Consider the following 72,089-nt stretch of genomic DNA (forward strand, 5'->3'; position numbering starts at 1 on the left):
AACAACAGCAAGTGCGAGATGATGAGGATTCAGAAACAACTGAACAGCATGATCCGCTAGGGGAAGCGGGCACACGAGGAAAAGCTGGAGGGAGCTTTCACATCAGCCAACCCAAAACTAGCCTGGCAAACTATGAAAAACATGGCCGGCATGGCAGCACCCCGAAAAACCCCTTCACGCGGAGAACGAACTCATCTTTGCAAATGAGCTTAACACCTTCTATAAGAGATTTGACACAGACATTCATTCACACGACTGCACATCAGTGCTAAAGACCATACCAATCTCAGATGCTGACAATATCACCATCACACCTGAGCAGGTGACTAAGGTGTTCAAACGCCTAATCCCATGGAAGGCCAGTGGGCCTGAAAATATTAGCCTCTACCTCTTAAAAGCCTTTGCAGAGGAGCTTGGCCCGGCCTGGCAGCCCATTTTCCAGTTATCACTGGACTCCCATTTAGTACCAGCAGCATGGAAAACCTCTCATGTAATACCCATCCCAAAAAAATCCTGCCCCAAAAAAAGCACAATGACTACCGGCCTGTGGCTCTAACATCTGTGCTGATGAAGTCAATGGAAAGAGTGGTGATCCAACACCTTCTGCCCCCTGTGGAGAGAAAGCTGGACCCATACCAGTTCGCCTACAGGAATGGGCGGAGCACAGAGGATGCCGTAGCAACACTCTCTCACCTCATCCTCAAACACCTGGACCAACCAAAGACCTTCGCCAGAGCCCTCTTCACTGACTTCTCCTCAGCCTTCAACACTATTAAACCATATATACTACTGGACAAAATGCAACAGCTGGACATAAATCCACACATCACCCACTGGTACCACTCATTCCTGACTGACAGAACTCAGCTGGTGAAGGTCAACAATACCCTCTCTGCCCCTGTAACCACCAACATAGGAGCACCTCAGGGCTGTGTGAGTTCTTCAACGACTACACCACCACAACAAAAAAAACATCACATCATAAAATTCTCTGATGACACTGTTCTGCTTGCACTGATGACTGGCAACAACGACACCCCATCATACCTGGACAATCTGGTGCAGTGGTGCAACAGGAACTCACTGGCCCTGAATGTGTCAAAGACAGAGGAGGTGATTTTCGACCCCAGATCCATTGCAGACCACACCCCAGTAACTATCCACAACAACCCCATCCAGCAGGTGGGGTCATACAAATACCTGGGGGTACAGGTGGACCACACCCTGAGCTGGTCTGTCCATGTGGACTTTGTATGCTCAAAGGTACAACAGTGCATGTATTTCCTGCGCAGACTAAGGTCATTCGGGGCTTGCCGGGAAATACTGTACCTGTTTTACTGCTCCACCATCCACAGCGTCATACAGTATTGCAGCACGGTGTGGTACAACAGTGCACAGTGCAGGCGAAAGCCAGGTTAACAAGCCTGCTGAGGCTGGCCACCAAGGTCATCGGAAAACCCGTCACCCAGGGTTTCCTTGAGAGCCAGACCTCAGCCACTCTGCGCCTAGCAGGGAAAATTACCACAGACCCCTCCCACATCCTTCACCCGGAGTACGAGTTGCTCCCATCGGGAAGGCGGTTCAGACTTCCACGTTACAAATTAAACAGGATGAAAAACTAATTTGTGCCACACTCCACCAGCCTTCTAAACAGTCATTGGGGACGATAAATGGACTTTGTGGCTGGGGGGGGGGGGGACTGTCAGGGGCTGTGGGGTTGGAGGGGGGATGATCAACTCTGAGATCATCCCCAGTAAATATGCTGCGCTCTTGTGCATAACTGTCTTTTATGTATTTTAACCCTGTATGTTAAGTGTATATTGTATGTCCAAGCACTTTATGTATGCCCGAGCACTTTATGTACGCAAAGACAAATATCTGTGCAAACAGACAATAAAGCTATCTAATCTAATCTAATCTATACTGTATGCTGCTGTCATTTCGTTCCTCCTCCACCCATCACCACCAGTGTCCCGGCTCCAGAGGAACTCCCCAGGGGGACGTCCTAATTCCTACGTCCGTCCCGGATGTACTCCTAACTTCACTAATGGGAGGAGTTCCTCCATGGAGCTTACGCCAAAGTTTCCATCATGTTTCATGTCATGAATAAAGTTCTTCATTTGAGCATTCATCCTAGTCTCTCCTGATTGAACTCCTTGATGAACACTGTAATGGGGTTCATCAGTTTAGCTACAACAGTCAGATACTATCCGTAGTATCTCTATAGTATCTCACCTAACTCAAAGTCTAAAGCCGCTATATAAGAGTTACAATAAAAATTACATTTAAACAAAGAATACTAAATTGGACATATGATTACAGGACACTTGCATTAGTTTTTACAAAAATAAAAGACGATATAGAAGAATATATTAGACCTTGACATCTCCCTTGGAGTTTGTTAATTCATCACTGAATGTGTTTGGATTCTCAACTAGAGCAAGGTATTCTCATTAAAAATAGCTACGCTCTCAGCACACCTCTCATCGCTATTCCTTCCAACTGTCTGGTTTGTGTGTGTGTGTATGTGTGTGTGTGCATTTGTGTCCAGACTGCGCAGCACCGCTGCTGTTCTGTCATAATCTGTGTGTGTATGTGTGTGTGCGTTGTGGAGCGTGCCACCGCATCTGGTTGTAATTTTTTTTTACTGGCAAGGGCTTGTTTACAGTCTCCTTGCAGTAATACTGAATAGGAGAGAGGAAGGGAGGAACGAGAACATGGGGGAGTTGATGGGGGAGAGTGTGTGTGTGTGTGTGTGTGTGTGTGTGTGTGTGATAACTAACAAACTTCACTACTTCTTCCTCTACTCACACCAGGCCTTGCTCTTGTCTTGCCAATAAAAAGTTTGGTGTTTATTTCTGTACCTAGCACATCATTATGGTTTTGCTACTTTCCTTGTTGAAGATATTCATTTCCCAGGGACACAGGAATATTTTTACATATTCTACTGTCTTGTTGCTGTTTTATCCCTTGTACTTGTAACGTCAGCGCTGATGAATAAATTGCAGTGAATTTAAGCTTTAAGCTGGATAAAAGTGTCTGCCTGAAACGTTAAATGTAAATATTGAGGCAAAGATGAGGCAATGAAAGAGCAGGGGGAACGACAAAGGGAGAGGAGAATTAAAATTTAGGGGAACAGTGGAGAAGGCGGTCATGAATGAAAGAAGGAGTGGAAAAAGGCAGGGGAGGAGAGCTAAAGTAGAAAAGGATAAAAGGAGAGCTTTGAATGGGGTGGAGAGTTGAGGGTCGGTTACTGGCAATGACAAAGAACAAAGCTGCTTGCTGTTTAAATTTTTAAAAACTTACAGGAATTCCTTGTGTCTGCTGATCTGAGCTGGGAAGTGGAAAACACATGGCCGCTGAGTGTGTTTTGCTGTTTGTCAGCACTCTGGCATGTGTGTGTGTTTGTGAGGTTTGTGAAGTGCAAATGGCAAAAACCTACACACACACACACACACACACACATTGCTGTGTGTGCTGTGTTGAGCTTTGTTTTGCAGTACATGCTGTGTGCATCAACTTCCTGAATGTACAGTAAGACTTTCATATGTGCCTGCTTACTGACTGATTTTGAGTGTGTGTGTGTGTGTGTGTGTGTGTGTGTGTGTGTGTGTGTGTGTGTGTGTGTGTGTGTGTGTGTGTGTGTGTGTAAGTTACTGTGCCCGCTTGCTGTCCACCTAGTATGAGTGTAATGTGTGATCATCCATTGCAGGCTGATGCTGAGAGCTGTCAGCTTAATTTAGCCCCTAACTGTTTGTGCTTATTAGCCAGCTACACAACACTGACTGCATAACAGAGTGTGGCGGATACAGTGGAGTGGGAAGTGAGCGATTTGTTCAAATTTAAAAAGGAACTCCCCAGAGGCTGACTTTTTAGTTAGGAAACAATTGTTTTGGTTTGGATTTCATGAGTTTTAGTGTTTTTAATCAAGTTATATGAATACAAATATCCATATTTTAGTTGTTAGTTCCAATATATAAAGTGGTGACTTTTTAACATACCTGAATATATTTTATATATATATTTTTTTATCTTTATAAGACCTTAATTTGAATGTTTTTAGGGTTAGGGTTAATTAGGGGTTGGGTTTGTAAATCCTGAGGACTCTCCCCGCAGCGTCCGTCGACTCAGCAGTTAGAGAGCCAAAGGCCAGGAACAGACCAACAACTGTCACTCAAAGGTGAGGGTTAGGGTTCCATCAATGTTGGATCAGGTTAGAGTTAGGTTGGATCATGGTTAAAGTGTTAGGAAAAGAATGTTATTTGAATGTTGAAGCATAGCAACACAAGAGTGTGTGTGGATGCAGGATGGGTGTGTTCTGCATGCGTTTAGTCTGGTTCAGCATGTGATCGCTGTGTTTCCAGGCTTCCCGGGAGCTGCGGTGAGTCAGTCTGAAGCACTGACATCAGATATTCTTCAGAAGGTCTGACTGCTCATTTCCTTCCCTTCCTCGATCACTAATGCACCGGCTCTGATCGATTCCCTCCGTAGAGCTCTTCACACCACACATGATTTGCCTGCGGTTATCCCTGGGTTAAGATTCCCCCTGCAGTTGGATCATTCCCAACTTTAGCTCAAGGCTCCAGAGTAAACTTGCCTCTCAGTTTTCAGGGTTATTCAATGAAAGGCGAGTGAGTCAAGGCTGCTGCCAGGGTGAAACAGTCACATTTATAGTTTACTCCTGTACATGGTCTTGGGATGAGTGTGGGAGCAAGAGGGGAAGAGACAGCAAATATGAAAGAAAATCTCTTTATTTACAATTCATCATACAAAACACTGCTTTTTGTGTTAAGAAACATGCGTGATACAAAAATCCCTTTTTCAGAGTACTGTTGGCCTATTCATCTTTGACATATGCATTTAATATTACAACCTTAAGAAATTTCCCCATGCAATTAATTATACTAATTATACAGAAATACACACTCCTGAATTAGTCATTAACCAACTTCTTTCACCCTGTTATGCAAGCATTTATAAATAACATCCTATGAGTAAGTCATTTCTACAATCAAAGCATGACAAGGCCTGGAAATAAGCCCTGGTAATTGGTCTCATATGCCGCTTAAGGTGACAATGCACATAGAGACTGTAAAATATTATGACACACACACACACACACACACACCCCTTATCACTTAGCACGTTCCACACTACCACAGAATTCCTCAGCTTACAGGAAGAGCTTGCTCATGAGGGCATGTGAGCATGTTATTTAAACCAGGCGCGAGTCTGTGTGCAGACAGACTGAGCAATGTGAGAGTAGTCAAGTGGATTCACCTCATCAGTGTACTTAAGTTTACCCAAAATTTGTACAGTCAGTGTACAACATCTCAAGATTTGGTTCTTGAGACCCGTTATGGTTTCAAACTAGCATCCTGATGCATCACATGTGGCAGTTTATCTCACTCTCACTTGCCCACTTACAGATAAACACTTACAGTAGATTTCACACACATAAACACACTGTTCTCCTCCCTACACTCTGCAGAAATATAGAGGAGCTCGAGAAGTGCCCTAACCTGTTAGTTGCTGCTAACCAGTGGTGTTTTGAGAAGACATTTGGAAAAGTGTGTAATGATGCGTGTCTGTTGGAATATCAAGGATTATGCATAAGAAGCAAGCAGTCAGAATTGTCTTCAGTCTTCCTTTTCTTCATTCTTCTTTATTTGTATAGGCTATAATGCAGTCAGTAATTTTCATAATAGCTCATATAATATGTTGCAGTCAGAATGCTGTTGTGCTGCATCACCAGAAGCACAGGAGGAGAAACAAGTGTGTTGATTTATAGATACTGTTTGCTCTATTTTAAATCTGCGTTCATAATTTATAGGCGGTCAACAAATGGAGAGAAACTGGCACGCGTAACGTCTGGGCACCAGGGAGAGAGCTGCTGCTGCTGCAGAGCTCCAGTCCATATTACAGAGCTGCCTACAGTAGATCTTCAATAAAAACTTAGAAGAATGCTTCCTTAAAGGAATAGTTTACCCAAAAATGAAAATTCAGTCATTACCTACTCACCCCCATGCCAGTAGAAAATCAGGTAAAGTTTGTTAGTCCATACCAATTTAATTAGTAATACCAATTACTTTGTATTTAATGGTCAAATTCAATAAGTGAGCACCCATATTAATGGTAATGTTGATGTCATAATAATAATGAAAAAAGCCATAATATGTGCCATTTTAACTATAAAAGCTGCATGTATTACACTGTGCAGAATACATACAGAACGGAGACTAAAGTGGACATCAAACATTAATATGGGTGCTGACTTATTGAATTTGACCGTTAAGAACAGTATTTCTACATATTTAAAATCTTGTGCTTTTATTTTGAAGGCTAAACGGCCAAACCGGAAGTCTTGTTTCTGGTAATTGGAGCTAGTCTTACCTATCGAGGCCAGGTGCTCGCAAACGTGATGTATTTTGAAAAGAACAGCTAGAGTGGCGATTTCAGCTAAATAAAGGTGCAAATGTTTTCAAGTCACTTTGGGATCTGCTGGCTTCAAGAGACTTGGATCATGCTGGAAGAGCTGCATGGAGCCATTTTATGATTTTCAGTTACTTTTTGAAGACTGAAGACAGGTCTCCTGCAGCTTCAGTTGTTTTGGAGAAAGCTGCAATGTGCTTCTTCAGGACTGTTGCATGGACTAACAAACTTTACCCGATTTTCTACTGGCATGGGGGTGAGTAGGGAATGACTGAATTTTCATTTTTTGGGGTGAACTATTCCTTTAAGTTATAACACTAACTGGTGGGCATCAAAAAAGACCCATATTCCCTCTTGTGGTATAATTTCAGATGTTTAAATGTTATTTTATTGTCTTCAATGAGGTGCTGTCGTCGTTCTTGTGCAACACACATCAGTATTTACTGATTATTTACTCTCCTCCACCCTTACTCCATCCATCCATCCATCCCTAATTTATCCTCAAAGCCTTGCAGAGCGAGGGCTTGTTTACGAGTTCTCTCCCATTCATCTTTCCATTTCTCGCTCTACTCCTCCATCATCCATCCCTCCTTCCTTTACTTGTCCTCAAGGCCCAGTGAAATGACACAGTTCTCTCAAAGACATTTTCACCATCATCCATCTATTCATCCCTCTATCCCTCAATCCATCCACCCATCCACTGTTCCCTCCCCCCCCGTCCTTCATTTGTCCTGAAAGCCCAGCAGAATGAGTGTCTGCTGGAGAGCCGTCTCCTCCACAAACCTGGCGTCCATGTTCTCCTGCTCCTCGAAGGGGTTCAGAGCTGAAACACACACACACACACACACACACACACACGAGAGAGAAAGAGAGCTATACTGTGACAACATATACAAAAATAAAACACAAGACTCAGCTAGACACACACACACCCTGCCTTGCTCCTCCACATTGGAAAGTACAGTATCTTGACCCAAGATGAGTTGCACAAGCGCACACACACACGCACACACACACTTTCTGTCTTGATACTCCACTTTAAAGAGCTCTGTATCTTAACTAGGCAGGACACACACACACACACACACTCTACCTTGTTCCTCTACATCAGACAGTATTTTTGCCAGGTAGGTAAGAGGCAGAAACTCGGGTCTGAAGCCTGGCTTGTCTCTGCCTGTGAATGCAAATCCCTGGAGAAGAAGGAGACACAAAAAACACAACTGTTGACTGTGGAAGTTTGTGGAACATGACGTCAAGAGCCAAACCCTGCGTTCACACCGCAGAAAGTCTAGAAACTAGTCGCCTGAACTCGCCTGTTCGCCTCGTTTCCTCTTGTGTTGTTGGGATGAAGTTGACAGTTTGAGACAGTGACACAGTAGCACTGATATTATGAATATCCTTCCTGTCACCGCAGCACCATTGGTTCAGTCAACTGGCCAATCAGCCGGCTGGAACCGGCCATCGGACAACAGCACAACTTTAGCAGAATGAGCTGCAGTTGGTCTGTTTGGCAGGGATCATTGTTTCAACACTTATAATGGAGGCCACTGGAGAAACTTAGCCGAAAGCTGGATGTCTTTTTACTTTTGAGTAACACTCATCTTTTTATGTAAATCCACATTATGCTGGTGAGGAGTTAACAGCTACAAAGACTCACTGTCCTACCTTAGGCATTCGATTGTGTATTCAGAAGAATTTTAGGTGCATGTGTGTCTATTATTTCCCTGTGGATTTGGTGTTATACTGCTGCATTATTTGCTAGTGTGCAGTGCACTGTGTGTGAGAGAGAGAGAGTGTGTGTACATGTCTCTGTGTGTGTGTGAGTGCATGTTACCTTGTTTTTGTTGTGTTTCTCCAGCAGTCCGGACATAATCCCTGGAGATTGAAGCTGAACTGACTGGATGGTCAGCTGGTGGATCCTCTGCTCCATAGGCTATACACACACACACACATACACACACACACACACACACAGGCAAGAGAGACTACATTTTAGGCAATTAGCTGTTGCTCTTAAAGATCCTCCCTGGAGCATCTGAACATCTGTCGCTTTCTATTTTGCCAACTAGAATTCAGGACCATTATTGAGGACCTGACTGCTGAAGGGGGATTCCAGAGTAGCATCATTTTTCAGTGTTGACAAATGCACACCACGGTAATAAATAACACATAAGCAGATACACACACACACACACACACGTTACAGGTGTCAGTCACGCTGGCGAGGACACACAGCTTTTCCTCAAGGCTACTTTCTATCCAGCCTCAAACGCACTGCCAAGTGGATAGTGAGCTGCTGAATGTAGTCCAGGATAGTTTTCTGTCAGAGGGGTGAGTTGAATCCCCTTTCCATTAAACAGGAAGAAACAGGGTCAAACACACACAGACATACAAACATGGCCGGCCATTCAGTTCTCCAAGTCATTAATAACAGATTTTTACACACAACTTGGCATGCGCGATGACAGCTAAAATGATTTCCCCTGATTATTTGCTTAGATATTTTGATCACGATTGTTAGTCGTGATGACTGGGGGAACAAAACTGGCAGCCGTTCTAAATGAATGATGATTATTAACTGTGGGAACTACATTTTGCGATTTTACGCCAAGTAATTGTGCAGCCGTACACACAACTACACAAAATAGTGCGCTTGCCGAATAAACCGAGGTCCAGGCGTTCTGCTGACTCAGCGAGCTGAGGAGCATAGCATGTACTTACAACCTCACAGCTTCAAATCTCACTCGAAATCTCCATCACATGGCAAAGCCGCGCTCCCTCCCATCTTCCCTCTCTCTCTCCACTGTGTGCCTCATCCCTGTGTGTATCTGATAAAGCAGAAATGCCATGAAGGATAATCTGACAGGTAAACTAAGGTCGACTGGTTTGTGGCCTACAGAATAAAGACTCCTCAAGTTTCATGGATGTAAAAATAAAAAAATAAAAATCAGTGGGTTGATATGGGAAACGGGAATTACACAAAAGCCAACTATGGCTGACTGTGAGTTCAGTCCAGGTAAGAAAAGCCCATCTCAAAGTACAAAGCACATCTCCTGTTGTTTTCTAGCTCTACAGGAGTGTGTGTGTGTGTGTGTGTGTGTGTGTGTGAGTGCGAGAGAGAGAAAGAGATGTGTGAGAAAAAGAGACCATGTGTTTGAGTGTGTGTGTGCTGTACCTCTCCTGCCAGCCAAACTGACCCAACAAAGCCCTGACTGGCAGGAAACTGAACAGAGACACTAAACACTCAACATTCCTCTGATCACAATGCGGATGGAACACACACACACACACACACAGTTACAGAAGAACCATACTGTACCCACACGGGAACACGTGGCAGTTACACAAGAGTTAGGGACACACAAAAACACACACAGACTCGGTAGACAGTTACCTAGCCCCCCAACACACACACACACACACACACACACACACCAGCCAGTTACACAAGTGCTGTATGACTGGCTTCAGGGAGGCCTGAGGGAGATGGGACCTAAAATAACTTCTAACTCTTAATTGGACCAGAATGGAGTTTGGGGAGAGAACCATTGGAGAAGAGATCAAAACTTCCCTCACTAATAGATGGGATTATAATGCCTCACACTGTACATTGTTTTATTCTTCCCCAACCAGGCTGGGAGATTCACAGCAGCCAAACACTAGTGAGTTTCAGCTGTTTCCTCTACCAGCCTTCATTTGGACAGATTATTTTATTCTATAAAACTATCTGGGCAAATAGTGACAGTGGCTGGTGAACTGATGAGAATATTTAGGGAAAGAAAGTATATTTCCTGGAGTGATTTATTCATGCACACACACACACACACACACACACATCTCAGGGAGTCTCTTGAGAATGCTGAACTTCAGTTTCTCATTGGCGTCACTTTTGTCCAAATCTAAACAGACACAAAAACATAAAGAAAGAGAGGGGAGGCAGAGGAAGAGAGGGTGGTGAAAACTACTGTTATGGCAGAAAATAAATCACATGGAGGGAAAAATAATATCTGTATGGCAGATTCTCTTTGAACTAGTATACATAACCTAATTACTGAAAACACTTTGAAGGGAAACTCTGGATTTGAGCATTGTCAGTCCCACTTTGTGGAAACGCTGGGAAAATCTGGGTTGGCGAAGTGAGTGACAAGCGCTCTCCCTTCCCACAACAACTAGCAGTCTGTTAAACAGCAACAACATCACTGTGGCTGTGCTGTGCAGCTCCAGGTGTGAGTGAGAGAATATGAACAACCGTCCCTCCTGAAACTGCTCCTCCCAGATGTGGCTGTAATGAGAATACTGTCCTGATTCATTTCCGTGGTTAAAAAAGCATTAAAGTAAATATTTCACTTGGTAGAACGCAGACATTTTTCAGTGCGCAACCAAGCAAAGTGGACTCATAGTCAGCACCGCTTTCTTGCTTTTGCGTTGAAAAATTTAGTTGAAAATCATGTCACCTATGAACACCGTCATCTATTTCTCAAGAAGCCATTTTTCGTGTTGCAATTGCTGACAGTAAAATCCATCCAGCCTGGGATCCCCGAACTCCTCCACTTGGTGCAATTGCTCCTATCTCACCTGAATGGGACAGTGAGAGTCTGATAGTCGGACATTGAGAGCTGAGGAATAAATCCTGAATTGCAGTGGTAAAAAAAACCCCAGGGAAGCTAATACTGGAGAGCCTGACAGCTCCTGAACTTCTACGGAAGTGTGCATGTTGAAAAGTCAACTTGTTCCATCAAAATCACTTTCAGAACGGGGCAACACACATAAATGCTCTGGTGGGATCGAACAGTAGCCGACAGTAGAAGACTGTGGTTGGACTGGGAAACTTCTGGATGTGTATATGTGTATCTGTGTAACAAGGCGTTGCTGAAAAAGTGCATACATCCTCAGCCAAATACCCTGGGTAAAAAAAGAAAGATTAAGTGTTTAATTTTAGATAGGTAGATAAATACTTGATTAATCCCCGGGGAGAAGTGACGCATGAACCCTGTAACTTCAAAGTCTAAAACATCCGTCTCTCTCACTTTGAAGTTTGAAACCATTTGGACTCTGTTCTTAAATTCATCTTTTCATCTTCAAAGATCTCTGTTTATTTTGTCCGTGAGAAAGAACCATGTAAACTGTAAGGAGACCAAGTCTAAGGAGAAAGGCGAGATATTTCGGTTCTGTTGATCTCCGTGCCAAGTCAGAACGTTAGGCCTTTGAACAATCTATTTTGAGCGGTATGAAATCCACATCGATGTACACACAATCCACAATCCACCAGGAAACCATATAGAGTATCCAAACAGACAAAACGACATTAAGAGCGTGGAATGTGTTCGATGTGCACGCTTCTTTCTGATGCTCGACCCTCGCCTGCCACCTTTCCATCAGTTGCCTGCGATCCGGTGGGAAACACTGCATCCTTCGTGGAACAAGTATCACACACCAAAAAAACAGCAGCGGGACTTGTGTCGCGTCTCACAGCAGGTAAAACCTCCCAAAGTAACAAACACTATAGTCAGATGACTCCAACATCCTGAAACCAACCAGCATGGCCTGCTAGTGTGGCATAACCTGCTTTCTTTCTAGTTCAAAGGTCATGGGTTCATATCCACCCCCCCACACACACACCCCAGTGAGCAGTCTGGTTTTTGTTTCATGTCAGTTTGTCTTAAACAGTTGCAAAGATATCGGTGAATAGCGCTGCAAATTTAACCAAAAAGCATTGAAATTGAACCCAACCTTTTCATATAAATGTCTGTTTTGATGCTCTCTATTGCTGAGTGATACAATAGTGATTCAACCTCTAGCCAGTTCAGTTTTTACATTTGCGTTTCTTAACACCTATGAGGCGAAGTGATGCGTTTTACATGTACAGAAGCAACAACAGCGGTTTGTATGGAGTAAATACAAGAAGACAGAGTGAATATAAGAAGCCGCAGTCTCCACTGAGTGTCTTTATTATTACAGTTATGTTGGGCCGGTGCCGACATTGAGTGGAAAACACTCAAAGCAATGACTGCATATCACCAAAGGTGTCACCAAAATCAAGAATAACATGAATCTGACGGATTATCACTTTAATGATTGTAATTGTCAAACTTGCAAGAGCTTGCTTTTCTTTTCCCAGAGGAAGGTTTTTCACATAGCTTCCTAAACAAATGATCGTCTGTGCTGTGCAAAATCTCTGCCCTAAAATTGAAGTTGTATGTCTGGAAATCTGTCATCAACATTTCATAAACATAAACACTGAAGAAAGGAACAGATGAAGCTGTGCCTACATGTTGCTTAATTCATATCTCAATGTAGAGGAAAAAATGTATGCTTGATCATTTTTCTGATGATTTGCCCATTGAACACAAAACATGTCTGCATGTATGGGATGTGTCCATATACAGTGCTTAACCTGTTATAATCTGTTACTAATGAGCCAATCCTTCACTGCATCAAGCAGCTGACAGATCTCTCTCATCATGAATAACTTCCTGTGAGTTCTTGTCTGTTTCTGGGGTTTTTCGGAAAATGTTTCTGGTCAGATGGATCATCATGATAACCATATCTGTCTTCATGCTTTTGCAATCCACCAACTGGCTTACCGTGCTACTGGCTGTGCTGCTAGTTAGATGCTAACAAGATTATATTGCTATGACCTCATCTAAATATAGGAGTTTTTCCCCCCACTATGATTGGGTATCAGTGGAAATATTGATTCCAATACTGATCCATTACTGATCCATTATAGTGATCCTAATGCTTGACACAAACAAAACTAACTAAAACGACACTTTTTATATATCTTTCTTTGCTGATTGAAAGCACATTTAAATAATGCAGTCAATTTATACAGAAAATACATCGGACATGTCAACTGCACTTCTGAACAGAATCAGCTGATCTTCAGTTCATTTCTGTAATAGAAATACTCATAAACAAGGAAAAGAAGAAGTTCTCGATGATGATAAAGTCTTTCAATGCATTTTGACAGATACCAAGAATCAGTGTGGTACTTCTAGCTATTGCTTTTCAATATCCAGTACTACTCCCTATGTTACTACATCATTTCCAAGAAGAGTCACTATCTTTCCCTTGTGCCCATTAAAGCCTGAGATGTACATATTCTCTCTCGCATGTACTTTATTTGTAATTTGTAACAAGATACATTTTGATGTATTTTTGCCCATCTATATGGGACCATGTCAAGGGGAAGGTTTTGCAGATATCTGAAGGATCTCTCCCTCTCCTCTCTCTCTCTCTCTCTCTCTCTCTCTCTCTCTCTCTCTCATGACAGCTGACACGCCAAGCATCGACAGACATCAACCTGTCCGGGCGGAAACCTTGAGCTCAACACAACAGGAGACATTTCTACCCTTCAGTTCATCAGCAATTCCTCGGATTCATTTCAACTCATTGTCCTACTTCATCCTCCCTTCATCATGAACATCAACGACACCTCTGACCTCTTCATTAACTCCTCCATCACAGATGGAGACTTGGACACTTTTCCGGTCTCCCATCCCTCCGACTGGCCTCCCTGGCTAATCTTTGCCTGTTTGGTTGTCGGAGCTTGTTGCCTGCTGGGTATCCCCGCTAACATCGTTGTCATAGCAAGACTCAGCTGCCGTCTGCGACACTCCACCATGACGGAGCACCTCTTCTTCAACCTGGCTGTGTCGGACCTCCTCTCCCTGCTCTGCATTCCTGCTGTGGCAATACTCATCATCGCACCCTATCAATTCTACTTTTTCTTCTTATTCTTCTGCTTTTCTTCTGGCTTTTTCATTGTGGTGCTGATAAGTGTCCAAAGGTACTACCAGGTACGTGTCTAATAATCTATTTTATAATGGAAATGTGGGCTGGATGCGAAAGGGGCTGGTGGGCAGGTGAGAGTCCTTGTGGTTGTACAGCAGGTGCTTCCTTTCACAGATGTATTGCTGAATTAGGTCCATAACTCAGGAAGGGTCAAGAATAAATCCTGTCCTTAAAGGTGCTACATGTAGCATTTTAACATAAATAAATCATTACCACATTAACTTTTGAAGTAGTATCATCCTCTCTGCAACAGGAAGTTATGGGAAATGTAGTCTTAATTTTGAGAAACACATAATGCACCTTTAATATATTAACTCCTTAATAAGTGTTCTTAGTACTAATTGATGACAGTGTGCTGCGAGTCCTTCTCAATTTCTGATCCAAGCATTTTTTTCCCTCCACGATGCTTTCACCAAGAACATCCAGGCCAATAGAACCTCACAGTTAATAATGTAATAACCTGGACATGAAACTAAAAACATCCATCCATCCATTCAACAGGTTCTTCACCCTCAGAAGTGGGCCTGGCTGGGCCAGAGGGGGCAGTGGGTGTTACTGCTAGGAATGTGGGTGCTTGCTGCCCTGTTGTCTCTACCTGCACTGTTTTTACCAGAAGAGAGTGATGTCGGCATCAGTCCCCGCGGGCTGCACATATTATTGGTCCTCGGAGTGGTGTATATTTCATTACCAGTTTTTAGCTACCTGGTCATGATCACCTTCTACATACGGCTTGTCAGAGGGGTCAACCGGAGGAAGTTCTTCAACGACTCACACTCTCGAATGACCAAACTTATCATTCGAATCATCGCCTCCTCCCTGGCCTTTTCCATCCCTCCCTTGGCATATCGCATGCTGCAGTTGGCTGCAATTCTCACACACTCAGACACACTGCTTGAGTTAAGTGACAAGCTGTCGTTTGTGTCAAGTTTTTACTTTTTCAAAAGCTGTCTGAATCCATTCCTCTATTTCTTCGCCTCTCGGGATCGCAGTGGATGCGACACCGAGAGACCAATGGAAGAGTCTCCTCATGACGAGGACACCGTCTAATATGATCCCTGCATCCTGTGCTTTTCTATTTGAAACATCTTCTGTTTGACAAAGGCAAATCTCATACTGTTGTGGCTTGAAAATTCAAGGACAAATTAAACCCTTAAAATAGACATTAAGACAGAAACTTGTCCAACCGGATCCTGATGATGGTTTTGGATATATTGGATACTTCCATACCCATAGTATTATGCACTGTACAAATGGGACAAATGTCACGAAAACATCAAACTGCATGTGCTCATTTCACCCTCACACATTAGATCATTTGTTTGTACAAACTTTGAGGAAATTATTTGGGGGGTTTTTTGTGATTATTTTCCTGTTGTTTGTTGCCGTCTCCTCTACTGTCCTTTTATATCTATTATATTAAATCTATCCATCACTTTATCTTATATGTATTATGCATTCTAAATTGTATTTTATTGTAATGTATTTCCTCCATTTATGCATTGCAGTACTCTTCATTTCAAATTGACTGACCTATTTTACATCATACCACAGGCCACACCTGACAACAAAAACTTCTCGTCAGTATGGCCATCTCCTATATACACATGCTGAATAAACAAATACTACCACACACAATGGCATCAGGCTTTTTAACAATGACTAATTTAAATAATGTAAAATTTTAATTTAGACTTTTTTGACAATGTGTTTTTAGCGAGGTACATTCTGCATAATTCAATCCTTGTATTGTGATTTAGAATGGAAATACACAGACGAATGAAAGAAACATGTATAAATAGTGAGAGACCAAGTGAACTGCCTCCTCAATACACAAAATAATATCTACTCTAATAGAAAGTTATATTTATCTGTGTGCTCTATCCTTGTAAACGTAAATCTGAAGTAATGGAGAATCAGAATGCAATAAATGAACTTGGCTAAATAGAAATGTCCGATGTTGGAACAGTTATTAGATAAGTGAGGCAGTTAAAATAAAAAGGAACAGGTGTGTATGTAAGCGTGTCTGTCTGTGTGTGTGTGTGTGTGTGTATGTGTACCTGTCATGAGCCGAGACACAAAGGTTTCAGTGAGTTGCAGGAGGCCATGGTCTAGGTACTGCAGGAAGGTATGATGAGGGAGGCAACGCACACCAAGTACCGCTAACAGGGTGTGGTAGCCTGGAGAGAGAGAGAGAGAGGGAGAGAGAGGGAGAGAGAGGGAGAGAGGGAGGGAGGGAGGGAGGGAGGGAGAGAGAGAGAGAGAGAGAAAATATGTACATCTCAGGCTTTAATGGGCAAAAGAGAAAGATAGAGACTCTTCTTGCAAATGATGTAGTAACATAGGGAGTAGTGCTGGATATTGAAAAGCAATAGCTAGAAGTACCACACTGATTCTTGGTATCTGTCAAAATGCATTGAAAGACTTTATCATCATCATCGAGAACTTCTTCTTTTCCTTGTTTATGGGCATTTCTATTACAGAAATGAACTGAACATCAACTGATTCTGTTCAGAAGTGCAGTTGACATGTCCGATGTATTTTCTGTATAAATTGACTGCATGATTTAAATGTGCTTTCAATCAAGAAAGATAAAAAAAAGGGTTGTTTTAGCTGCGTTTCCTGTCAAGCATTAGGATCACTATAATGGATCAGTATTGGAATCAGTATTTCCATTGATACCCAATCATAGTGGGGGGAAAACCTCCTATATTTAGTTGAGCTCATAGCAATATAATATTGTTAGCATCTAACTACCAGCACAGCCAGTAGCACGGTAAGCCAGTTGGTGGATTGCAAAAGACAGATATGGTTATCATGATGATCCATCTGACCAGAAACATTTTCCCCAGAAACAGACAAGAACTCACAGGAAGTTACTCATGATGAGAGAGATCTGTCAGCTGCTTGATGCAGTGAAGGATTGGCTTATTAGTAACAGATTACAAGTTTGGTAGAGTTAAATACATTATTGACATAAAATCATCAAAAAAATGATTAAAGAAAACGTTTTCCTCTACATTGAGATATGAATTAAGCAACATGTAGGCACAGCTTCATCTGTTCCTTTCTTCAGTGTTTATGTTTATGAAATGTTGATGACAGATTTCTAGACATACAACTTAAATTTTAGGGCAGAGATTTTGCACAGCACAGACACTCATTTGTTTAGGAAGTTATGTGAAAAACCTTCCTCTGGGAAAAGAAAAGCAAGCTCTTGCAAGTTTGACAATTACAATCATTAAAGTGACAATCTGTGATTCATGTTATTCTTGATTTTGGTGACACCTTTGGTGATATGCAGTCATTGCTTTGAGTGTTTTCCACTCACTGTCGGCACAGCCCCAACATAACTGTAATAATCAACAATAGAGAGCATCAAAACAGAGTAGTAGAGAGCAGATGTCGAGACTTTGGCTTTTGATGTTCTTTAACAACAGGAGGGGGGGGGGGGGGGGGACATGAAAAAAGCAGGCAAAGAAAACCACCTACCGCTCACACACACAACCTCTGACAACCTCTTTATTTACCCATGGAAAACAGACTCGGCATGCACGCTGTTTTTCCAGAAACACGCAGCATCACAGTTACACACACATTCACACCTGGGAACACGCAGTCTGCAGCAGTTAGGTGTCTTGAGGGCGTTTCTCGTTCCTGTTCCCCCACCCAGCTTTACCCAGACTGCCCGGGATTCAAACCTCGGCCTCTCCAACCTCCAGCCAAGCACCATCAGTTCACACTAAACTGCTCAGGAACACAGTGGGACTGTTTAAGGGGGAAGTTTTGCCGCAAATATTCAAAGTGAATTCAAATGATTCAAAATGTATTCAAACTCCACTTTACCCATGTCTGCACTATGCTAATGTTTAACATATTTTTGGTTACATTAGTGCTGGAGAGAGTGGGTCTGTCGTCCCTCAACGCAAACACACATTGTTATTCTGGATGAGGTAGAGAGGAAGACTAGATTAAAACAACTCCAAGTGTGTGTGTGTGTGTGTGTGTGTGTGTGTCCTACCAGGTGGGAGGGGCAGACAGAGACCCCTCGTGGCTTCCAGGGTCCGAAACATGAAGTGAAACACGGCCCACTCTGCCGGACTGCCCTGCTGCGTGCTGGAACATCAACACACACACACACACACACAGAAAATTTCAAGGGGAATGTTACATAACGTGAGCGCACACGTGAAGAGGCTCGTCGCCATTTGTACATGTGAACAAGACGCAGCAGGGGGTGATGGGATTTTGAGCACACATGCGGAGAGACGAAACACACACACACACACATACTGTCAGCACTTATATTACATACATTAATGTAAAAATGCGGCTTAAACACACACACACACTGATATACGCACACACAATTCCCGTACACATTCACATTTTTTTTTATCTGCCGTTTTAAATTTTACACATTGATATGTTACAGAAGCTAAACCTGACTGAAACATGTTAAAGGATACAAAAACTATCGCCTCCGTCACACACACACACACACACACACATTGAGACGAGGGAGGGCTACTCACAAGCACAAAACACGAGGGCCCAGTTTGTACTTCAGCCAGACTGACTCCAACATGTGTCTGATGAGCTCCAGCTAAACACACACACACACACACACACACACACACACACACACAGGTTAGTGCTTAGGGAAGGAGATGCTGGGATTTGCTCTGTTAGACTCAAATGAAAGATTTTCTTCCACATGCAGCTTGACGGGGATTTTGCACGACACAAGCTTCCCTTGTTCAGGGAGCCGCCTGAAACACCTTCACCTCCGAGAAAAAATAACAGCTGCTTGCAATTTAGAAATCGCAGCAGTCAGTTTTGCTATTTCAATGTTTTTTTTTTTGTTTTGTTTTTTTCCATTTGAATGTGCGTCTCTACTCCAGAACTATGCTCAGTTTCACATTCTGTTCAGTTTCCCCATTTCCCTTTTTTCCCTACTTCCCACTTTCATTTCCACTGAACAAGAGTAATGCAGTTGATCTCACACACACACACACACACACGTCATTTGACCACACATCTCACCGCAATACAGCGTTCACATCATTTGACTACACTTGACTCATTTGAAACACTGTCCAATCTGCTGAACTGCCCTGCTGCGTGCTGGAACACACGTGCACACACACACACACACACACACACACTCACTCACACTCTCTGTCCACGCATGACTACTCTCTCATCTCTCCACTGTAGAATAACAGGAAGATCTGCCTCATTCCCTTCCTGCAGACCAGTGGGAAACCCTCGGACACGTCCGTCCTCCGCTGACCCCAGGGTGGGAATTTCAATTAGCTTCACTTATGTAACGGACCAGCCTCAAAATACAAAGGCGTCAAAGACAGATGGAATAATAAGTCCCTCTGGTTTTTTTTTAATCTCACCTGCGCCAATGTAGAAATCAGTTTTCTCTTCTTTCTTGTATGTTGTATCATTTTGCAAATAAAATAAAACTAAACTATACAGCTTTGTTTACTTTCTATGCCAAAAACAGCATATTTAAACAGATGAGCGAGGGAAATGTAGAGATTTATTCTGGCTATTCTGTAAACTTGGATGAACCAACTAACTGTCCAAATGTCAAACACTACACCACCAGATGATCCATCCACTGGTCTGTTGACAGAATAAACTAATCGTTGGATGCGTTTGAACAGTTGTGCTCCAAAATGAGATATTCATTGTTTGAAAAAAAAAATAAAAATGACACCTTCTTAGGCAAAATTAATTATTCAACGTTTGATTTATTCTTTTCTAATTAAAATTGTTCTTGTAGTCATTGCTGATGTAATACAGGCCCCTAGAGCTGAATAAAACTATAAAAAACATGTAGCCGAGATGTTTCTGGAGCAGAAAAAGCAAGGCAGTCAAGTGATTTAAAGTCACAGACTCATACACAGTAATCCTTGGGTGGTTTTCTATTAGAATAAAATCTGGAATCAGCGATTTGTCTTAATGAGCCTCGGCCCGACGGTGAGGCTGAATTTACTCGATGTGGGTCCCCTGCTGGAAAACTTTAATAACCTTGGGTATAGAAGAACTTTTCTGCTGCGTAATTAAAACATATTTCAGTCTCTTTCAATTCATCCCATTACTTTTGATATTTATTCAGACTTTTGTTATTCTCATTTGGCTGTTAACAGGTTGTTCTTCGCTGTGACATTGGCTGTGTTATGAAAGGCATGTATCTCGGTTGTCCGTAGCAACAGGGACAGGAAATAAATAACTATGACAATAATGTACTGCGGAGCTGTAATCTATCATAGCAGAAGTTCCCCGGCTCTTAAAAGCTGTAATCTATTTCACCCCCAACTTCTCCCCTGTGTCAACGCAGCCATTAGTCTCAATAAGCAGCGACACGAGGGGGAGATGTTCTTTCTCTGTGGAAAGGAAGCGAGGCCTCTTTGAAACAGTACCACCCCGGAGTTTTTGGGTTTTTTTTTAAAGCATGAGTCAGCTTGATGTGCATCACCCAGCCAGGGAGCGAGTCCGCTGTTGTTGAAATGAAACGATAAAACGAATCCACGAGGCTGTTTCTGGTGGGTCCTCGTACGAGTGTGTTTTAATGAGACAAAGTTTTCCACTTCGGTCCTGCGCTGAGCGAATTCAATAACCGCCGACCGTTGTAAGCCGATTTCAGACACGCCCATTTCCATTAAACCCTCCTTTCACTTGGCTTCCGAGTCCCAAAAGCGCAGGATGAAAACTCGCCGGTCGCACCGAGCCGAGCCGTCTACCAATCAAGCTGGGAGCGGGGCGGCTTTCTTTGGTCTCTTCGGTCTGTCATTTGCAATTCCAGAAAGTCCCAAAATGTGGCGCATCCTGCTTTCTATTCAATTCAGGCCTTACCCTTGGCCTGATTTTATACTGTTGTGTTGATATATGCTGTATGTCTGCTTTCACCCGCTCCTAGCTGTGAAGGGAATTACCTCCCAGGAATACTAAAGACTGACTGTACAGAAGCCCCTACCTCTATCTGCTACTGAAGGTGGAGCAGAAAGGAAGCGGCTTCTTATTTTACAGTTTAGTTTTGACTCGATTAGGCAGATCCCACCTGGTTTGAGGGTTCAAACAGTGACCTGATGGCTTCCAGTCAGCCTCTCTAAACTGAAGAACACATATCCATCCGTGATCTCTGCGCACCACTGAGCAAAAGTCGAAAACTCACTATAATCACTATAAGGCTTTTGACTCTGTGATCCCTGTTCTGAGCGTCAGTCTCCGGACCTCTCTTTCTCTCTCCCACACACACACACACACACACACACACACAGTGCACCAACCAGTTTGGCTTTCCCAGTCGAGGCAGATGTCTGTTCAGATGTTCTTGTAGCTTGTCAACCATCTACGGCACAAAACACACACATTCAATATTTTGTGTGTGTGTGTGAGGAGTGACTGAGGAGAGTAAGTGAGCCTTTAAGTGGAACTTTGTGTTTGTGTGTGTGTGTGTGTGTGTGTGTGTGTGTGTGTGTGTGTTTTAAGCATACTTTGGTGTGCACTCAGCAGGGTCAAATTGAGTTCACCTCGACTTTTCCCTCGACTACAGTGTCCCAAAATTGATTTAACTGTGCAATGGAGGAGAGGAGAGGAGAGGAGAAGAGGAGAGGAGAGAAGAGAAGAGAAGAGACCCAGAGGAAGAGAGAGGTGAAACAGTATAGAAGATGAATGAAGGAGTGAAAGGAGTACAAGGTTGACAAGAGTGACCTGGTATCCTGCTGGAAGGAGGAGAAGGGAGAGAAAGATGGAAGGAGAGAGAGAGAGAGGAGGAAGGAAGGAAGGAAGGAAGGGGTTGGGGGAGGGGGAGAGGAGTGGAAGGAAGGAGAGAGAGATGGAGGGAAGGAGGTAGGGGGGAAGGAAAAGAGTGAGGGAGGGATGGAAGAAAAGATGGAGGGAGGGACAAATAGAGAGAGGGAGGGAAGGAGAGAGAGAGAGGAGGACTGGGTTGTTCTAAGAATAGCAGACAGACTGCTAACATCTGACTGAACTCCATTAAACTGAAGCTATCCGCTCTTTACAAACTATGCTGAGCACAGAGAAAGCTGGAGGATATAAAATCGTCCATCAAACAGCACACAGTCAAAAGTGTCAGTGTCGGGACAGGGACCTTAAATTGGCCCCCTTTTTTTTTAAGCTGTCGACCAATCTGAAGCGTAACAGCGGTTTCACATCAAAAGACGACTATGAAGTAAAAGCTTTTGACTGCGGGTCTGTTGAACCAGAAAATCCATCCTCCGATACTCTTTCACTGTCAAATATCAATCTGGGACGTTCAGTGCATTCCAGGAGTTTTGCGATGAAGTGTTGTGATTTACTTTTTTTGGTGAACCCACTTTCCCTCAACCTGCCTCGTCTACTTCTACTTCAGTTAGTGAGAGCCGTGCCTGGTTGTTCAAATTGCTGCATTGCATTCTGGTCTATTGAGGCTGCTGCCAGTGGAGATACTGGTCTCTCTTCCGCTTCTATACGATGGATTTCTCCCTGTGTGATTGCTGACTCCGAGGGACTGACACCAAAACCTGACGTTTACCGTTGATGTTTCAGATGGTTGAAAAGTTTTTCTGCTATCAAAGTCTATTGTAGCTGCACTGGAAATATCTTGTGGTGACGTAACGTTGTTTACATTTGGCCCGTTATCCACAGGAATAAGAAAAACACACCATCAAACAACAAAATGGACCCATAAAATCCAAGGTATATTGCCAATGGCTGTTTGTGTTTTAGGGCGGATTTTGAACACAATAGAACCAGGAAAAAAGACATAAACACATTTGACTGGCATTCTCTCACCCTGCATCTGATGTGACTGATTTGTCTGGCAGTATTTTGTAAATGAGGTTTTTTCAAATCTTTTTCAAGTATGTGCAAGTTCAAACTAAAACCCCCTCTAAATGTACTGGCTATTAACCTTCCAAGACTGAATTCTATTTTTGAGTCCATTTTCACTTTAAAAATACACCCCGAAACTGTGTGTGTGTGTGTGTGTGTATGTTGCAGCCTCTCTGCCTCACCAGGCCTATGAGCGCCCTCTGTTGGTGGTCCTCCTCCTGGAAGAGCGGCACCAGCTTCTTATCTGGAAGTGAGCAGGCGTTACCGGGTAGAAACACATAAAAGAAACATTTGAAGAACCCTTTGATGGTGCGTCTACGCTAGATTGGACGCTACTGGTAGCCTCAGGTGTGTCAGCTCCGTAACATCATTAAACGGACCATCAATAGGAATGGGAGGAACCCAAACACAGACTTGTTTAGGGTGTTAAGGGGAAAAAAAAGAACATCAAAAAGGATGAGATTGCACTAATAAACTCTTTTTGGGTGGATTTTCGCTTTAAAAATACATCTAAAAGCATGGGATTATGAGGCTGCCATCCTGCTCTGTGTGTGTGTGTGTGTATGTTGCTGTTTTATGTCACTCATAAGACTGAGCCTTGCACCACTTCAGTTACTACAGCTGGATTACTACACACACACACACACCATCTTTTGATCACTTTCGTCACATTTACACACATGCAAGAAGCTGGCCTTTTGATTTTATTGTTTAATACGCTGCAGATATAAACAGCTCCTGCAGGATACAGCTGACTGACGGGCTTTGCTGCCTGTTTGTGGTTCAAAGTTATCAGTTGTTTTACATTTCCATATTTTCCACATCGAGCTGATGCTCTTATTCAGAGCCACTTGACAGTGAGCGCAGCAGGCAGGGCTTCAGTCTCTTGCTACAGGACACGTCGACAAGACACAAAGCTGTTGAGAGACACACTGGCTGCTTCCTTCCATCGACCCTGTGACCTTTCAGTTACGGGACGGTCTCACTAACCCTCCCTGCTCACTCTGAGCCATTTTACAGAATGCTGATGGCAGAGACAGACGAATGTGTTGAAGTCTGAGATTAGATAACCAACAATCTACATTCACATGGATGGAAACTACAAGGGAGTGTGTATCCTACCGGCATCTTTTTGCCACTTAGCTCCATTATATCTATTAGAGTTAGACTGATATATCTGGACAATACTGACCATCCAATTCAAATATGATGGAGGTTTCTGCCTGACAACAACTGTATTAAAACAGTCTAAAACCAATGCAATGAAATTCTTTGCACAGTTTATATTTTCATTGAATTGTTCAGTAATGTTATTTTCCAAGTTAAATGTATCCCAGAGTTCCTCCAATCATGGAACAGGTACGGCGGCTCTCCCTGCCTTAAAGAGCTGCTAACCATAGAAGAATTTCATTAGTCTGGGTCTTTGTCTTCTTCTTAGTCTTCAGTGGAGGGTTTTAGTGTCCCATGGTGGTCTGAATGCTGTTTCAGAGGCTTTTCCACCCTGACAAGAAGAAAATTACTGGGGGAAAAATGCCGAACATTTTTTTTTTTGGCACAAAATTATCACATTTAAAGATACTGAATATCGGCACAAAATATCTGCTATCGGCAGCTTCAACACAACGTCGGCATCAGCTTTTCCTCCCATTTTGATCAACAGGACTAGCATGTTAAACCACCTGACTCAGACATACAGTATATCCATTTTCCTCCTTCACACAGCTGCAAAAACCAACAACCTCCTCCATCTAATATTTTTACTACACATGTAACACAGGTACAGAACCAGCCAGCTTCTTACAGGAGTGTAAGCATCTGTGTGCGAGGGGGTCGTGGTTTTGGAGGAAAGTGATCAAAATGCGTGTGTGTGTGTGTGAGGTGTGTGTGTGTGTGTGTGTGTGTGTGTGTGTGTTGGTGTGTTATGAGTATGTCAGAGCGAATCGGAGGGTGTGTGTGTGGGTGTGTGTGAGATAATCCATGTGAGGTAACTGAGGTGAGGGAAGGTCCAGTCTTGTGGTTGATATGAAACAGCTGCACTGGAGAGAGAGAGGGAGAGAGAGAGAGAGAGGGGGGGGAGAGAGAGAGAGAGAGGGAGAGAGAGAGAGCGAGAAAGTACCTAACTCCCGCCGTTATATAACTGTGGCATTCCTCCCTCTTTTCTTATTTTCTGCGTATTTCTCTCCCTGTCTCTCTCTTTCTGTCTCTCTCTCTCCCCCCTCTTTTTTTTAGTCTCTCACTCCATGATAAATTAGTGTGGTGGTTCTGTTCTGCTGAATTCTCCAGTGGGCTTGAAGAATGTGACCCCAGAAGAACACACACACACACACTCGCGCACAAACACACTCACTCCAATACACTTGCACACACATACATGCTCACACACACAAGCAAGTTTCGAGTTCCATTATAGACCAAGGTTTTGTTATTTATTACATTCACATTCTTTTGTTTGTGTGTGTGTGTGTGTGTGTGTTTATCTGTGTATCTTTGAATCTGTGTGTGTGTGTGTGTGTGTGTGTGTGTGGCATCTTACCAAGACTCCAGGTGTCCACCATTGATAAAACTCTAAAAAAATAAGACAAAAAATAAAGGTTTGTGTGAAAAACAATCCTTCAAGGCAGCATTATGAGAGTCTTATGTTTCATTCTGCTGAAGTTGAGGCAGTATAATGCTACGCTGCTGCATTTGGGAGCAAAAAATATATTTAAAAACAGTTTTAAAGTTTGTAATCAGGCACAGCTGGCTGGTCTACAGGTAGGGAGGCTAATTATTAACTGAAAGGTTGTTGGTCTGATGCCCAGCACTGACTGGCCGGTCTTGTATTCCATCTGTGACAAGAGACTGAATCCTAAACTGTTGAGGGGCTGCAGTTAATGGTTTTTTTTTTTTTTTTACATATTTTAGCTGAAAATGACTGTGTTTACATGCAGTAACGTGGCTACTGGCTATACTCCAGTTAAGGTCTTACTCAGGTTGTTTATATGTGCTGATATCCTACGATTGATAAACCAGTTAACAGAATATTCCTGTCCATCTGTGATGTCCCATCCAGAGAGAGAGCAGTCCACCAGCAAAAAAATATGAAAAAGATACTGTTTGACTGAGCTGTAGGTTACTTCTGATATCGGGTAAAGAAATGATGATCTCAGCAGTAATATTTTTGTTGACATCAACATGGACCCATAACGCTGTTCTAGCCTGAGTTTGTGTTAATGCCGTAAACCAAAAGTGAAAGGAATAAGATGTTTCCATCCAAGGAATTTGGAGAGGTGTATTCCAGGGAGTTTGATCAAGTCTCCAGGAAAGTCAGGGAATATCAGGGAATTTTACAAATGGGTCATTTTACAGGAATATACCAGAATGCATTTTCCAATTAGTTTCACATGTTTATTTCATTAGATGGTGGTTTTCAGCTGTTTTTCTTCACAGAAAGCCCGACTGGAGTGGAAGCCAGACTGATTACCTCTTTAGAACTTCTCTGAGCTGAAAAACAACTTTTAACAAACCAGAGAGGAATTACATTTTTGGGGTCATGAAGCGCTCCAACTTAGTTATGGAAAGTCCTGGAACATCAGGGCCACGTGGGAAACCTGTTCCACACACGGTGTCCATATGAAAGTATGGGTTCTGGATCTATAAGTGATTTAGACTCAGTGCAATACATTTCTGATACAGGCTTGATGAAAGACTGTACAAAAGTCTGTATAATGAAATATCCATTCATTATAATACTAATAGTATTCCTATTCCTCCTACTACTACTACTACCAATACTATCACTATTACTACTACTAATAATAACAAGTAAACATGTCGTCCCTCATGAATGATGCAGGCAGCCCTTGGGCCAAGATGCATCATTCTTAGAAGCTTAATTAAAAAACAGACCAGTGGTGTAACAGTTTGGCCTTTCAGAGTTTGAAACTTTGACCTTTAATTGCAGCATCCCCATCAGGCCAATCAGTGTTTTTTTTTTTTTTTTTTTAAACACCAGAGTACAGTGCCATCTTTCCAAGTTCCGAGCTTGAAATTTTGACCTTTACTTATAGCGCCCCCATCAGGCCAATGAGTGTAAGGGTTTTAAACGTCAGAACACAGCGCCAAAATGCGTCGTCCCTCCAGCTTTGATCAAAATCGGACCAGCAGTGTAGCAGGACTTTCAAGGTTAGAAATTCTGACCTTTAATTATGGCGCCTCATTAGGCCAAGCGGTGTCATTTTTCAAATGCTGGACTATAGTTTAAAGATGCAGTCGTCCCTCCCCTCCCCTCAATTTCACAACTATATTTGTGTAGCACTTTTCCTTTTCCTTTACCTACTTCTTTGTGTTTTCCTCCATGTGTTTCAAATGGCTGGATGATCGCCTCCTCTCTGACCGCTGAAACACAACAAAACCATCATGATGGGAGGGCTGAAAACACGTTCCTTTTGTCTGACAAAACCCACAGGTATGCCAACATGTACACACGCACACACACGCACACACACACACACACACACACACACACACACGCACACACACACACACACACACACACACACACACACACACACACGCACACACATGCACACACAGCCTGAGAAAGACACACACTCATTGTCCCCCATCCACCCGATTTGCAGCATGTGCAAAGAATTAAAATGGAGCAACTCAACTTAAGAGCAGAGAGCAAGATGTGGTTCTGATTTGTGTTGAATAAATCTACATGGGAGGTTTTTGTTGTTAGGAAAATGTGACCAAGTCAACTTTGCTCGAGTCCCAAGTCAGTCTCAAGTCTTGAGGCACAAGTCTCAAGTCAAGTCTCAAGTCTACATGTCAAGTCAGAACAAATCAAGAGTCCAGTATCAATTTAATATCTTAAAGAAAACTAAATATCTTGGACTTTTCAATGCAATATGATTTTAATAGGATAAAAACTTGGTAAGAGCATCATGAGTTTGATTTCTATAATCAGTTTCAACTTCAATAAATTAAATCATTCCAGACAAATTCAGAAAACATAATTTAAATTCAGTCGTCTGCTGGAACAAATCTCATCACTTTCAATCTAAGTCATTTACACAAACATAAGGGCCCGGATCTACTAACATGTCGTAATTCCAGGCGCAGCACAAAAGCAATTGCAGGTGAAATTTGTACCACCAGCGCATGGTATTTACTAAAGTAGCGCACGCAAATGAGCGGAGGCGCAGATAATTAATTATAATTGCGACTGCGCACAAACAATGCGCACAATAGCCTATTTGCGGCAACGTAATTATGGATAAAGAAGCGCAAATGTCTCTCCAGTGGAGCTGGAAGTGTAGGTGGCAGAGAAAACCACAAAGAGCTGCAAAGAAGAGATGTTTTACCAGCGTGTAAAAAGTCACTTTGGAACGATATAACAAATAAAGTGAATGCAGTTGGGCACCACAAGTGCGATTTAGCGGAGGTAAAAGCGCTGGTATGATATGAGGTGCTTACCATAAATAAAGCCAAAGAGGAGCCTTAACGCCCTTGGAGGAGCAGCAGGAGCCTGACTGAGACGCAGGTGCCAGTGTGGGAGGGATGGAGACCTGGTGAAGGTATGAAGCCGCACACACACCTCTCCACGGAGAGGTTATTACGCACACATGTTTTAGCTGCATTGTTTACATCAAGGCTATGCCGCTCAGACACTGGCTCATAAGTGTCAGCAAATCCAGAGAAGAGTGTGCGAGCGTGCGTTTTCCTTTTTGTATATTTAGGTAATAGTCTGCATATTGAGTGTGCATTCTGCTACTCTGCCAATGACGCGTAAATGGTGTATTTTTAAGTCAGCATATCCGTTTAAACCTGATTGGAATTATAATAGGGATGCGATCTAATGTCCACATGTTATGATGTGTAGATGACTGTGTCACCTTGATCTTAGAGCCGGTTCCAGAGCCAGTCTCATTGGAGCCATTCTGTGGGCAAAATGATAAGACATGCTTTTCCTAGGTCTTAAATTCCGTGCGCAATCAGCAGGTGTTAACGGCCACCGCCTCTTGATAAATCACGTCCTCTGCCAATTTCCATAAAACCCTCCCTTAATTTTGCGCTTCATCCTTGGAACACCCACAAATGCATATGCAATTATATGAAACCGCAAAAAAAGGCGCACCCAGATCAACTCACGATTTCAGGCGCAAAATGCGCTGTGCAGAGAACAAGGTTTTAGCACCCGTATTGCGATTTGCACTGGCGCAAACGTTTAGTAGATCCGGGCCAAGATCTTTTGTCAAGACTTTAGAAATATTTTCAAGTCATCAAGTCTTCTCTTCATGCATCAAGTCAAGTCTCAAGCAACTAAAACTGTGACTTGAGTCTGACTCGAGTCCAAGTCATGTGACTCGAGTCCCCACCTCTGGATGCATACACACAGACACACAAACACACACACACATGCACCAGTTTATCCCAGTCGGCCTGTATGTGTGATGTTCTGTACCTGGGGTTAGGAACGGCCTCCAGATATTTCATCCTCTCTGTGTTCCACTGCAGCTCCGACCAGAAACCCTGGAGACTCCTGGCCTGCACACACGCACACACACACACACACACACACACACACACACACACACACACACACACACACACACACACACACACACACACACACACACCACAGTGACAAAGCAAGGACATTGCAAAACAGTTGAGGATAATTGTGTCTGAATTGCGCACAAACACGCAGCATATATCACACTCTTTAACATATAAATGCCTTTTTAATGTCTGAAGTGCAGTATATTACAGTCTTTCCCCTGCATTATATCACTAATGCGCCTAGGCCTCGTATAATATGTGAAAATAACAAAAAAGGCATTGTCTGGTTTTATTGACCCAGATAAATATAAGGGCAATGTTTACAAATAGCCCTTATATTAAAGTCTGAGTATTCAAACTAGAAATAATCGCTTCGCGGTTGTATGCCTCCGCCAATAAACTTTGTTTTATCATTGCAAGGACAGTCTTTATTTATTGAACATATATAATTAATGTGATTATTAGGTCAACTTAAAAGATCGTTTTCTCAGCTACAGTGGTAAGCAAAACAATATGATGTCACAGTGAAGTTGACCTTTGAACTTTAGGATATAAAATGTCATCACTTCATCATTTTACCCTATTAGACATTTGTGTGAAATTTTGTCATAATTAGCGTATGAATTCTTGAGTTATGGCCAAAAACGTCTTTTGTGAGGTCACAGTGACCTTGACCTTTGACCACCAAATTGTAATCAGTTCATCCTTGAATCCAAGTGGACGTTTGTGCCAGATGTAATGAAATTCCCTCCAGGCGTTCCTGAGATATCGCGTTCATGAGAATGGGACGGACGTGAGGTCACAGTGACCTTGACCTTTGACCTTTGACCACCAAAATCTAATCAGTTCATCCTTGAGTCCAAGTGGACGTTTGTGCCAAATTTGAAGAAATTCCCTGAAGGCGTTCCTGAGATATCGCGTTCACGAGAATGGGACGGATGGACAGACGTACGTACGTACGGACGGACAGACGGACGGACAACCCGAAAACATAATGCCTCCGGCCACGGCTGTCGCCGGCGTGGAGGCATAATAAAACTCAGTTTGGAGGTGAAAGTGGTTGTGGAAGCGAGATCAAACCAAGAACCCCCACTAATACAAAAATCCCTTAAAGAGACATTGTACTATAGTAATATATATAATAACTTGTGTGCATTAAGTGTCTATAGCATTGTTTTTACCTTTCCTTTGAAGACGGGCTCAGTATGCAGCTCAGTGGTGCAGGAAACACCAGGGACCTCCAGCAGACACACTGACACTTCCTAGAACACACACAGACAGACATTGTGTGTATGTGTGTGTGTGTGTGTACTGCTTAGACACAAAGGAAGGAACGGAGCTGCAAGTGTGGCCTGCTTTACATTCATATCCATATGTGCACTTGCCCATGTGTATTTTTATGCCTTTATGCGTGTGTGTGTGTGGTACCTTCTTGTCGAATACAGAGGAGTAAGGCAAGACTTTATCCAGACTGAGAGACTTCTCATAGCTGATTCTGTACAAGGAGGCTGTGAGAGAGAGAGAGAGAGAGGGAGACAGAGAGAGAGAGAGAGAGAGAGAGAGAAAGTATAGGAAAAGTATGTTTTGCTCTTGCCTCCACAGACAGTAACACAGAATTCTCATCCAAATATAAACATGAGGGGAAAATGCGGGCGGTAGTTCTACTCTATACACCCAGAGGAAAAGGAGGCTGTACTCAGGAGACTTGTGTTTTTCCTCCCGCTTCAGCCGCTGCTCACCTAGAATGAACTCCTGGATCTGATCAAAGGATTCGAAGGCCGTCACGTTGTCACACAGCCAATCAATGATCTGGAGGCAAGACACGGAAACACACGAGAGACAGGCGTCATGCTGGTGGGAGTTCACAGACGTTACATTACAGCTCTAGGGCGTGTTCATCATTCAACTTCCTTAAAATGTAGAGGAGCAAGTCTGTAAAAGTGTCATCATTTTGTAAACCGTGGCCTTAATTTAATTATTTAACTTTTGCACTGATTCATTTTGAAAGATAAGGTGTCACTTTTTTCAAAATGTGGATGTCTCATTTTGGACTGAAACAAATCAATTACCGATAAGGTTCTGCGCAGAACCTATAATAGATTTTTGATGGATATATAAATGTTTATATTATAGACACATGAGAGATGAATATGTTCAAAGCGCCGCACAGCAGCATCACATTGAAAACTGATTTTCCTTCACCCATATCTCTGCTGTTTCACTTTGACTCGTATGTCCAGAAACAGAAGAATTACAAGTATAATGTACAAGAAGAAGAGGAATTACGAGAATAACAATTACCAGGAAAAGAGGAAGAAAAAAGAAGTAAAACAAGGAGAAGAGGAAGGACTTTATCTGCACAGCATTTTTCAAAGTTACAAAGTGCTGTGCACAAAACAAAAATGTTAACAAGCAATCGGCTACAATAAAGGCACTGCCTTTGTGCTGCTGGCCCCATTAACGCTGGGTCCATGAAGAATACAGAAGTTGCATGTGGCGTCAGTTTCCGAGGCCTAGCTGCACTAATTAAGCTGGTGACTCATTTAACCTCTAAAGAAGGGATTTATTACCATCTATCCCAACAGCTAGAACATCTTAATTTAGGTGTACTGCTAACAGAGTCTGACTCATAGTCGGCACCCTGTCCAAACAAAATATCTCCCCCTCTTTCTCTCTCTCTCTCTCTGACTCTTCCTATGATTTATCTTACTTTGTCTTCTTGTTCTCTTCCCTCCATTTCCCCAGCATCCATTTCTCCCATTTTACCTTCCCTCCCTCTCTTCTTCCCTCCATCCGCTCACTTTCAAACCAAGGAACTGTACACAAACTTTGCCATTTAGTAGACGCTTTCCATCCAAAGCGCCTTGCAGTGACTTGAATTCATACATTTTAGTATAACTGGCTCCATTCTCTCTTTCATTTTCCCTTGTGAAGCCAGCAGACAGGACCTCTATTATTTATCCCTCCTTTATCCTTCCCTTCCTCCCTCGCTCCCACTCTCCCTCCCTCAAGGAGGAGACGTTAATGATCTTGTGACTTTGCTCAAATAGCAACTAGAGTTTCTATTGACTTTATGTTCTAACCAAAAAAACAATGACATCAGGTTGTTTGAAAATGTGACGCTAAATGACGCCCAGATGATGAGTTATGTTTTCATTTGTGACGCCATGGAACGTTTCTTCTAGCTGGTACTGTATATTGACTTGTGAACTCAAGTGACTCAGTAAAGATGTTTTGAATGTCAAAGACGACGGAATGAGAGAAAGAGGCGAAAGCAAGAGATAAATCCTGTGACCACTTGCATCGGTCACATATGCTTATACAGACAAGACTACTTTTGTCTTTGTGGAACGTCAGCTGGACTGTTCAAAATTCAGTCCAAATTTCTCAAATGGTTTATTTGTTGGACCAAACAAAGTTTAATTTCTTGGTAAGCAACTCATTGTACTCATTGTACAAACTTGAGTGGTGTAAAAGATGATTCCACTCACCTAGACGTGCAGGTAGGCGTGTCTGTTCGTAGTATCTGCAGCAGATAGGCAGGACTGAGCTCAGCAGTGCAGATCCTCCCACTGGCCAGGTCCAACAGAACGGTGTTAGACTCTTCCTCTACGCCCAACACTGTGAAACTAGCTGACTGGTACTGCAGGCCTAAATCCACATCAAGACCTGAAGGATATTTAGCCGGAGACACAAACACAGCAAACATACAAACAGGTTGAAAACCATTTAGAGAGAAAGAGAAATGATCAAAAACAAATACATATATGGTCTTATATGCCTACACTGTTCAGGCATTCAATTTCCAAAAAGGTTAATAGAAATTTTGTAGAAAAGAAAAACTACTTGTGCAAGGAAATCCTTTGTAGTATCTGCTTTATTGTAAAAACAAGAGTGCAAGACCTCAAACACCAATTACAGAAACCCAAACACATATACATTAGGATATTAGGATTCATATTAAGACCACGCTATGTATTGATTTCATGTTTCAAAGCCATGTCACACAAAAATGGGAGATGTAGATGAAGGGGAAAAGAGAGCTTTGACATGGATTGTGAAAACAACAGTCCAACTCAATGTTAGGGAGGTGTTATAATAATAATAATAATAATAATAATATTTATAATAATAATAATATGTTGTGCGCTCTGTGAACAGAAAGTCATCTTACCGGAGAGAAAGAGGGAGTGACAGAGCATCTCCTGCTGTCTGGTGTTGATACAGTGGAGGAAATAACCAGGCAGGTAGACCAGGATGTAGTAACCTACATAAAAAAATAACACTGTCAGAGTCGGTGTGTGTGTGTGTGTGTGTGTGTGTGTGTGTGTGTGTGTGTGCGTGTACGTCAGATGTGTATTTGACTGTGAGGATACACACACACATTTGTATCTGTGTGTTTGTGTGTGTGGTGTTGAAACACTCACACACTTTGTGAATTTGTGAGGAAGCTAACACGCGTGTGTGTGGGGTGTGTGTGTGTGTGTGTCTCCAGACCCATGGGGATGAAGACAGGATGGAGCTGTGTGGCTTTCTGGGACGACCTGCTGCTGTCCAAAGACACTGTGAACATCTTACTGCAGCCTGGAGAAAGAGAGAAATTCAAGATTAAAGCCTTGAAACTTTATTGCCACTTCAACCAGAGCTGCAAGGAATTTCTCACCATGTGGTCAAGATAAAGAGAATAGCAGAGAGGGAGAGAGAGAGGGAGAGAGAGAGAGAGAGAGAGCGAGAGAGAGAAAGAGAGAAAGAGAGAGAGAGACCTATGCTTTTTGTAAACACTTCCATCCTAATGAGCTCCTGCTCTGGTCTCTCCTCATGATAATGGTCAAAACCGAGAGTAGATATATAGACACACACACCTTTGTGAACTAAAACCACGGTGTAGCTCAGCTCCTGGTTGTCATTAAGAGGCTGGCTGCAGCAGACACACATACTTCCTAAAACAAACCACAAGAGGGAGCTGTTATCAATCATGGGTTCTAACAGTAAAACATCAAGCACATCCATAACAATAATCATGATAATCAATGTGAAATGTGAAATGAAGTTGGTTCTGTTGTGTTCTTGACACATTTCACTAGTATAAGAATGCTATAATTCTGCAGCAAGATCTATTCACTATTGTGGTATTTATTGGGATAAACTAAATCAAACTGACATTGACAATCATCCCTCCAATCAGTAAGAGGCTATAGGAATATGCTTGAATTATCATGTTTCGCAGTTGATGTAAAAATCGCATCCCAAATTTAATAACCATGTTTAATTAATGAATCAAACAGTCATTCTAAAAAGGACTAATCCCTCAGTTGAGGCCCCACTTCTGATTTGATAACACGCAAGTATAGTGATAACACACAAGTAATTAGACCAATTTTAAATTTGAAGGCTTTCATTCCAAAACACAACAAAACACAACTATTTATCCATTTTGGGGGGGGGGGGTATGGATCAAGCACATCCATAGCAATATAATTCATATATTCATAGAATTAATTCATATAATTCATGATAATCACTGTGAAATGTGAAATGAAATTAGTTCTGTTATGTTCTTGACACATTTCACTAGTATAAGAATGCTTTAATTCTGCAGGAAAATGTATTCACAATATGACACAGAGAGGTTGAGAGGAAGGTGTCATGTGACTTCATTAGCATATCATTTCCACAGGGACTATGCTTTTTATGTTATATCAGCGTTTCTTAAACTATGATTCAGCACCCAAACTGAGTCCCTGGCTGATTCTGGCAGGTCCCCACATTCCAAGATTAATAATATTGAAGCCATGCTGCTAGACTGACATTCAGGTCGGGCTGAATTTCTCACTTAATTGCTGGAGTTTAGGTCAGAAATATTAACAATGACTGTCGCTGGCAATTCCTTATTAGTAGATTATCAGAGTCTCACCGAGCAGCGTCTCCTCCTTGTTCAGGGAACAGCTGCTGACACACACCTGCTTGTCAAATGTATGCAGGAGCTGCAGTGGAGAACACACACCACATGGAGACACGTGTTTGCACACACACACACACACACACACACACACACACACGTTTATTCAATGTTTCAAAATCAGTAAGATGAGAGAAGGGAGGGAGTGTTCCACATATTATTGACATATTTAAAACACACACACACACACACACACAAAATACCTTGTTCTGTTTGGTTTGGGGATCATATTTCCCAATCCTGGTGGTCCCTGTTGCTCCCTATTAGAATAGAATAGAATAGAATAGAATAGAATAGAATCAGAACTTTATTCGACAAGTACAATGTACAAGGAATTTCTCTTGGTGCAGGTGTCAACATGTAATGATGTGTACATGTGTAATGAGTTATGTACAGATATGTGCAACGAGTGTTTAGTACAGTTACATTATATGATCAGTGATATGTATTTTATATGTACAGTTAAAGTGCAACAATAGAATAGAACGTAATAGAATAGAACAGCATTTATTTATTATTTATTGTCTAGAACAGATGAAAAACGTTTTGTGCTTCAGCAAGTGCAGCACAAAACAGGCTACAGCTGCAAGTAGACTCAACATATTGAGTTTACTGAGTATATTTTATATTTTACAGCAACTGAATGACGACCTTCAGGTGATTTTATTTCCTAAAATGGATATAAATCACTTGGGAAATGAACTGAAGTGATCGTTTGCTCCAGTTGTGTCATGTGTCAACAGCCATGAAACTACAAAGGTGGATAATCCTCATCGGTCCAGACCAGACTACAAGTATTTTCCCACCAGTGTCCGCCACCAGTCGGGCATCATGTCATGCTCGACCTCTTCATTACCCGGACTGACCTTGCTGATTGTCCTGACTAGACTTGTTTCACTTAATCCTGTGGATTTTGGTGACTTTTTGGTTCACAAGATTAAAATAAAAGACAGTCTACTCTGAAAGCCAAGACACAGCCAAGCATGCAGAAAAGAAAACATCTTTTGCAGGCTGCACACATTCATTAGTTCACAACAAAAGGGTTCAACAATGTAATATACATTCAGGTTCAACGGGAATTATAGTGAAGAGATAAAATGATTGCCGTCCCCTGGCTTGAATCCCATCACAGAGATGAAGCACATCACACAGCGGTGAGCCAGAGTTTAAATACAGACTGCAACAGGACTCCTCCTAACCCAGCTGGAAAGTAAGAGACTAGCACTGGATTAATACCAGCGCTGAAAGATACTGACAAAAAATCTAATTGCGATTATTTGACAGAATATTGCAATTGCGATTCAAACTGCGTTTCATATCATCACAAGTTTTTCTTGTTTGAAATTTTTTAGAACTTTAAAATTGATTAAAAGAAAGAAAAGTGATTTTGTTAAAAAAAATAGATGCCAGTGAACAGGATTTAATGATTTTGGACGCCCCTCTCTCTTAAGCAATTATTTGCAGCCTCTGCCATTTGGAAATTGCAGAAGTTCATATTGCGATTTTGATTTTTTTTTTTTTTTCGATTAATTGTTCAGCTTTACTTTTAAACAGCATGGAAACAGGTTGAGTATGGAGACTGCTGAATACTTGAAGGGTTTGAGCGGAAAGAGAGTTTCCCTATGGGGATCAATACAGCATCACATCATTGTTTTTATATGTACGTTTCAATTGAACTGAAGCCAATCGGGCTACTCTTGGGTTAAACATAGAAGCTGGTACTTGAGAGTATAACTGCATTTGAACCTGAGTCACAAGTTACTTAGTGACAGCAATAGAGGACAGTGGAGCTGACATGGCTGCCACTGAACCAACTCTGCAATAACAAACACCTGACTGTCTGTGGCCTTGGACTGACCTTCCAGGAGTAGAGGATTCCTCCATCTCTCTCCATGTTCAGGATGCAGGTGTCCACCGCTCCGGAGTATTCTGCAGAAACAGGGTTTTATTAACCTGTGTGGTTTATCATGTGTGTAACCAACAGTGTACCAAACAAAATCACTGCAGTGTTCCCATAGGGAGAAGATAGTGTGTTTGTGGCACTCAATAGTGAGTTTGGTGAACTTATCCTATTTAATGGGGGTTTTTTAACTCCTGTGGTTTTACTGTAGGATCTTATGTGGTATATTTCTGACCTATAGTAGCTACATGAAGTGTTGCTGATATTTGCACAGTATCCTTCTAAAATTTAGCAACAGTGTTGGCTGCATACTCTGATTACTTTGTGAAATATGAAATGGCACAATGACTATAAGGTCTGCATAGACTTTATATTCAAGTTTCAAGTTTGCTGCCCATTTGCTGGAATTAAAAATATACATCCCACATTGGAAATATATAATATTAAATTATATGTATTCTTTTAGATTTATTTTTTCTAATAAAATTTAGAGGGATAGCTGAAAGCTAGCAGTGATGCTACTCTACACTTTTGAAAATACTTAACTTTTATTTGTATTCTCTTTTTTTAGAGATGGAAAGTGGAGAGTGAATAGCGACACCTGGTGGTCAAAATGTAGACACTTTTTAAATTCTAATTAATTCAACGGTTTAACTTTTAAAGCAGAAGCTAGCACTCCTAGCTGCTTTCAGCTAACCCACATATTTCCTCTAGGAAATTGATTTAGTTAGGTATTATATCTGCTTGCTAGTTTTCAACACAACTTCCCTGTTTCTTCTGAAATGTTCACGCAGAGGCTCCATACACTGTGATCCCCTGGGAAGAAGCAGCGCCTCGCAGCTGATGTCTTCATTTCATGTTTTGCATCATGTGACGGAGAGTCATAAAATGTCAACTTAGTTTGGACTTAGTTTGAAAGTAAAAGCAGGGAAGCAACCAAGCATGCAGACATTAGGTAGCCTACTTCTTCTTTCTGCATTCAGTATAAGTCTTATTGACATGCGGAAATCTCACGTTGTCCCGCAGCACTCCTGGCCCCTCCCTTCTCCAGGGTCAGACAGCGGAGAGGAACGCTGCTATAGGCCGAAGAAAGCATCACTCCGGCGGGTTGGAATCTCTCACCGCCCCGCTGAATGGCTGGGTCAGCTGACCTTAAGGCAGCGAGGCAGAGCAGGGAAGGGAAATTACATCATCAAATAAGAAAGAGAGAAAAGAAAGAAAGTAAGAAAATAACTACATTTTAAAGTAAAGTTGCCTATTTGACCGAGTTTAAGAAGCCATTTGTTATTCCACACCCTGCTTGAGTAGTTTATTGTGTGTTGCTCATTTCCCAAGCTCAACCCTTGGGCAAAATAACTAGTTTTACTACTGCATAGTACGTATAGTACAAGTATAGGGGGATTTTGTAAAACAAACAAAAAGTCCTATAAGAATAACTTTGGACAATAGCCTGTATTATTGCTATAATACACATGTACCAATTCACAGTATGGGATGTAGGCTACAGCTCCCTTGTGCTAACAGCATAGGTATGTCGTTGGAATAATCATGTGGGGCCCAAATGTTTACTTGATATCATAGAGAAATACTTTAGTTGAGCTACTATAGATATTATTTTATGGTTGTTGTAAAAAAAAAAAAAAAAAAAAAAAAAAGACAATGCTAGGCTATTAGTCTAGATATCCTCACTCATCAGGAATGATTTCCCCAATATTCCTCTCCTCACCAAACTTTGAGGCATCATACTCACAAGTCATTGAAGTGAATGCCTCCAAGTTACACAATTTTCCCCCAGATCAAGGGAGCTTAAACTCATCCTGGGAGACATGGACCCAAACTTATTGAAACAGCCTACCAGTATCTTTGCCATAAGGAGATGCACTAGAAACAGGCCTGCCACCCATATTAGGTCCCAACCAGTGGTCCCAGTTCATGGATTGTGCAAACACCAATCTAGACCATTTTTATTCTCTTAAATGAGTTGGACAGAAAGGTTTTATTTTTTGATTATCAGTGTATTCTCTGTTTATTTACTCAGTATAGAATGAGGTCTCAATTAGGAAACTGTTGTGTTTTTGTCGGCTTTACAAATAGATGCTGAAGCCTGTCTGGATCAAGAACGATGGCATCTATTATTGTAACAAAAAAAAGCAATTTCATAGTTGTCACATGGAGAGGAATGACGGGCACAGTCTGTAATGAGCTCCATCTAGAAGGAAAACTCTGTGATGTGATAATAAGATTCAGTGGTATCAAATTTAATGCCCACAAGAGCATCGCTCTGCGGTTGCAGCTTATACCTGTGGTGAGTTGGTTATCTTGGCAGATGGATGCCCATAATCTTAAGAGTTTTATATTATCAGTTAATTACCAAGAATTTAATCACAGTAACTCTGTTGTGATGTGAGTAGAAGTTTATAGAGCTTATGTGTATTTAATTGCACACTTAAAAGGTTAAATCAAAACAATCACCCCAGAACAAAAAATCACTGTAATATTCATATAGGAAATGTGTCTGTGATACTCAGTAGTAAGTTTATAGGGACTTTATCTCTTATCACTATATCCCTGTATCGCTATAGTATTCCCTTTATAGGATAGGGTATATAGGTTTATTATATACAGTTTAAAGTTTTGCTGTGATATTTGTATTTTATCTCAAATTTCAAATAGGATTACACTAGTTATTTTTCATAAGGGACAGCGCTGCTACATCCTCTTCACAAGAGGCTGGAACAGCCCAGAAAAGCTGTATTCCTGGTGTTTCTCCAGGTATGATGCTTCTCATCATCGAATATGCTTACACCAGTTCTGTGCCGGGGACAGCAGAGACTCTGGAGGAGCTTTAGACAGCTACAGACCAGTTCTCCATCATGGGCATCCTGCAAGCTCGCTGTGAGCACCTGGAGGGCCAACTGTGCAGGGAGAACTGCTTCGGCATCTGGCAGTTTGCAGACGTGTATACAGTCCTGAGCCTCTTCCTCCTGCAGCACTTTGAGGAGACGGTCCTTCTCTCTGAGGAGTTCCTGCAACTCTCACTGCAGCAGCTGACCTGCATCATTAACAGGGACAAACTCAGCATGAGGCAGGAGGATGTAATGTTTGAGGCCGTGCTCCGTTGGATCGACCGCTCGCTTCAGGACGGTAAAGCCCACAACTCTGTGCAGCAACTGAGGGATGGAATGCAAATCTCTTGAACCTCTGTATTTGATCATCTACATTTTGTTAATATCTACATTATGTCTTTGAAGAGTTTTACTTACAAATTTAACAGATGCTTGCCATCTTGATTTGACATTTTGTTGGTTTCTTTCTTCCTTCTGTTTTGAGGTGCAGTGTTTTTCCTAAGCCCCTTAGGTGCTTTTTTTTTTATCTTTCCTGCACAAATTATTGATTTGTACTTCTTATTTCTGTGTTTTTATTATCATATTTAACCGTGGTGATGTTTATCAATGTGCAAATAAACTGAAATAAAATATGTTTTTTGAGAACTTTCTTAACTCATCAATGCTCAAAATATACATTAGTGTTTACAGACCCTTCAAATGCAAACAAAACTTTTAGCCTCAAACTATAAAACTCATGTTGCGTTGTCACACACTTTCCATCTATGCATCTAAAGCTCAAACAATTAATTTCAGTGGAAGAAAATTTCTTCCAATCCAATAAATCACTATGTAAACAAATCCAGATGTGGGGGAAACAGTGTTTAAACAGAGGGAGCCATTCTGTTATTACAAATTGGGCCTAAAGGTTCAGCTGTCCTTCTGATATCCTTTTGGAGGCTGGATTGAAACATGCGATACCTGAGCTGACTGTTGCATTAGTGTGACCAAGGCTGAGGAGAGCGCTGCTGACCTGCTGAATGGCTGTATGTAAGCCATGGGGGACTTCAACACTGCTGAGTGCTATGAGCCTGAGACCAACCAGCGGACTTTAATTGTGTTTATGCATGAGGAAAGGACAGATCAGACACTCAGCAGAGCCTGGATAGCTCAGTCGGTAGAGCATCAGACTTTTAATCTGAGGGTCCAGGGTTCAAGTCCCTGTTGAGGCGAGTCTTTGCTTTGGTGGCTGTTTGCAACCTTGCAGCTACCCACAAGGAGGCGTACAGTTCGCATCAATGTTCACTTTACATGTAGGTTGTTTTGTACTTTATGGTCACCTGTCTATGGGGTCCCAGCATCATTGTGGGGGTGACAGGGTGGCCTAGTGGATAAACAAACTGTCCCATAGTTTGACCCCCATAACAGCCGACGTACTCATATTCCAAAGCCATGTTTCCTGTCAAAGAGACCATGAGCAGAACCAAATCCCCTACCTGCTCGCTCATTGCTCCCTCCACGATGAAACCAGGGGCAGAGGACTATGGATCAGGCTGTGTCCATCTATAAAACAGGTGACTTTCTCCTGAATCTCAGATGAAAAATTACAGTGATTTTCCTAATGGGCTATAATTACAGGTCAAAATTTTTTATTCAAACAATATATCTCAGACACCACTGTTTACTTGTTTTAGGTTGCTCTGGGTAAAAGCATCAGCTAATGCCTACAATGTTATTGAGTGAAATAAGGATAAGTACCCAATCACTGAAGCAACCGGAATTATTTTAACAACAGGACTGCATGTGCAGAGCAAGGGGACAGTGCAAGACAAATAGACAGTAGACTGTAAGAGAGTAGACTGTAAATATCACTCTGCATACACCCATTCAGCATTCAGTCACTATTTGCATTCATCTGCTATCCTTGCATTATTTTTCACTCGGTGTACTTTTGTGGTGGCTTCAATGGCAACGAGTGCCTATTCACTGCAAAGTATTACATCCCTAAGACCAGCTAATAGGCTATGATTTTTTCCCCATGAGAAGCAGACATAGCGGACTTGGTGTTATTGCATACAGAGAATGAATCTATACGGTGAGGCAAACAGATACTTCATGAAGAGCTTCACAAAAAACACAGGTTCTGCTCATATAAGATACAGACTGTGAATCAGTGCTCCTAAACTTCACCTTCCCTCTCCCAGGTGGGTGGCTGTGATGGTACCAGCTGCCTACGCAGTGCAGAGGCCTACAACCCCCTGACTACGAGTACCTGGCGCTCCGTGTCCGTCATGTTCAACCCCCACAGCAACTTTGGCACAGAGGAGGTGGTGGATGACCTGCTGTTTGTAGTCGGGGGCTCCAGCGGTTTCACCACCACCTTTAACGTGGAGTGCTGTGACGAGCCAGCCCGTGACATGGAGACCGTCCGCAGCGCCCTAAGCTGCTGTGTGGTGCCTGGACTGTCCAGTGTGGCCCAGTACCCTGTGTCCCATGATGCCCTGCAGGACCGGTGGGAGGAATGACCCACACAGACTTTTAGCCCTGTTCCTAGCTAGTGCCTTTCCAACTTAGCAAACCTCTCTCCTTCAACTGGCGTTTACTACACCTTAAACAAAATCCACTAATAAACCCTGAAATAAGAAATAACTGTGTATTTTATTGCATCAGATAAGTGTGGTACAATTGTTTTTCTTTCTTTCTAAAAACTCTAATGATTTGAAATAATCTTTAGTGATACTTACTAAAAAAAACATCTTATCAAGTAATTTAGTCTCATATTCAGCTTTCAAATCTTGTTTTTCATAAACCAAGAGAAAAATTCTGCCAGTGAGGTGAGATAACGTCACTTGTTTCCAATGCAGTTTCACTTGTTTCAGGAATTCTGAGGGTCAGTATCTTGAAATAAGGCAGATCACTGCACTACTATCAAGTTAATGACACAATATACAAATTTCTTGAAACAAATTATCTAACGCTGTTGGGCGTTGGCAGATTTGTTTATTTTAAGAAAATTAAGATTTTAGGACTCAATAATAGACTAAATGTATATCTCTGCAATCAACAGAGTTTAAGCAAAGTGAGTTTTAGTAAAAATACCAGGCAACAGGTATGATGCTACTTGGAGGTCTGTATTGAATCCTCCAGTAATGTGACACTCTATTGATACCCAAAGGAGCATTTTTCTCTTTTTGCTTGCTCTCCTCCATAGGAAGGTCAAAGGTCAGGGTCAACAGCATGCCTGTAACTCATAGGGCTTCAGTGTCTTGCTCAAGGAGACTACAGCATGGCAGAAGTGCAGTTTCCCTACTCATGACACCATGCTGCCCTGCTACTGAACTTATAGTACACACACACACACACACACACACACACACACACACACACACACACACACACACACACACACACACACACACACTATGACAACTTTTCATGACCAACACTGCCCCCCTCTGGTGAGCTTTGACAACTGCAGTTAGGAGTAGGCCTCCTCTGTGCAGAGCGCCCTCACTCACTCTGCCCTTAATTTCTCACAGTACTATATTCTAGACTAGATTATCTTTTTATGTTTAAGAATGACATAACCAGAGTTAAGAAATGTGAAATTGAATCAATAAATATGACTGATCGTGCCCCAGTAAAGTTGAAACTAGATTTGGAAGTTGAAAGAGGGAAGAGAAGGAGATTAAATAACTCTTTACTAAAGGATAAGTTAAAGATAAAATTTGCCGAGCTATAGGACAATATTTTCAGAATAATGACAATAGACAGGTTACACCCATTACATTGTGGGAAACTGCTAAAGCCACAATACGTGGGGAAATAATAGCATATGCCGCTTTGAAAAAGAAAAAGTCACAAAAGCAAAAAAAAATAGAAAAAGAAGTAGGAAGACTGCAAAACATACAAAAATATTTCACAAGACAAACGTATTATGATAGCAGTCCGAAGGCATTAAAGCTCTTGGCATTTAAGTTAAAAAAAAAAACAGAAGGAGAGAACTATCATTTCTGAAATTAAGGATGAAAACTCACTACCAAACATGTTTTCTGAAATATTACCAAAATCTATATAAAGGAGCAGATAGGAATGATAACGGACTGAAGTTATATTTAAATTCTTTAGATTTAACCAAAGTGTCAGAGGACCAAAACTGTCAACTAATTCGACATTCATTTATATTTGAAACGTGCGAAGCATTTGGATTTCATGAAAAGTTTATTGCATAGTTAAAAATAATGTATCAACATCCAAATGCAAGAATTAGAGTAAACGGGACACTTTCTGAAGTATTTAAAGTAACAGGAGGCACAAGGGGACCCTTTGTCACCATAGATATTTGCGATATGTATGGAGTAGGGTTTGGTGTTATTGTATTGCAAATAAAAGTTCTGGGTCAAAGTTGAGTGACAGAGACTCATGTATATATGGAATCTGGCGTATTTATTTTCTAAACCCAAGCAGAATGGTGACAGCGGGTTTTTGTGTTTAAAAATGCTGAAACTATCATGAAGCCTTTTGTAAACATGAGAAATAATGTGGTAGTTATTACATAGTAAACATGAAACGGTCCAATTTGACCAAAACATCACAGAAAAGTTGAAGGCACAGCAGATATTCAGGCATCATTTTATTTAAAGAAAAAAAAGGTCTGAAGTTAAAAACTATATATATAAAAAAAGAATCATCATATCACCTTGACATGTTGAGGTGGGAGTATATTGTGATGTGAATGTTCACTAGGTTTGCAATCTAGTGAACAATGACACAATTATACAATACAATAATACAAGAATAAAACACAATGTTCTACTGATATATCAGCAGCAATCAGCAGCATCAGCAAATCAGGCTTATTCTGCATATGTTGGTCTAAATAAGTCATCTGTCAAAATGCACAAAACAGCCATCCAACTGGTGATATGGTGATATGCCACAGCCAAGCACTATATGGAGGCAAATCATGGCTCCTCATCCTGTGAGGTTTCTCAGTTGGTTACAGAGAGAGATGTTTGGGATACAACGATACAATACAATAATACAACAAAACAATGTGTGTGTGTGTCTGTCTATGTCCTCTTGCGCCTGAAGAGGCCACAGAGCCAAGAGAGCCACTTTTTCTTCTTCTTCTTCTCTTTCAGCTCTGCTGTCACTGCAGCAACCTGTCGAGTAAAACAAAATGTCAGATCTTACCTTTTCCATTGTTTCTGAGCATCATGTTCATACCATATCAGCAGGAAATGGCCTGTGTTTCAGGAAAGTTACAGTTTACACAGTACCATGGTTAAGGCGCTTTAGCTTTGCAGTAAAACTACACTGAATGTAGAAAATATTAGGGACATCTTCCTGATATTGAGTTGCAGCCCCACAATCCACATGTCAATTGTCTCAAAGTTTAAAAATCCTTTTCTAACTCGTCTGCTTCTCTTTATCTTCATCTCTTCCTTTGTGCTTGCTATAGATTTAAGGAGGGAAATCAATAAGGGATAATAGCTTTTACCTGGATTCACCTCATCAGCTTACTTAATGAAAAGAGAAAGTGTCCCTAATATTTTGTCCATTCAGTGTATGCCTTAGGTTTAACATTAACCATGTGCTGTAGACTGTGACTTTGAAAACATGTTGCTTTGAATGGCGGCTCACCTTCGGCTCTGTGCTCCAGAACTCCTCCCTGCTCTCCTTGCGCTGCTTCTGCAGACGCAGCTCCAGCAGGGTCTGGTCTCTCTCTGTCTCCCCCTCCTCTCGCTGGACTGGGATGTTGACGCTGAACGGGGTTTCCTCTCCGCTCTTGGTGCCTTCAGCAAAGCTCACAGAGGGCTTGAGGTGGTTGAGGATCTCTGTGGCGATGAGGCTGCAGGCCAGCAAGGCGATCTGAGGATCCTCCATCAGCCCTTGTCTGCTCAGCCAGACGTTAGGAAGGGCCTGACCCAGAGCGACTTTGAGGGGCCAGGACAGATCCAGGCTCAGTTTGATCTGCGAGAGGAGAAAGTGGGTGAGCTTATGCACTGAATTTATACACTGAATGTACAAAATATTGGGGACATCTTCCTGATATTGAGTTGCGTTATGTCAGTGAAGTGATTTTGAAGTGAATTCATGTTCCTTTTAAAATTTGATGTTTTTGTTTTAACCCCAAATGAAATCAAAACAAACCTCCTGCTCGGGGTCGGTGAGGCGTTCCAGGTTTCGAAGGAAGACTCTGTTGTGTTGGTACTTGGCCGCCTCCTTCTGCAGCAGGGAGTGGATGTGCTGCACCAGCTCCTTCTCAAAGGTCCGGTTCTGCAGGTGCTGCGGCCGGTACAGAGTCTTATCTCTGCCTCGGAAAAGTTCCACCAGGATGCATTTGATGGTGGACTCCTGCACCACAGCTCTTTCCTGTGTTAGAGGAGAAGATTTTGGTTGGTTCAGCTGAACCCTGTACAGATGGAGCTTTCACTTCAGGGGTAGTTAGGGGTTTGTAATCTTTGACCCGGACTAATATAAATTTGCTGGTACTGTTGGCATGTGAGGAGCCAGTAGAAACATATAGTTTCACAAACACTTTCTTACACACTGTTTTATTTAGCTGAAGTAAACCTACTGTAGTCGGAAGTGATTGGACACCAGCCAATGGTTGCGGAGGAGAAGACTGGAGAGATCTGAAGCCAGATTTGGTTGGTTTCCCCTCAGGGCCACAGACAAACCCCTGGTCTCCTCTCCCTCCTGCAGTTCCTTGGACACTGAGAAAAGACCAACCGTCTAACCCATCAGTGACAGGCTTGGTCTCTGCAAACAGTTCTGTCTCTGGGAACTGCTTCATGAAGGCAGCCAGGCTGCAGTCGAGGGCCAGAGGGTTCTTGACGAAGCTGCTGTCCGTCGGCGTCTTCACCTCCTCATAGTCGTCACCAACAAAGAATGTGCCGTCCACCCACACCACATCCCTGTTGGACGAGCGGGGCTTGGCGACTCTGCTCCGATATTCCAGGATGTCCTGGTCAGTGATCCTGCGCAGAGCCTTCTGAAAGACCTTGGTGCACCGGATCCAAGTTCCATACTGCTGGAACATTTTCTCCCGCAGAGATTCAGGGAGAAGCTGAGAGAACAGCCTGGTCTCCATCTCATCTCTCTCCCTGGGTGCTAAGAGCAGAAAAGAAGGATCGGTCAAGCAGTGTCATAATACTGGGAGCAGAGAATAAGGAGGGGTGAAGCAGTGTCATAGTGGAGAGTATTCCTAAAGTAAAAAAAATCATGGGACCGGCCAGACCGCCATTCCTCTCCACAACATGAATCTGGTTGTGTTGAGAACACCTATTGCATGAAGTGCAAGGTATTGTGGGATGTATAGCAATAAATGACCATAGCTTCTTCCATTTGATCACCTTGGTTCGGAGCACCTGACAGGTCGGCCTGCCTGCCTGGCTGGTACATAGTCAGGACGGCCTCGATGATTACATGTGGGATTGAGCAGAGGAGAGCAGGGTCTCTCATCGCCAGCAGTTTCTTCACCTACAGCAACAGACCAGGCATTTTTGTGAGAGGCAGTCCAGAAAGATTTGGACCAAGGACAATTTTTAGGAGGATTTTGTCAAGATAGGGCGTTAGGGGTTCAACTCCCACTGGGACAATCCATTCTGAAAATGCATGTGCTCACAGTATTGCATGAAAATCATATCCAACAAATGGGATGCGATTGGCACTGATATCCAGTTGTACCTGAATAGATGATCCAAAGCTCTTCATGAGGCGGCTCTGGAGCAACACAGCGGCTCTCCTGGTGTTACACAGTGGAGGAGGGAGACTGGTATCCACGGCAACGCCTGGAACTCTCCGCAGGGTCTCCAGAGTCACAGCACTCATCTGGACAAGGAGAGGAGAGGTGATCACAATGAAGAAGAGAAGAGAAGAGAAGAGAAGAGAAGAGAAGAGAAGAGAAGAGAAGAGAAGAGAAGAGAAGAGAAGAGAAAACAGAGTTAGATAGTAGTAGTTGTAGTAAGGGTAGTAGTATAGTAGTGGTGGCAGTAGCAGCAGCAGTATTATTAGTAGTAGTAATAATAGTAGTATTAGTAGTACACCTACATGGAGGCACAAGGCCAGCAGTTGTTGCTGATCCAGCTGTCTGACACCAAAGCCGCTCAGTGGGTGGAGCTTCAGCATCAGCTGGATGAGCAGATCTTCCACTAGCTCACTGCTGACAGTGAGTGTAGCAGGGAGAGGGAGGCAGTCTGCTGCCGACACCACCCTCTGTCAAATCACAAGCTGGTAAGTGTTTGCATTTACTTCATCAGCTTTTATGTTACAACTAAATGACTTCAAAATCTTTTCAACTTTTCCCCTCAGCTTGCATTTCTCTGATTTCTTTTCATAGCTTTCCTCCCTCTTCTCTGTCTTAGATCATCATTCTAAGATCACAGGAATAGTTTGATTGCCATTGTCAGGACACCATGGCTCTGACCTTTGAACTCTCACTATTGGTTGCTTGTTGGTGATGTAGGAATTTAAGCTTATGTTACTGTTGCAAACACAAGTCTTGAAAATATCTAAAAATGTAAATGTTACCTACTGTTTTTTTTATATATGAACTTTACTGAAATTATACTTAGCCTATGTGACTGCAAACACAGTGCTTCCACTGCAAAACTGTCACTCTCAAAACAATTCTGAATCATTTTTGTCATCATACTTGACAGTTTTATGTTATTCATGTCATGTGTTTTAAAATGTGTCAGCTGAACAAAATTAAAATAGAATACAATAAAAACATGAAACTAATCTAGACAGGATTAAGTTTAATTGAAAGTAAGTTTAACTCGTCTCACTCACCGGTCTGTCCTGGTTAGGTGACAGCTGATCTGGGACCAGCTGGGCTATGTTCAGAGCCACCAGGTGAGCAACATATTGCTGGAGGATGGGTGAAGAGACCAACAGAGCTTTCTCCAGCACAGCTCTGGGCCCTAAAACCTCCTCCAAGCTGCCCAGGATGCACTTGGCCACCTGCAAATATACACCTTAGATATAATATGGTGGCAACATATAGGCCTACTGTTGATCTTACACTGCAATGCATTTTATTTTTGTGTTAACACGTCATTCAATGTATTTTGACATAATATTGTCAACACATTAAAGGGGATTCCTCCTGCACTTGCAGCATTTGAACATGCCGGCAGTACAGTATCACCTGGTAGTGCGCAGTGGGCTGGAGGAGACAGTTGGCCTCCTGCTTCTCCTCCATCACCTGGACCCAGGGGAAGGAGGGAGAGAGGAGGCGCTGTGTGTCCAGAAGGCAATTGGCCTGCAGACAATTTCCAGACTCAGGGGCACAAGGGCTGATCTGGAGAGCACAGAAGACCAACATGAGACATGAACTTGAGTTTCAACCATGAAGATTTAATGAAGGGGAAGCATGCATGTACTGTATAACTCACCAAGGGAGGGAGCAAAAACATAAGTTGAGATTTGATCAACTATGCATGTAATACAAGTCAATAAGTTTAATAGTTGGAGCATAACGTAATAAAATAATTCTGCAGAAGCCTGAACTGTAACTACTGGAGCATCTTGTGATTATCTTTGGATTCAAAGGTTCCCATTTCATATCACATTGAACACACATCCATGATAATGTACCTGAACTGTCAGCTGGGAGATGACTTGTTTGAGGGAGTAGCTGTGGACCAGCGCCGTCCAGGACTGGATACTGGTGTGGGTCTGGGCCTCAGCTTTCTCCACCTCAGAGGGACTGGAGTCCATGATCTCTACAAGGCAACCTAAACACCATGGAAAATACCATACAGCATGGCATGATACAGCATTTATTCAAGTTATTCATTTATAGTACAATATTACTACAGAGAAAGACACCAATAGCTCAATTTGAGGCCTCGAAGAAATGTAGCAGGAGCCTTGACAGCAGACAGACTCATATTAAAGCCGTAACTCCCCCATGTGAGGCTGATCAGGGCCTGGTTTCCCAAAAGCATTTTAGTATTAACCAAGAGCATCTTGCTGCTAGGATGCTTTTGGGATCCTGATCCCAATACATTGCTGTCTACACAGAGAATCATCCGATTTCACCTGTTTTTCCCTCTTACAACATTAAATTTGTGTTACAAGAGGGAAAAGTGTCAAATTTGAGCTTTGCAGTGTAAGTCTAGCCATAGTGTTTCATTTGGGGACAATATAACTAACTGTAACATGTAACATTTCACTGACACTTAGGATGCTAAAACGTAGGATTTGTTTTAGGCTTGAACAGGCTAAGCAAGTGAAATTAGATAAGTGAGTGAAAAAAATCATACCTTTGCAGGGTCTTGGAGAAGGTGGTTACTGATAAGAAAGTGATGAATGCGCGCTCAAAGCAACAGCAGACAACAAGGTGAAAACACAGTCAATCGCAGTCTTGAAGACGTGGTGTATACGCAGAGTGAATCCATGTAAACTGACACACAAAGGCGCCTCTTGGACCTGAAACTCTGATTCCATAGATTCTAAACTCTACAACTCTCCATTGTGCCCTGTGACATCACAGTTCAATGTTGAAGAGATGCTGCTAAAATGGAAATGCTCTATTTTTATTGCTTTATTTTATTTTATTTTATTGTATTTTATTTTATTTCTGGGGCAGTCCATGCTGCCAGCTTGGAGGAACAGGGAAAACAATAGGTGGGGTCAGTGGAGGCAGATAGGATTTGCGTTGATGCCGCTCCATTAAAAACAAAGACACATGACAATGAAGTACATGAGATAACAGTCATACAGCATACCATACATACACACCTAAAAACACACGTGCCAAATCCACACCTACACATTATTCTTACACTGTGCAAAGAGTGCCCACCCTTTAATAAAGTGACCTAATGCCTTACAAAGATCCTTCATTTACCGGACTTCTAATGCTTCCATTAAAAATCACCTAGCCTGCACATTCAGGTGACAAACAATCTCTGTGTAGGTGTCATTATGGAGGAGAGAGGTTGGACAGCTAATGCTCTGGTACCTCTTCCTAGAAGGAAGGAGTTTGAAGAAAGAACTGGCAGGGTGTGAAGGGTTGGTGGACAGTTTCTCCCTGTGAATACAGGTGGCATATGGAGCTCACAGCCAGTGATCTTAGATGATGTGCTTGTAACTCTCTCCAGCTGCTTCCTCTCTTGAGCTGTTGTATTGACATACCATGTTGTGATGGAGAGGGTTATCACACTCTCAGTGACAGCCCTGTAGAAGTGAACCATAGCTTCCAGAGTCACAGCAAATTTACTGAGCTGACGCAGGAAGAAAAGTCTGTGACGGGCCTTACTGATTATAAGGCTGGTGTTGGCCTCCCGCTTCAGTGTATGGGAGATGGCAGTCCCAAGAAACTTCAAGCTTTTAGGATTATATGTGTGCACAAGAGAGAATGAAGAAATAAAAGGAACAAACTATCTTTTATTATTATTTATTTCTGCTCAAAACCTTCTGGAAGAGATTTATACAGATTTATACAGATTTCCGATATCTCCCCTCAAACTATCATACCATACACCTATTTGACAATTTATGCCAAAAAAAAAAAAAAGTATATCAAAATCTCATTAATAATAATAATAATAATAATAATAATAATTGATTATATTTATATAGCGCTTTTCTAAGTACTCAAAGCGCTTCACATATCGAGGGGGGGGGGGGACTCAACTCATCCACCACCATTACTTTTACTGCCATTTCAATACCGGTTCTACAACAGTAACAATACCGGTTCTACAACAGTAACAATACCGGTTCTACAACAGTAACTTTTTTTCTTACAAGCTATCTGCCTTTCTAAATGGAATAAAACCACACTGAATTCAATTCCTCTTTATAAATTTCCATGGGAAAGAAGAAAACTTGAGTTGTCACCGTAAGAATCCAACATTTTGAGTCTCTTCCCTAGCTTTCAGTATCTTTTAATGCCTTAAATACCGATACCAAAAATCAGTATGGTACCAATAGGGATCATTTTTCTATATTCAGCGCTGGCTCCTGCTGTGCTGTGTCCAGTTGAGCGTACATTCGGTTGATGTTTTTGTGTGTCGTCAGGCTGAGAGAGAACACAACATATGTTCACAACCATGCATATTACCACAGTGTATGTTGTATGTTGTATCTTGTCCCAAACTAGACACATAGATGGTGCATCATTTTTAAGGGCGAGCCACCAATGAGCTTTGTTCAAATCATGTCCTCAACTTTATGCGTGGGAGTCACAGACATGGATTAGGCTAAAAAATCTCATAATGGAGATTTCCACCAAAAGGGATATTTTAGTGTAGTACTAGGCATAATCTGTGTTATGAAACAGCCCTGTGTGGATGAGCTGTACGAATATTTCCTCTAGATTTCTTCTCTTGAAGGAGTGGTCAGGTCACTGATACCACATTTAGGCCACAGAACACCAAAACATGCTGTTACACAACATGGTATACCAGTTTTGGAAAAAGAATCATTAGCTTAAGTTTAACATTCACTATATCTAAAATGTAGATGAACCAGTCTGTAAAAGTGTCATCATTTGTCAACTAAGGACTTAAATTATCTGCTATTCTTCACAAAGTCCCATTTGTGTTTATTTTTTGCAGTCGATTATTTTGAAAGAGTAGGCGTCACTTTTTGAAATGGTGGATACCTGTTGCTGGAATGAAACCGTTCACTTTTAACTGTCTCACTCCTGCTAATCAATGCAAGAGGAAACAGGTTAGTGGTTTTTCAAACTAGCTTTATAGCAGCTGCCGGACACACTCTGGTTGTTGTTCCTTGCAGGCCAGAGGCTTCGTGAACTACTACGGACCACAGAGGTTTGGCAGCGGGCAGAGCGTTCAATCTGACCCAGTCGGACTGGCTCTACTCAAAGAAGACATGGTAGGTTTTACAGACATTTACCAAAACACAGGATCTGGTATCTTGCACTGTGAAACTAAGGTGAGCAGCCACTGGGCATCGCTCACTGCACTCGGCCTGCAACACCTCCACAACCCTCAGCAGTAAATTGCACCATCCCACTAACATTAAACCCTGTTCATAGCCTATTTCAGGAAATAAACTGTTGTTGATGTGTATTGTTGTGTGTGTGAATCAGGGGAGTGCTGTGCGTCTGTTCTTCACCCCAGAGGAAGGGGATGATCCTCAGAGCCAGGCCAAGAGACACTTCCTCCAAACAGGTGAGTTCATTGCTGTAACTAGCATGTTGTGTATTGATATGTATACTACAAGCTGTCACTCTTCTACCATTTACTGTTAAATTGCAGCGTATACACTGAACACGACATTTAAATTACATTTGGATTTTGGGCATTTAGCTGAGTGAGCAGGCAGGAGTTCAGTATTTTGCTCAAGGACACTTCAACAGTTCATGGGCATACTGGCTTTTGCTGGGATCAAACCTGTGACCTCTTGGTTACAGGACAGTCTCTCTAACCATTAGGCCACTTTGTCACCCTGCAACCACCCTGTTGATTTACTGAGATGGACCTTTACTTTTCTAGATCCATGTGGTGACGGGCCAAGAAGAACAAGAGGGAGTCTGCACACTGGGACAAGTATGCACTACAGAGAAATACTACTACTGCTATTACTACTGCTATTACTACTGCTACTGCTACTACTGCGACTACTCTTTCTACTACTACTATTACTACTACTGCTACTACTACTCTTTCTACTACTAATACTACTACTACTGCTACTACTGCTACTACTACTGCTACTACTACTACTACTACTTCTACTGCTAATACTACTACTACCACTTCCACTGCTAATACTACTGCTACTACTACTGCTACTGCTACTACTACTACTACTCTTTCTACTACTGCTACTACTACTACTTCTACTGCTAATACTACTACTATACTACTTCCACTGCTAATACTACTGCTACTACTAGTACTACTTCTACTAATGATAATAACAATAACAAAATCTATGTTTTATGAGCCTAAGCCAGGTATTACTGCCCATGCCAGGCAACACTGTCAGGTACCCAGAGAACGCCGTGGGGACTTGGTACCAGGAGAGACTGGCCAGAGACGGGCTGGAAAACTGCCGCTTCAGAGTCGGCGCCCTCAAACTCAACCTGCCTGGCTGCTACCGCCCCCTGCTGGCCTTCCCACGCAACCTCAAACAGCAGCTACAGAGCAGCACAACAGCTGGGGAGGGAGGAGGAGAGGTTATGGCAGACAGCAGTAGAGGGGGGAGAAAAACTGAGGGGCAGCTGAATGGCATGGCATTAGAGATGAAGCAGGACTCGGACTCGCTCACTCTCACCTTGAACTTTGACCTGGACACTTCCTGCTATGCCACCGTCTGCCTCAGAGAGATCATGAAGTGTGATCATTTTTCAAGAGTAGTAGACTTACCTGTTGTATTTGTGTAAACTTAATAATGAATAATTACTTTTTTTTTGTTTACTGGGAAAGTAAACAACTCTTTTCTAACTCACCAGTACTATACTATACCTCTACTGGCCCTGCAATAGTTGTGATACAGTCTTGATAGTTGTGATTCAATTTGAATACTGAGCAGAATACTGTGGTCCTGTTTGAGTTGGAGAGCAGCATGCAGAAACCAACATATAACCCTGCCAGCACCAATGAAAGTGGGCCAGTATGAAATATATTTAGATGCCTTAATAGCACACTTTGATCATTCACTTGCCAAATGAAGTGTGAACAAAACAATGAAAAAGAAACATGCCGTGTGGTGACAGCAGAAGTGTGGCGCAGTAAAAAAACATTTACAGACAAGATGGGATCAGCAGAAGCAGTTGGAGCAGGGGAGGATTTGTTTAACACATCCTGAGTAAGAAACAATTCATTTCAGTTTTCTTTATAGGTGTGACCTCTCTGTAAAATTGTGTTTTTTTACAAGCAGGTGTGCAAAATTCCTTGATTTGTGCCATGTATGAGACTTGTGGCTGTGTTTGGTTTATGTACTGTCCACTAACCACCATTAGGTGGAGTCAGCAGACCATGATTGCCAGACACAAACCACTGGTAGTCCTATTGCCCAAAGTGAAATAAAGTTTAAAAATCATTGTTAAAGTGTTGCCATTCTTATCCAAGCTGGGTCGATATTGAGTCACTTATCTGAGAGAGAACAGGACCTGCACCACAGGCTAAAAGGCTAATGACGTTTCAGAATATATCACACCCATAATCTGTAACTAAATCCACCATGTCAGTTCATATGATACACTCAAGGAAAAAAAAAGAGTTGTACACCAGCGGGAGAGGTATTTAAAGGACTAATATAAAATATAATGAAGCATAAAACCCCAGTGTAATTACGTTGTACTCATGCCGCTGGGAGGCTGCATTCAAATCTGTCTGAGATTCAGCCAGCTTCGCCTCCTGTGACTAATTTATGGAATTTTGATGAGAATGTTTAAAGACAGCAGCATATAAAAAACCCCTCATGAATAACCTCATTGGACTCCTCTGGGTTATTTTTAATCCCTGTAACTGTAAGCAATGAGAAAACTAACTGTAAGGATGTTTTAGTTGGAGGTGGGTTCTGACACGCTGGCTGTCTTCAGCCCATAGCGCTGTTTGATAAACTACCTGCCTGTAAGGTTAAACTGTCTGCCAGGGAGCTGTATTGGTAGTAATGAGTCTCTTCATTTCAGTTTTTGAAGAGAGTTTGTTTCCAAAAATGAGTTCCACCATTTCAAAAATGTGACACTCTTACAGAATGATTGATGACAGAAATTTAAACACGTTTATGGTACTTTTAAAAGGAAAGCAGTTTAAATCCTCGCTTGGCAAAACAAAACTTTTACAGACTGTATCCTGTATATTTTAGAAATAAATGATGAGCATGATCAGAAAAGCATATTCTTTCCAATAGCATTTTGGAATAAAACTCTTTTTTTCCTCCTTGCTTAGCAAAATGTCACAAGACTCAAACTGTAATATGACAGATCATATCATGCTGAAAGTGGTGCTTTGTTATTGGTATTTGTGGTTATTTTCTAGCCTACAGTGATCTTGTTGTTTTGAATAACTCTCAAATATTCAGACTAAATGAGACTTAATAGGAATCATATGCTGGGTGATTCCCCCAAGGTGGCATAACGGCTGCATATCTCACTGAGTGGCTCCTTGACCTTTCTTCAGTCTCTCATAAAATCCTCAATACTTTCATATAACCTTGCCTGCAGATTGCTCAACAAACAATCGCTCAGCTGTTCTCAGCGGCGGCCCTGACAGTTCAGCCTGCCATGTCACGTCTGGCTGAGTCATTCTGTCTGTGTGGCAATTAGATGTGAATCTCTCTGAACTCGATGAGAACATCCCGAAACCACTTCCTCCGTGTCCTTCAGCTACCTTCCTTTCCATCAAGCTCAACGCCTTTTTAACTTGTGGATGTCACAGTGCTGCAAAACACTTAATAAGAGGCACTTAAGCCCAGAGTCGCCGTGAGGTTCGCATGGTGGCTAAACCACTCCGGGTTTCTCCACTCTGTAAGTGCCATGTTGCAGCCAGACTTGATCTACAGTCAGTATGGTTCAGCACTCTCTGCTTTTCCATTGTGGCAGTTGTGCACTAAATATCTCTCTTAGCAAGTCATTTATTCAAGTATTAAGTCTCAAAATTGTATTTATCTTAAAGACAAGTGAACAAATCTGCCAGTGAGGTGAGATATCACCCCATTAGATTAGATTAGATAGATAGATTTCACTTGTTTCCAATGCAAATCAACTAGTTTGAGGAATTTTCTTAGTGCTGGTACTAGTGGGATGATCTGCTTATTCTGCCTAGTTTCAAGATATTGACACTTGTTTATATAAAAAAGTCAAATCTTGAAGTAAGTGAAACTGCACTGGAAACAAATGGAATTATCTCACCCCATCAGCAGAATGTTTCACTGAAAAAGAAGATTTTAAGATTGAATATGAGACTAAATGACTTGTTAAGATGGACGTTTCTTGCAGTGTGGCTCTGTTTGTATAGTGGAGAAATGCAATGATGACATCCTGCATCCTCTGAAAGTGAGCCGGCACCAAATGCACACTCACGCAGTGGAAAAGAAATAAGAGAGCATTGGCAAGTATAATTAGTCTGATTCTTCATTGCAGATAGCGAGAGCAAGGCTACGTCTCGCTCTGCTGTGATTCCTCTAGGCAGGAAGACATGGGTGAGTGACTTCCTCCCGTCCCCGGGCAGATTCCCATTCCAGCCGGCCGTGGATAAATGTTGACCCAGTTCAGCGCCAAAAATGACAACTTCGCTACATGTCCAAGGCAGAGCGAAAGCTTTAGAGTGAGAGAAGGAAGTGGAGGGTTATGAAAGACATTTACCGTGGAAGTACAGTGATATATTGAATGAGAGACGGAGTTAGAGAAGGAAGTCGAGGGTTGTGAGAGACATTTACCACAGAATGAGGGAGCAATATACTTTATCTGGCCGAGTTCCCCTTTTTTATTTCAGTGCTTTAACTGTGGGAGCCGTATAACAGCCACATGTGAAGAGTAGCTGGCTGCTAGTGGCAGTAGAAACCCATCGAGGAGAGGGATGGAGATGGATGCAGGAAAGAGGATAGAGAGGAGATAGGAAGGATAGAATAAAGGAAGGAAGGAAGGATAGAGAGGATAGGATGGGAAGCAATGATCAAGGGGAAAGGAAAGATGGAAGGAAGGATAGAGTGGATGGTAGGAATAGAAAAGATGGGAGAGGCAGGGTGGGAGAAATGCCATAGTTCATCATCTGACAGCTGTTTACCTAATAGAAATAAAGGATGTAGGTTCAATCATATAATGCAACATATAATATAGCACACACACACACACACGCAGTGTTTCCCACCAAATTTCATTTTTGATGGGGAGGTAGGTCATAGAAACAGTTAAACCGCACTAAAACTCCACTGAAACCAAAACAACTCAGCTGAAAATCTTCTAAGTGGTGTAGCACCTCCTCTACTTTGGGGCCACTTTGAATATTCAGTGGCAGGGGGAAAGAGTGACACACACACACACACACACACACACACACACACACACACACACACACACACACATGCAGACACATACACACAGAGGTCCTCATTCATGATTAGACATATAAACATTCCAGTGGCCTTTGCCCTGTCTGAGCCGTCTGTCCTCCAGTCAGACAGACGATTGGCAAGTGCTTCACAGTGTTTTTACTACAGCAGATGCTGATATGGGCTTGTGGGATTGAAAACACATTGTGTACATGTGTGTCTGTGTGCTTCACTGTATGTAGATCTGTGTGTGTGTTCTGTGTGTGCATGTGAAAGAGAAATATATACTGTAGAGAGAGAGAGTGTGTGCTTTTCTGTGCCTTGTCAACCGTGTTATTGCAGTAGCGGCCACTGAGTATTGTCCAGACGTGACAGTCTGTGTACACAAGGTGGTTGAGCGCGGTCAAGAGAGGTTGGATAAGCATAAGCAATACTGCAGTCGCAGTGTCAGAATACATTTTGCCGAGTCGCAGTAAAAGAAAACAATTGCTCCCACGGCTGTGAACTTGTTATTCTTTCCAGTGTGTGGCTTTTAAATATAAATGCCCTCTGTTTATTCTTAGGATTTCTAGCATTTCTTTAAGAGCTTTTACATTACTTTTACATCTCAGGTATGGCTGTTATGAGGGTCAAACCTGTGACATTTCAGCTATGGGACGGATTCTGTTATTTTGGTATTAAGGAATCCAGCTAAGGAGGGTGTAGCTGTTGGAAAAAAGAAAAGCGTTAGTGAAAACCATCCCTGAAACAAAAGAGTTTACCTCCAAAAGCTGAAATTCTCACCTGAAATTCATGTTTCAAACACCCAGATCCTTCTAGCCCTAGAAAACGCAACTTTTTGGTCAGCAAAGGTCTTAAAATAACTCACTTATGAGTTACTATTAAACTCATAATGTGCTTTACTTTCATGCCAACAGACATTTAGTAGGAGTTAACTTTTTCAAATGTGTGTCAGTGTGTGTCTTGCTCCAGAAAAAGCTCGACAGCACACATGTCTGGGCACGCGGGCTGTGTGCCGGGACTGAGCCTGAGACCTTCTGGTTATGGGACAGTCTCACCGGACGAAAACCACTGAGCCTCTCTGTCACTTATTTAGTCTGATCCAGTGACGCACAGAAGCGTCCCACATGTGAGCAGCCTGCATGTGGGAGATACTCTGACCTGATAACTGCAGCTCAGCTATTGACCAGTGGAAAGAAAAAAAAAAATAAACAGTGCTTCTGTGGAATGAGATTGATTGACAATGTGATGCTGTGTCTATGCTGCATAGCTGGTGGATCTATAGGACAGAGATAGAGCGTGTGAAAGATAGACAAGACATTCTCATGATGTTTGTGGTGTGTGTGTGTGTGTGTGTGTGTGTGTCAGGATTGAGCAGGTCAATTCATTTAAATTCAATCAATTCAGGAACAGAAAAATATACTATTTTGTAAAAAAGGTTCATTCACCCCATCTGGACTGAAATAACTAATAATAAACACTGTGTCAGAAATTGATGACTAGCAGTTTTGCATTTTGAATGGATTGTATTGAAGCTGAACTGACCCAAACTCTGGCTTCTGCACTGCTTTTGGATCAATCTCCCATCTCCAGGCCTGCCAACCCAAACATCTACTGTACATTAAGACCAAAAAATACATTTACAGTGATCTGAGGGCAACATTTTGGATTTCCTAAGATTACATTGTAGGCATTTCTGCTTTATTAGATAGGACAGTGGAGCGTTAGAAGACTGTAGTTGTACTTGGGAGGTGCCAGTGTGTCTAACTGTATGAGTGTGAAGCAGACACTGGTGAAAAACAGCATGCATGCTCAGTCAACCTTCCCTGGAAAGGTTGTAAACTGGGATTTGTAACCATTTTCAGGACTCCCAGTGTTTTGTGTCTTTAATTCTCAGGTTATCCGTTTATTTCCAAACAGCCACTGTGACACACATGGTTGCAAACGGGGTGGAAAATTAACCCTGGCTGCTAAGTTTGTCCACTTTACCAGACAATGTGGCAGGCATTAAAACAAGCTCTTTTCTATTATATATGAAAAAAAGCATTTGGCTGCTGAAATAGAGAAAGTGGCTGTTGACTTTTGGATTCTACTGTGTCCAGTCAATGGAAAAAGTTAATTTCCTGCCCTGGTTGTGACCCAACGCACGACCCAACATTTACGCACTCAGGCACAACACAAGAGGGATCCTGGTTAAAATGTCTGTTCATGAACCATTAATGGGTTATTCTCTACAATTGGAAATTTTTCTCACACTGTAAAAGTTGAAAAACTGTTAAAAACCTGCATGGGTACAGTGGGCTTTCTGTGCCAGAGTGGAGGAATCTGTCGACTGGCTGGACGCAGATGGAGGTGAAGGAACGCTCATTATTTTTAATGGCGTCTCTCCCTGGCTCTGCACTCCTCCCTCCCTCCCTTTCTCCAGCTCTCCATCCGCACTACCCTCCCTAGCACAGTGCCAATCTGTGTATGTACTGTGTGTGTGTGTGTGTGTGTGTGTGCTTGAGAGAGAGAGAGAGAGAGAGAGAGAGAGAGAGAGAGAGAGAGAGAGAGAGAGAGAGAGACAGATGAACCATAATACACTATTTCAGCTGGCTCCAGACTGCAACACTGAAACCTTGTACCTACCAGAAGTGTGCAAGGCAAGCTGGAAGAAATATACAAAATGTACACACACACACACACACACACACACACACACACACACACACACACACGCACATATGCAAACAGACATTGCTTGTAGGAGTACGCAAACAAACAAAGACTACATATTGCTGCTGTCAGGTAAAAACACATATTATTATTTCATAATTTCTTAATTGACAAAAAATACATTTGCCTGAAATTGCTGTTTCCATTCAGCTTTTCTAATTTGTTCATAATGCATAAAAGTACTTTGATGGAAACCCACCTATTGATAGGCTACACTTTACCTAAGCTCATCAATGAACTACATATTGTAGGCTCATTTGTTATGAATTGTTGAAGTATTCACTAAAAGAAAGCCATTCTAGTAATACTGTAAAGTATTAAGTTTAGAGGGCAAAGAAAATGTTACAGTTAAAAGAATGCCAGGATTTACAGTCACTTCATTGTATTTTTTTGTATTTTGTAAATATAAATGACACATATTTTAATTAAAACATTTCTTGACACCAGTAATTTGAATGTTGTTATGCATTTGATGAGCATGTAGTTTATTTGTAATTTGTAACAAGAAACATTTTGATGTATTTTTGCCCATCTCTATATGGGACCATGTCAAGGGGAAGTTTTTGCAGATGTCTGAAGGACCTCTCTCTCTCTCTCTCTCTCACACACACACACACACACACACACACACACACACACACACACACACACACACACCTCCTTGCAGGTCTACAGAGGTGCATCAATGAGGTTTGGTATCCCTTTACGTCCTTTCATTGCAGTCAACCTATCTCATTCACATCAATCAGTGTCTCAGCGGTCGAGCTGGTTTGGAGTCTGACTGCAGTCCTGTAATTACCTTGTTGACTAAATCCCAGCCGTGTGTGTGTGTGTGTGTGTGTGTCTGCATGTGTGTGTGTGTGTGTGTGTGTGTGTGTATTCATAGGCAGATAGGAATGAAAATGGGAGGCAGGCCACTTGGAGCAGCTGCACCGGTGCGTCTATGGGGTTCAGTGCCCTGGGAGAAAGAGAGAGAGAGAGAGAGAGAGAGAGAGAGAGAGAGAGAGAGAGAGAGAGAGAGAGCTGCTGTCTTCATGGTGATTGATGGCCTTGCTTCCCGTCCTAGTTGGGGTTATTGAAGAGCTCTGGGGGACCTTCGTTATTTCCTGATACTCTTAAATATCCTCCTCTCTCTCTCTCTCTCTCTCTCTCTCTCTCTCTCTCTCTCTCTCTCTTCATCTCTTTCACCCCTTCACCCTCCCTTCTATGCCTCCTCCCTCTTCATTTTTTTTCTAAGGAATGACAGATATTGTTTACATACATTCTGCTGATATCTCAATTCGCCATATTATCCATCTCAAATCCAGCCATGCTTAGACCATTAGATAATATGTTGAGAAAACTAAAAGCCCTATTTATCATAGATGCAGGCTAACAGACGCAGAATAGCCCACTTGAATGGGCTGTCACACATACTTAATGTTGTTATTCTCTCTCTGTCCATACAAACAGTTCTTACAGTGCATCAGGCATATGGCACATTTGTCTTGCCTATTTTTGTTCGCTCCCTCTCTCCTTCTCCTCTGAAATCAGTGAAAAAATCTGACAGTGCGGTGAGAGAATTTCACCTCATTTCAATACAAAGCAAGTGCCATTATCTTATAAGTGGAGTGAGTTGCCTTATTTCAAGATACTGTGACTTGTTTTGCAAAAAACTGCATTGGGAACAAGTGAAATTATCTCACCCCACTGTCCCTTTTCTCCACTGGTTTTAAGAAAAATAACATTTCAGTGACTTAACACCAGATTAGGTGACTTGATAAGATGGAAACTTTTTGCAGTTGCAAAGTTTTCTCCCATCCACACTAGGGCTGCACAATATTGATGAATAATCATATTGCGAGTATTGCAATTGTGGTATAAATTGCAATAGAGTAGACAGACAAAGATTTTTATTCATTATGTTTTCAACACATATACATACAATATATTTCTTAAGATTTGCTCTCTTTGAATACAAAGGTTTTTTTTGGATTGTAAAACCACCTAATACAATAATTGCAGCCTCATGTGATTTGGAAGTCGATTTTTTGCGAATAACTGCACCACCCTAATCTACTACATGGCCTATTATAACACATTATAGGGCTTTTTGCACTGTACTCGCCCCTCTTTCTGTCCCATGCCCCATAGAACTGAAACCAAAGTGTAACGCTGTATTCTGTTCATTCAGCAGGCTCCCATGTGCTCTCCTCTCCTCTCGGCCTCCATATGTCTGTGAGATTCATAAATAGCCTTTCAGCCGCTGCGTCTAACCAACCAAATCAGGCCCAGACAGATACAGCATCACCCAAATGACCCAAATGACAGCAACCGCCCCAGAAGAGGGCAGGGGCATGGGGAGAGAAGAGGGAAGAGGGAGAGGAGAGGAAGGACAGGCACAGGAAGTGAGGAGTGTGCGACAGACGCGTAATTGGATTTATTGTGAGGAGAATTTGTTAAGAACGGGGCCATTGTTTTTGGGGCGTCTGGAAAAACTCCCACATGGGGAAATTAAGTTGGCGTAGTTAGGGAAGAGATGGTATTCTGAACATGTGGCTAAACTGAAAGGACAGGAGGTTAACCGGAGAGGGGTCACCGCATCTAAAAATCATTCATCATCTTGACTTGAATATGAAAATATTGAATTAGCGGTATACCGTTGAGTAAAAGCAACCCAGCCCAACAGATGGGGAGATATCGCGGTTTGGTTTGGAGATAAAAATACACAGTTTAGGCCACACAGGGAGAGAAAGATACAATTATTGCTTTCTCTAGATGTCCCAGGCGATAAAACATATCCTCTCTGTAGCCACATAATGCAGAAACCTGCCATGAGTGACGCAAAACACCTCAGTCATTTTCCCTCCATTGTCGCGCTCTCTTATCAGCGCCACGCTATGATCTGCCTAAATACGCAGGCTCAATGGACCGCCATGCCCTCTTTCTATTCACCGACACGGTTCTTTTGAAGAGCACAAAGCCTGTACGTCTCACTGAGCTCCTTTGGGAGTTCAACGCGTCGGGATGCAGACATGAGAACATCCGTCGCAGCCAATTTATCCCAAATGGATTTAATCTCCTGCGTCAACACAGTCGACCTGTCAAAAGGAGTCTCATCGGAAGGCGAACACATGGGCGGTGGGTATACTTTTGACTGAATGTTTGAGTTAGTGTTGTCACGCATGTCTGTGTATTTGTGTGTGTGTGAGTGAGAAAGAGAGTGGAGAAATACAGTTGATTTGGTTAAAGTTCCAATTTTCACGGAGGTAAACTTTCACAGAAATGCTTATGATAGCAGGTCATAGAGTGGTGAGACGTTCCTGAAGCGGCACGTAAAATAATAAGCATAAAATGCGAGGATGACTCACGGCCTGGATAAGCCACTTAGCAGAAGTGTTTTGCTCAACCTTGCTCACACTGCACTAAATGTGCAGTGTTTCCATTTTTTTTATACAATCTGGAGAGATTTTATCGCATTTATCTACCCACTCCCCCGCTGAAGGCAATGTCTGGAAATCAAATGAAATAAAGAAACTGTGTTTTACATGAAAAGCCAGCTCTAATGACTAATTAAATGCACTTTATAAAGGAGGTGGGAAAGAGAGAGTGAGAGAGATGCTGTGAATTGAATTAAACTGAGTTTCATTCCAAAATATCAAGGATATCCACCATTTGAAACAAGAAAAAAGTGACTCTTACAAATATGACTAATAACATTTTGTCCTGGCTAGATGGAATAATAACAGTTAGACACTGGATGCTTTATTTCTCAGAGTATTGAATGATGAACTTGAGGATTTTTTTTCTTCCAAAATGGATGTATAGCGTTTTGGAAATAAACTCTTCATATATATAATGTGAAATTATTGGCACACGGACCTTCTAACCTGTCACTGGGGAGTATTTGAGTTTATTGAGTGGGCAGCGGAGGATGCAGCCTCGAATTTGACTGGCAAGTAGGCAGAAACAAGCTGGCGTCGCTGAGTCACTATGAGCAACAAAACATGAAAGGTTTCCATTGCAAATCAGTATACATCCCTTGTGGAAAATGTCCCTGCTGGCAGAAATTCATCAACCAATATTGCAAAAGCACAGATGATCAGTGGTGGAAAAAGTATTCACATCCTTTACTTAGGTAAAAGTAGCAAAACCATAATGGAAAAATACTTCATTAAACGTGGCACTCATTCTGAAGAACGGTCCCTTTTCAAATTATTGATGCATTAACCGTTAAGAAGTATTTTAATGTTGTAGGTCTAACTGCTCCATATACTGTTGGGGAGTTTAAACTCTAACAAAGCAACATACTGTATTTTATGAGCTTATTGTATGTTTTGCTTGTAAAACCTTATTCTGCAAAGTAACTAGTAACTACAGTTAAAAGTACAATATTTCCCTCTGAAATGTAATGGAAAACAATGGAAATACTCAAGTAAAGTGCCAGTACCTCAAAAATGTACTTAGTTACTTTCCACCACTGCAGGTGATTGTACTACTTTGTAAAGATGGCAATGGATAAAAGTGTTCATATCATGTTTTTAGCTATAGCCGGGATTTCAGGAATGACTCAGGGCCGACGCTCCTGTCTCTCCTCTGTCAAGCCTCTCAGTTTTTCAGTGAAGTCGAAGTAAATCATCAAGATGAGGACTGAGTGGCTTTGGCCCCATAGTCGATTTCCTAGAAGAGTCCTCTACTGCAAGGTGTTTTTCTGTTTTTTTGAAACTCACAATCTGTCAGAGTAGATCAAGGACACATTCTTGGCTCGGTTCTCTCCGGGCGTATTTAGCTTAATGTCTGATGAAAAATGTGTGGGAATATCCAGCCGTCAAAGCACATTCGAGGCGGATTCTGACATGAAATCATCTCAGCGTCTACTGGGATGTGTGTAATACAAGGTTTCCTCACTTCTGTCACGTCTGAATGTTTGCATGAACCTTTATCATGTGGTTCATTGTGGCTCCGTAGGGAAGAACGACATGGGGAAATTACCCTGCTTGGGTATATTTAGACGCGACGGATAACGAAACATTATCTAAACCATGTGGCCGATAAGGGCAGAAAAAGAAAACAATGTGCTTATGAGCAATTACGTAACCCCTCTCTTTAATTCTTCTTAATTCCTGTGTTCTCCTGTGAACGGTTCAATTGGGATTAGCGGTGCTGGCGGCTTCGTAGGGACCAGAGGATCAAGAACTAGGTGGATATGGATTATTCCCACCAAACTCTGTCTGTCTTTCTCTTTTACTATCTCCCAAATTTCAGTTCAATTCATAAAAAAAAGTTAAACTGTATAGTGTTATTCAGATTATTCCAAACTCTCTCTCAATAAACAATTTCTCTGTCTCTCTCTGAATGTTTGTCTCTCTCTGTTTCTGCCTCGCTTTTAGCTTTTCTTTTCTCTGTTTCTCCATCTCTTTCTGTTGTTTGCCTCTCTCTCTCACTCTTTCCTACTGCACTCCCCCTTTTCCTTCCGTCTCCCCTCTGCTGAGTGAGTGAGTTAATAGACTTTGAATGGCCAGTTAAGATAGCCGGGCCTGTGTGGCGCTTGGCGACCATGTGACGGTCAGGCGGCGTGGGGTCGAGGTGTTGTCACGCATCTGAATTACACAGCTGCAAAGTGGATATTATTACTCCTCTAACACATCGAGAGAGCGCAATATCTGATCACATGATTAGACGTACATTATGATCACACAAAAGTCCTTCGTTGACAAAATGACGACTTTTTAACAGACTGAATCCTCTGTAATGTAGATATTATTGAGTGATGTTCGATAATTATTTTCTCCAAAAATATGCATTGGGTTTTGGATATCAGCTTTTCATTTGTTGTATTTGGTTGTGATTCATATTTTGTCCATCTGTTGTTCTTAGTTGTTTTACTTAACATTATGCTACAAATTCAAATTTTCTATATCAAGACGATGAATGATTTTCAAATGTGATGAAACCTTGCTGGTTAACACTTGCATGTTCAGAATACCATTGCATTGTAACAATGTAAAATCAATTTCCTCTGCAGAAAAGCAGTTTTAAAACCTCTCTCACACACACACACACACCCTGAGATGTGAGATGGACTGCCAGGTCTTGATGGGACTTTATTGATACCGTGCTGTAATCACATCAGGTCTACGAGTTAAGCAGAGTGTCAGTACCCTTTGTTTTTCCACTGCAGTTCTAAGCAGTTGTGTATGAGCTTATGTCATCAACTTAATGAGTACATCCTTGTCAGCACTCTTTTCCAGTGTCCACTGAGGACAATACACAACTGACAAACATACCTAACACTTACACACTGGAAAAAAATATACTAGTGTGACTTGCTGATTTGGACCAAAGGGAACTCCTAAATTAAAGAAAACACCTATATAAAGTGTCTTAATGGGGTGTTGTGCCACTACAAACTGCCAAAACAGCCTCAGTATACTTTGGCATAGATTCAATATTAAGTGTGTGACAAATGGTCCCAGTAGTGTTCATTTGGGTTGAGGTCTGGGACGGCCATGACATTGTTTCCACTACCATTGAATAGGTCAGTTGAAGAATTTCATTTATATTGGGTTAAATTGGAGAATTTCAGTGTTGCAGTCTCAGCCCCTATATGTCTACTGGGCATCTCTAGTTTCAGCCACAGATGCTTGTGGGTAGAGCTGGTCAAAGCTGCAGCTACGTGACTATCGAACACCTGCTTGAAGCAAATGCGCAGTTAACTAAATTTGCTTGAAATATTTTTATAATGCTCTGGACTCTCAGCACTAAAACATGTTATACTCACAGTGCTGAGATGCAACAGTTTGTCTTTTCTATTGGAAATAACAAGACGGAGAAGCCAGTGCTGTGAAGTTTAAGCAAGAGACCAAAGCTAATAACTTGATAAATTATTTTCCATAATTAATTTTAATAGTCTGATTGGCACTTTTTCAAATTTTGGAGATTTTTGTTGAGTTGCTGTTTACTTTCTGCTCAAAAAGGTTGACTTTCATCATCACAAAATTAATATCCACAACTTAAAAACAGTGATACCTCCTCATACAAAATGACTGACAGCACAAGATTAAAATAAATGATAGCACTTATAAAAGTAAAGTAATTACATTCTCGGTTGACAAGATGATAACACTTATACAAACTTTATCATCTATATTTCAGAGATATCGAATGATTGACTTCAGGTAATGATTTTAACCCAAAATGGATTGACAGTATTTTGGATCAGATCCACCGCACACCAAACAGAGGCAGCGTGCTTTGTGCCTCTCATTTACACAAGCATATCCTTTATTTTGCAAGTTTCCTGTGTAGTCGTACATAGAGTGTAGTCGTACAGCGAAGTCTACCGTTCCTTCGGCTTTCCTCCCGTTCACGTTGCTGTGTTGATCAGATGAGATCAGATGGGATCGGGCCGCGCCTCTCCGCTCCTCCCCTCTCTCCCGGCGGATTCCCCTCCCTGTCCTCACAGGTCCTGCTGGAGGTATGATATCAGATGACACATTCCCACACTCCCAGTCAGGCGTGGGAGGGGTTGGGGGGGGGTGAGGCGGCACGATCTGAGCTCACACGTGCCTCGCTCCCTCTGCCAGCACTGGCCCACATACACACACACATAGACAGGGACGCATTCACACACCTACACAGATAATACAAGTCGATGCGCTTGTGTGTGTGTGTGTGTGTGTGTGTGTGTGTGTGTGTGCACGCTCAAAAGCTGTAAGCGTATAATATAGCCAGGAAAAGACTCAGAAAAGCACACACACACACACACACACACACACACACACACACACACACAAAACAATCTGCCTGGCATCTTGTGACAGGAGACAAGCTCAGGCTGTCGACCAGGTTAAGACGATTATCAGAGCCTTGTGAGAAAAAGGGCAAAAAGGTCTGCAGAGAGAGAGAAAGGGGGGGAAAAAAAAGAAAGAGAAAGTGAGAGGAGTGGGAGGACAGAGTGAGAGAGATGAAGAAGAAATGAAAAAGATGGGATAGAGAAAGATATGGAGAGAAAATGAAAGATGTCGGTGAGAGTGAGGGGACAGATTGGAAGCCAAGGAGATGAAGGCAGACGCAGGGATTAAAACAGTCGAGGAAACAACCCTCTGATTTTTAGACAGATATACGTTCAGCGTCTCACTCTGGCAGGACACTTGGCTATTGATTGACTCATCGACCATTTGCTGGGATCAACCTTGTGACCTGTGACAGTACAGTGTCCCTAACTACTCACTCACTTTTAACCCAGACGCTGAAGCCTCCGTGACGGACTACTTGTCCGCTCGCCCTGCTGTGAGGTCCTTGAGTTTCGCGGGGAGTCTGTGATTTTCATTTTCCCATTGAGACCCTTCATTGTAAAAAAAAAAAATGCTTCCCCTCCTTGCTCCGCCCCCCTCTCCCCCCTTTGGGACTCATATTCCACAGGTTGATAAAGTAAAGGGTGAGAGTCGGGTGTCAGAGTTCGGCGCTGTCACATGAATGGACTGACAATGGCCATTTCACAGCCGGAAATAATGGCTTCACACATGCTTTTGAGGGCTGACTTTAGTGGGCTTTAGTCACTGTGTGTTTGTGTGTGTGTGTGTGTGTGTGTGTGTGTGTGTGTGTGTGTGTGTGTGTGTGGACTGCACAGTAGAAGGTTCTGTTGCTCAATGAATGGAGGATGGCTCTGAAGTGTAATTCTCAAAGCTCCCAATTCAGATCCATTCACGTCATCATTTGCAGTCTTTAAAAGTGTGTGCATGTGAGTGTATGGGTGTGTACGTGTGTGTGCGTGTGTGTGTGTGTGTGTCCGTCTCTGCGCGAGTGAGAGAGAAAAGAAAGAGTGACTTAAACTAAATCTGTAAGTAATCCAGTTCCCACATGCATCAGGCTCTCTACATCCCAGTACCACCGGTTTACAACACCACTTCCACATGTTTGAGCCCCGGCTGGCGAGTAAACAAACATGTGTTTGTGAAGTTTATTGTTTCTGGCTTGAGGTTTTACCATTGAGCATACAATTTCATCATGGGCTTGAAAAGTACAATTGAATCCATGCCGTACGCAAACATCCACCCCTTGGAGCAGAGCGCTGATTAAGGACAGATCTCCTTGTAACAATAGGCAAGATCCAAGAGAAAGGACAGTTGAACCGTTGTTAAAATAGCACAAAGGCCTCGGCTTTTGTTGGGATTAGAGTGAAGGAACTGGTTGGGCTGTATGTTACTGATACGCCACTGATTGTATTGTAGTCCTGAGGGGTGGAATCCTTCTCGTTAGCCCGACTTACAAGAAAAACATACCCTTCATTAAGTAAGACTTTAGGGAAAATGTGATGGAAAACCAATAATTTACATATATGTGGCCGTTAGCCGCTTGTCAACCCAAAGATCCCCCGCCGAACCCCCACCCCGACTCCATGTCTCCACCCATGACTCCATCTTGAAGCTCTTGGATGGTGGTCCTTGGTTGGACAGTGGACAGTAACCTCTTTTCCACAATGGCTCGAAATATTTGAGAACCACTGCTTGAGATATTTGAAGTAAGTCTTTGGAAACCGCTGAAATGATCTAATTTGTTTGGAAAAATATCCCTGGCACAAAAACAAGATATTAGGTCTGAATTTGAGATGATGTGGATGGACATTTCTGCAAGGTGGTGGTCCGTGTTGCTGGAAGGCTGGCAGCATTAGTGTCACAGGCCATCACCTTCAGCCCGGACTAAATCTCCTTAAAGAGCCTAAGCAATGTCCCAGACTGAACTCCGTACGACAGGATTTGCTGAAATGCGTCTAAATTAGCATGTGATAGTGCTTTAATGCCTCAGACTTATTTTTCTCTGTGCCCGCTTCTTTTTTTTTTTTTTCCTTTTCCTCCTTGGCCGTGTGAATGGCAAAGCCAGCCAATACAAACTGAATCAGGTTAATAGTTCCGTCACTAATGGATGTTATTGTTGAGTAATGTGAGATTTCACTGCCAAGCTCTATAATGTATTAGACCATGTGATGTGGATGGGCGAGAGCTTACAGCGGTATACCTACCTTTACACTGTAAAAAAATGTTCATTTTAACATTTGATCTCATACGCAGATATTTTTCTTAAAAATAGTGAATGGTATCTGACAATGATATGAGAAAAATTCTGTTGATTCCTAAGCAGTTTCATTAATCCAGAAACAAGAAACTGTATTTTAAAATAAGGCAGATTACTCCACACGTTTCAAGATAATGCCTCTTGATTCAACAAGTTGTGTTGAATTGGACACAAGTGAAATGATCTCATCCAACCAAAAATAGTTTTTTCACTTTGAAGAATAAACAATGAAGACTGAATAGACTTGAACTGTATGACTTATAAAGATGGACTTTTTTTTTTTTTTTTTTACAGTGTATCCAGAAGTTTTCTGGATCAAGTCCAAAACAAAGCTTTGTCTTGAGATCCTGCTCCTGACATCTGTGGACGAAGCTTCTGAACCTGCCTGATTTAGACAAAACGCACTTTCATGCCAACATGAGATATCCTCCATCTGAAAAAAGTGACACCTACTCTTGAAAATTGTTTCCGACATGAAAGCAATTCATTACTAATATATAAATGTACTTAAGTGGGTATTTGAAGACACGTTCATGAGATACTGTATATACTGTAATAAGGATGGAGTCCAAGTCACTTTCAATAGGATAGTGTATTTTTCAGAATGAAACACATTCTCCAAATTTAATGCCCTACATTTTCACTCTCTAAGATAAAAGACATGTTTGTACATTAACAAGGGAACCTTTTTGAAACAGTTGACATCTCGTGTGACTTGACAATGAAAAAGCTAATTTACAAAATGGCAGTTTTCCATTCCATTTATCCATTTAAAAACAACAACAACAAAAACCCACTCAAAACTTTAGGTTATCATTCAATATTGCAAAAATATAGAGGATCCAGTCTGTAAAATCTACTATTGTTTTTCCATCCAAGGACTGAAGTAACCCCAGTTTGTTTTAATTTTGTGCTATCGATCATTTGATAAGAGCAGATGTCACTTGATGGATTTATCATTTTTGGAGCAAAATCAACAGTAGATGCATTCCATATGGCTCATCCTGCACACCTGGTGGGT

General features: G+C 42.0%; 1 protein-coding gene, 1 non-coding gene and 2 pseudogenes across 3 annotated transcripts; 3 read left to right on the plus strand and 1 right to left on the minus strand.

Annotated features, from left to right (window-relative positions):
- Positions 1-7,093: 7,093 nt before the first annotated feature.
- Positions 7,094-38,583, minus strand: LOC139911458 (gamma-secretase-activating protein-like; annotated as a pseudogene). The gene is made up of 24 exons (XR_013504095.1): positions 38,502-38,583; positions 37,446-37,516; positions 35,791-35,847; positions 35,543-35,612; positions 34,491-34,568; positions 34,126-34,212; positions 33,803-33,895; positions 33,120-33,297; positions 31,698-31,707; positions 31,368-31,437; positions 31,057-31,136; positions 30,810-30,890; positions 29,491-29,613; positions 27,398-27,456; positions 25,613-25,644; positions 23,262-23,323; positions 21,509-21,595; positions 18,762-18,832; positions 18,248-18,342; positions 16,287-16,406; positions 10,264-10,331; positions 8,267-8,365; positions 7,526-7,622; positions 7,094-7,255 (listed from the first exon to the last, which is right to left on the minus strand). The product of XR_013504095.1 is annotated as a gamma-secretase-activating protein-like (transcript).
- On the plus strand, positions 13,854-15,785 carry LOC139928723 (C-C chemokine receptor type 7-like). Its single transcript, XM_071921365.2, has 2 exons — positions 13,854-14,234; positions 14,731-15,785. The coding sequence occupies exons 1-2, from the start codon at positions 13,854-13,856 to the stop codon at positions 15,274-15,276; spliced, it is 927 nt and encodes a 308-aa protein (XP_071777466.2). The 3' UTR covers positions 15,277-15,785.
- A 1,083-nt stretch (positions 38,584-39,666) lies between the features above and the next one.
- On the plus strand, positions 39,667-42,837 carry LOC139911456 (uncharacterized; annotated as a pseudogene).
- Positions 41,472-41,544, plus strand: trnak-uuu (transfer RNA lysine (anticodon UUU)). The gene has a single exon. It is a non-coding gene; the product is annotated as a tRNA-Lys (tRNA).
- Positions 42,838-72,089: the final 29,252 nt, after the last annotated feature.

Source organism: Centroberyx gerrardi, chromosome 24 (assembly GCF_048128805.1).
Source record: "Centroberyx gerrardi isolate f3 chromosome 24, fCenGer3.hap1.cur.20231027, whole genome shotgun sequence".
Lineage (NCBI taxonomy): Eukaryota > Metazoa > Chordata > Actinopteri > Beryciformes > Berycidae > Centroberyx > Centroberyx gerrardi.

Bases quoted from the DNA above. Each gene is read 5' to 3' on its own strand.
- LOC139928723 (XM_071921365.2), top strand. From the start codon at position 13,854: ATGAACATCAACGACACCTCTGACCTCTTCATTAACTCCTCCATCACA. The intron at 14,235-14,730 runs GTACGTGTCTAA...TCCATTCAACAG, and splicing joins GTGTCCAAAGGTACTACCAG to GTTCTTCACCCTCAGAAGTG.